At 40.7% G+C, this 72,089-nt stretch overlaps 1 protein-coding gene, 1 non-coding gene and 1 pseudogene across 2 annotated transcripts; 2 read left to right on the top strand and 1 right to left on the bottom strand.

The window, feature by feature from the left end:
- The first annotated feature begins 2,373 nt into the window (after positions 1 to 2,373).
- Positions 2,374 to 33,594, top strand: LOC139651717 (AP-1 complex subunit beta-1-like). Its single transcript, XM_071528731.1, is given in 23 exon segments — positions 2,374 to 2,457; positions 4,532 to 4,586; positions 5,852 to 5,957; positions 6,714 to 6,849; positions 8,037 to 8,282; positions 8,870 to 9,060; positions 10,141 to 10,362; positions 10,574 to 10,694; positions 12,287 to 12,382; positions 13,071 to 13,186; positions 14,050 to 14,215; positions 14,912 to 15,010; positions 17,811 to 18,070; positions 18,824 to 19,016; positions 22,372 to 22,413; positions 23,267 to 23,419; positions 24,398 to 24,543; positions 26,147 to 26,276; positions 26,388 to 26,414; positions 26,416 to 26,476; positions 27,456 to 27,542; positions 30,119 to 30,273; positions 31,501 to 33,594. Coding segments are annotated over 22 exon segments (2,865 nt in total). The 5' UTR covers positions 2,374 to 2,457; positions 4,532 to 4,549; the 3' UTR covers positions 31,576 to 33,594.
- A 1,808-nt stretch (positions 33,595 to 35,402) lies between these two features.
- Positions 35,403 to 35,476, bottom strand: trnav-cac (transfer RNA valine (anticodon CAC)). The gene has a single exon. It is a non-coding gene; the product is annotated as a tRNA-Val (tRNA).
- A 26,507-nt stretch (positions 35,477 to 61,983) lies between these two features.
- Positions 61,984 to 72,089, top strand: part of LOC139651715 (uncharacterized) — a 10,253-nt pseudogene continuing 147 nt past the window's right edge.

Raw genomic sequence — 72,089 nt, forward strand, 5'->3', positions numbered from 1 at the left:
CCTACTGCAATTTTCAAATCACAGGAGGCGCAATATTTGTTAAAGGCGAAATGTGTCAAAATACCATTTTAAAGTAAATATTGTGGTGCTGCAGAGATGTCCTGGCCTACACATCATATTCTACAGACTTAAGAAAACATCTTTGTTTGGTAGAGATCCCCGCAAAAATCACACCATAATCATTTTAATAGGTTTTTCAATGAAAATGAGAATAATGATGTAAAAATGATCATTCCCTCTAGTATCGCAAATCATATCGCAATTGCAATATCAGTCAAAATAATTGCCATTAGATATTTTTTCAAAATCGTTCAGCCCTACTGGCTAACATGCTAGGGAAGGGTGATAATGCAGGTAAAATATGAATCTCTGGGGTAATGAATAGCTAGCAAAGCCAATATGCCTACTAAGTATGTAATCACCAAGCATTGCATTCTTTGTACAGACTTCATGCAGACAGTGGGCCTTACCTCAGAAAACTTTACTGCAGAAATCTTTGAGATAACATAGTGGAATAAAGATTTTTTTTTTTACCTATATGTTGTACCTTTTTCCTGAATTCAAGAGAAAATGTCAGCATCTCAAAACCCATTGCAGTTTTTTTTTTTTTTCCCTTTTCATGTCTCCGCACCTCTTATGAAACTCTTTAGTGCCACCCAAAGTGAGCCGTGAAAAACCTTTTGGCTTTGAAATGTCCCAGCTATCAAACTCTAGAAGTCTTCCAATTAGTAATTACACATGTTAAATGTAGCACACCGTGCTTCTACATCAATGCCAAGCTAAGGGCAGAATTCAAAAAATTTTCACAAATTCAAAGTTGAAGATAAAATTCTGAAAATCAAGGCACTTTATGTATACCATTTTTGAATAGAATGTTTACTAAGATTAGTCAAACTATTCAGGAATAGACATTTAAATGCTCCAATTTACTATTGACTTCCATGGTATACCAGTAAGAAATTAATTTTTTGAGTTGATATGATGAATATCTATGGAAGCCCATTTCTGCCAGTGTGATAGAAAAAAAAAGATCCTGTAAGTCATTATAATGAGTTAGTATCTCAAAATAATGAGTTAGTATCTCAAAATAATAAGAAACTTTCTCAAAATAATGACTTCTCATTATTCTGAGACACTAACTCATTATTTTGAGATACTAAGTCAAAATATTGAGAAAGTTTGTCATTATTTTGAGATACTAAGTCAAAATGTTGAGAAAGTTTCTCATTTTGAGTTACTAACTCATTATTTTGAGATACTATGTCATTTTGAGAAAGTTTCTCATTATTTTGAGAAAGTTTCATTATTTTGAGATACTAAGTCATTATTTTGAGATACTAAGTCATTATTTTGAGATACTAAGGCATTATTTTGAGTTACTAAGTCATTATTTTGAGATACTATGTCATTATTTTGAGAAAGTTTCTCATTATTTTGAGAAAGTTTCATTATTTTGAGATACTAAGTCATTATTTTGAGATACTATGTCATTATTTTGAGAAAGTTTCTCATTTTGAGATACTAAGTCGTCATTTTGAGATACTATGTCATTATTTTGAGAAAGTTTCTCATTATTTTGAGTTACTAAGTCATTATTTTGAGAAAGTTTCTCATAATGACTTACAGGACCGTTTTTTTCATCACACTGGCGGAAATGGGCTTCCATAGAATACAATGTCTACTGAATATGTAATTTAATTTTCATAGGACTGGACTAATGTTAAGCGAGAATAAACAATAGGCTGCCAGTCCTTCAGTACTAATTACGATGGAAATACCAAGCATATTGGTAGGACATGAGGTAGTTTCACCAAATCTCATGCAACAGTATGCCCAACTTCATGAGCATGGACTTGTTCCTCTTTTGATGGTTCTATCAAAACTGCATGTTGTCTGTTATGTTGCTGTCTTGTCACGCCCCACCCAGCTGCTTCATGTGCCATTGGCAATATCATAGGGGGAATGTAGGATTTACGAGGGGGCCTTAAAGGCAAACTCGCAAACTAATGAATCCCTTGATGGACTCGACCATGATACTTAGTCATTGAGAATTACAAGTACATTCAACTGCTTTTTTTTTTTTTTTTCGAACTATGAATCACAGTAGGTCAATATAATATTGCCTTATGATGCACAAAATACCTTCCTCAACAAAAAGTGAAAGCTCAATCACATCACAGTTTGTAGAGTTGGATATCAAACTAACGTATGATTATGAATGGTGATCTATTTCTAGTTTGAGTCCAGTCTGATCTGCAGTATGTTGTTTCGCCTGCCCTCTTTCCCATATTTCCCCGTTCTGCCGACTGTTTCACATTAAATAAACCGGGAAGTTATCCGATTTCCCACGGTAGTTGAACGCACCATCACAGCCAGGATTCTCCATCTTCCTCCAGACAGCGACCACCAAGCAGCATCCTGCACCCACTGGTATTTTAAGGTTGCCAATACATCAAAGTGAGTATCTGAAATCTTTTACAGTTCCTAGTTTCTATATTGTTGTTCATACATGATTTCGTTCACAAAATGCTTTTGCGTCGGCTAGCTAACCAGCTAACGTTAGCTAACATTACCGTCAGCATCCGAAGCTGGGCCGCTCGGCAGTCCTTCCATTTTCATGTCAGATTTTCACTGCTCTGTAGGTCACAGCCGAGTGGAAAAGCTAGAAAACACTCGTAACTTTACACTTGACTGCGTGTATAATTTCTGGCTAACGTAATTCTCGAGTCATCTCCAATACACCAATGTATTTTGCATGGAGCAGGTTAACGTCAGCTAGCGCTAGCAAAGTGAACGGGTAGTTGCGAGTGTAGTTTAAATGTAACGTGGTAGGTCAAACGTAATCACAACTCCATAGACACAACACTAAACTGACGTCTCATTTTAACTTACGGAAATGGACGAGATTAATGTAGAGTGCGGCTATGGAATCGTTTCATATGCGTATTCACATGTCAAAATTGTTACCGCTCTGACGGTTTACGTTTTCCTATCTTTGGTTAACGCTGTACTGAATTAAATAGCACCTCTAACACCTGTATACCTAATTTCATGACAACAAAAACGGACTGTGTAACGTTTTAGAGGTCAGCTGGTCATTATTTATTGATAATACGGTCTATGTATGCGTCTTAAACGTTAGGGACACTAACGTAAGCGCCCTGTTCGACTTCCCTAAATCCACCCTAAAACACTTAAAGGGGAATGCCGCCCATTTTAAGAATTCACATATGTTGTTCCTTCAATACTTGCGAACATGCACCATTTTTTTTCTTAAAGCGAGAAACTGGAGAAGTAACCGTTGAATTTGTGATGTCACTGGGATGACACTGCTCTATAGACAATACATGGGGTAGTGACTTTTTTTTTTGAGATGGAATTTTGTTGTGGCAACTCTAGCTCCACAAAAAGTCACTGCTCCATTCATTGTCTATGGAGCAGCCCCTGATTTTACATCCCAGTGACATCACAAATTCAGCAGTTCTCTCTCCCCAACTGGTGTGATATCACATGAAGAGATTTCCAGCGCAGCTACAGTGGAGTTTGATAGGAGAAACATTTTCAATGAAAACAAGAGAAAGGGCTTGCCAGACTAGACTCACCATTTTGCACTGGCAATCACACAGGGAGAAATTCATGGTTGCAGAGGAATAGATACCAATTTTCTCAATAGTTCATAATGCAGTTCAGCCATTCAACTGGAAAAACTCACCCTCTTGCTGTTACTATCACTATCATTACTGCTCTCTCCACCTTACACATAAAACCAACGGCTGAATGCAGCAATAAGCCAGTTCCCTGGAAGATGCCGAAAGGCATTCTGGGAAATGTAGGAAATCTCTAACTGAAGTTGAACTGGGCGAGGCAGGTTGAGGGAAAGTGGAGACAGTAAAAAGGTCAAATTACAACACTTCATCACAAAATAACTCTTGAAATGCATTGAACACCACATATTGATGATATATAACTGTGTGGGGGGGATTTTCCTTTAAAATTCTCCAGCTAGTATGGAAGGGAAATGGACCACAAAAAAGTCTGCTCTCTTCATTTGATCAAAAAATCCCAGATGGTATTTTCTATCAGTGGATTGGAATACCTTTCATATTGTAGCCAACCCCTGTGTGGATTTCACTTTAGGTCTCAGAGACAAAATCTCATCAAATGGGGGTCCGTGGCTCTAATGTGGACTAAATTAGGGGTCCTTGATATGAAAAAGCTTGAGAATCACTGTTCTAATGCACTCTTAACAATTTTATACTATCCAAAATATGAAGCCAAGTTGTATGGTAGTATGTTACATTGTAGTAATATGCCTTTTTATGAGAAGCCACACCCACTGCCACGCCCCTCTTTGGCCAATTGGCATGAAAAGTGAATCAGTTGTTCCTTGCCCCATGGCTAAAGTTTCCACAAAGTTTTATGCAATTCTGTTCATAACTAAGGTTTGTCTTGGTGTTGGACAAAATGTATCATGCTCAAATTGAATATATTTTTTGCTCCCGGACTAATTCAACGTATTTCTCTTCCACAGACTTCAAGGGCCGCAGTCATGACGGACTCCAAATATTTCACAACAAACAAAAAAGGTGAGTAGGGAAGGAAGTGGTGGCCAACACCGTACACCAAATCTGACTAGCCTGTTTGCTAGTCATTTTCAGTCTGGCTAGTGCAGAATTTCTCTTAATGGTTCCTTAAAGGGTTCCTACACAGGTCTGGAAAAGTATTAAAAATGAATTTGATCATTTCCAGGTCTTGAATAGTTTGGGAATTTAAAAAAATGTCTGGAAAAGTATGGAAAATGTTGCGGTTCAGGTCCGATACACACATAATTCTAGCTTTTATGTTGTTGTAGAGCCACTCTGAGTCCACAGTTTTTGTTGATGTGAAGAATAATGTTCAGATAGAGGGACGCTCTTATTACCCAGCCACTGTCAGCATGCATTATATCAAATACCAACCAAAATCAAATCCGGTCAAGAACATAGGGTCTGGGAAAAATATGGAATTTTAAAATGGAAACCGTGTAGGAACCCTGCCAATCATCTCACATATTGTGATATTTGTCTCTGTGAAGAACAATCTTCATCTATACAGTGATATGACCTAGTTAGCAGGGGCAAGATGTCTATCTGCGTAAATCATATTGAACACCAGACAAAATCTTCAAAACAAATTAAGGTCTGGAAAAAGTATGGAATTTTTTAATTGAAAATGTGTAGGAACCCTGTATTGGGCAAAATTAGAATGTGAGCGCATTGTAATAAAATGCAAATAATATTACACATTGATTGTTATGACTTATTTCACAGCTTAGTTGAATACTCAGCTCTGATTGGCCAATGAAAGCATTCTGAGGTCCACTGCTGTTTGACATTTAATCATATCACTCTGCATTGAAGAACGCAAAGTCCCATCTTTCATCGATCAGATACTCTTATGGATTTATCACATTTTGATTTATCACTGGCTGTCTTTGCCCTTTGGCGTTCGGGTGGTTGTTGCTGTAAATTTATTATTGATTTTCATATTCATTAGTCAAAGGTCCACGTCTACCACTACACATAGGCATGGTTCAGTTCAGTCGATAGCCTTGTCTACAAGAAGCTGTGTTAAATTGTTGTTTTTTTGTAATTCAAACCTTGGTGGATTAACAAGATAGTCATCTGGGATGTTGTAAGAAAATGAAAGCGTTTTCTGTCAAGGTTTCCCCTGACTTGAAGTCCCACCCCCTGCTAAACCTCTAAATCAAGTCCACATCTCTTCATGGCAAAGCTAAAAAAAAAAAAGGGGATATCTGGCTGAATAGTCCAGATGGCCGCTGCTAGCGCTCACAGTGTGCCTCCTGTTCCAGGGGAAATCTTTGAGCTGAAGGCAGAGCTGAACAATGAGAAGAAGGAGAAGAGGAAAGAGGCGGTAAAGAAGGTCATTGCTGCCATGACTGTGGGCAAGGACGTCAGGTACAGCCGAACATTTTAACTTGAACAGTCTAATAACATGTTTATCATCTTTTTCCAGAGATTTAAGGCTTTTGAGTTCCAATATAGGCTCTTATTTTCTTCTTGAACCTTGATGATGTCTAATTTCTCTTACCCCGCGTTCACACTCTGAGCAACTTAGTTGATGGGTGGCTCTGTCTTGACCGATGTGCAGGTGGTGTGAGACGCTCTGGTTGCATCTTTGTAGTGTACTCATGCAGCTACAAAGTCAAATTATGTTTTTTTTTTTGCTGTTTTGGCATTGCGTTTCATAGCGTTACAACATTTTGAAGAGTTAACATAGCTAGCAAGCAAGCAAACGCCAAGTAGGTAGCATTAATTGAAAATAAACAGAATTAAATCAATAAAATTACTTCAGAGCTTACCTACTTGTCTGCTACTGTTCTCCAAGCATTGTTTTTGAATGTTTATTTCTTTAGTCTTTAAAATAAAATTTGTACAGAACTGGGAAGCCTTGAATGGCTGGAATCAACTTCTTGTCCATTTTGCACTTAACAGGCAGATTGTTGATGAAATGAAATCACATCATTAGTGAAACAAGGAAGCACAGAAATCTGATTGGCTGTTGACGGCTGAGTTTCCCCGGTCGCTCAGCTCTATAGGAAATTAATGGACGGCCGGTGACTTGTTGATCGTGCTCCCAGTGTGAACTCAGGGTGAAAGAAACAGCCTAAAAGCCTCAGCCATTCTGTCTGAATCCTCTTGCTTTGCCTTCAGCTCTTTGTTCCCAGATGTGGTGAACTGCATGCAGACCGACAACCTAGAGCTGAAGAAGCTGGTCTACCTTTACTTGATGAACTATGCCAAGAGCCAGCCTGACATGGCCATCATGGCTGTCAACAGCTTTGTCAAGGTAAGATGGACTGGGATACTAATGTGACTTCTTCAGTGCTTGTGACACCACTAGCCGTCGGCTCCCATAGTTTCCCTATACAGGATTCCCACTGGCCATGGAACTTCTGGAACATCATGCAGTTTTGAGAGGTGTATTCCAGACAAGGAATTTGATAAATTCTCTGGGGAAGTCAGGGACTATCAGGGAATTTTACAAACGGCCACTTTACAGGAATATAGCAGAATTTTACAACTTGCTTCTAGGGCTGAACAATTAATCAAAATGTGATCAAAATCGCAATATGGCCTACTGCAATTTTCAAATTGCAGGAGGCGCAATATTTGTTAAAGGTGAAATGTGTGTCAAAATACCATTTTAAATGAAATAGATGCAGAGATGTCCTGGCCTACACATCATATTCTACAGACTTAAGAAAACATCTTTGTTTGGTACAGATCCCCGCAAAAATCACACTATAATCATTTTACTGTGTTTTTCAGTGAAAATGAGAATAATGATGTAAAAATGATCATTCCCTCATCGCAAATCATATCGCAATTGCAATATCAGTCAAAATAACCGCAATTAGATATTTTTTCAAAATCGTTCAGCCCTACTTGCTTCACACATTCATTACATTCGATGATCGTTTTCAGCAGTTTTTCTCCACTTTAAGCCCAACTGTAGCAGAAATTAGACTGAAAAACAGGAAGGAATAAAATGTTTAGGTCTTAGAGGTGCTCTAACTTAGTTATGGAAAGCCATGTATGTTTACATCAGGGCCACAGTGGGACCCTTGCCATTAGGGCTGGGCGATAATTCAATATTATCGTTTATCATCTTTCAGTGGAAGATAATTTTGATATCGTGACACACATTTCTGCTGTCTGAATTGATGATGACAAGCAAATTTTACTTAAAAACTCTCATAAAATGAGGTATGGTGGGAATATTATTTGAATATTTATGTTTTGTTTGACATCACACCTAACGTTACCATTCAGTTCAATGAGATGAACATTCATTTGATAATTAACATGATTTTGCATACATGAACCATATCGTGATGCATATTGATATCGGGAAAAATCCTTATGATTATCATGATATTGATTTCAACCATATCGCCCAGCCCTACTTGCCATAAGACAAAATGTGATCGAAACCCCATTGTGATTACCGGACCCTTTTCCTGCCTCTCCCAGGACTGCGAGGACCCCAACCCTCTGATCCGGGCCCTGGCCGTTCGCACCATGGGCTGCATCCGGGTGGACAAGATCACCGAGTACCTGTGCGAGCCGCTGAGGAAGTGCCTCAAGGACGAGGACCCCTACGTGAGGAAGACGGCCGCCGTCTGCGTGGCGAAGCTTCACGACATCAACGCCCAGATGGTGGAGGACCAGGGCTTCCTGGACTCCCTGAGGGACCTCATCGCTGACTCCAACCCCATGGTAGGTATCAGGCTTACGACGGCTTCCACGTGTCCGGTGTTTTCAGTGTGTCGGCAAGCAATTTTCACATTAAATAATAAACAATAAGTGAAGTTCTACATGAGTCTAGCTATATACCCAAAATGAGAAAAATGAGGATCGAGGGAGCTCATGTTACTGCAGTCGCCCATTATTCCCTATTCATTCATTCATTTATTTATTTATTTATTTACAAAATCAATAGTAGATTAATGTTGATTCGATGTGTTAAAGCAGTGATTCTCAACCTTTTTCATATCAAGGACCCTAATTTAGTCCACATTAGATACAGTTTTGTCCAGAATTCCATGACTGTCTGTGTTGTAGGTAGAGAGATAACAGTGAAACTATGATCAAAACAGTCATTCTTCTACATTCTCCAATTGTGTCCACTTCTTGTAAATGAAATAATGCTGAAGTTTAATAATTCATCGATTTGCTGGGGACCCCCTGGAACCCCCTCGAGGACCACCGGTGGTCCCCGGACCCCACGTTGAGAACCACTGTGTTAAAGGATCATCAGAATTCTCCTTCAAAAGTTCTCATCACAGAGTGCCTCCGTCCTCCAGGTCGTGGCCAACGCAGTGGCGGCTCTGTCGGAGATTAGCGAGTCTCATCCCAACAGCAACCTGCTGGACCTCAATCCACAGAACATCAACAAGCTGCTGACGGCCCTCAACGAATGCACAGAGTGGGGGCAGATCTTCATCCTGGACTGCTTGTCCAACTACAACCCCAAGGATGAGCGGGAGGCCCAAAGGTACCAATCAGTCAATCGAACTCTTATTTGGAAGTATTGAATGCGCTGTACTGAGCTGTGCTCTCATGAAGACAGCAGTACCTCGAAGAGCATGATTTTATACAATGCCCTAGTATTCACTTACTACAGCACTCCTCATGTTGTGTAGTACAGTGTCGGACTGTTTTGAGGATATGGCACATCAATGACACACCATTTCAGTGACTACCACCATTCAATTTTGCATAGTCCTTCCATTCTCAAAGTTGATTCAGTTGCCCTCTAGGGATGGGACGATAAGCTTATCTCACGGTATGATTCGATTTGGTTATGGGGTTAATAATTCGATACAACCACGATACAACGTAATAAATAAAAGTTCAATGACAACAAAGTCCAACTGTGCAGAATTCTGTTTATTTCTGAGACGCAAATCTTTCTAGCAATGGCGTTGGCTTGCTAGAATCTAAACAATTTAAAAACGTTATTACAAAGTAGGGCTGAACGATTTTGAAAAAATATCTAATTGCGATTATTTTGACTTATAGTGCAATTGCGATATGATTTACGATATTAGAGGGAATGATCATTTTTACATCATTCTCATTTTCATTGAAAAACGTATTAAAATGATTATGGTGTGATTTTTGCGGGGATCTGTACCAAACAAAGATGTTTTCTTAAGTCTGTAGAATATGATGTGTAGGCCAGGACATCTCTGCAGCACCACAATATTTCATTTAAAATGGTATTTTGACACACATTTCTCCTTTTAACAAATATTGCACCTCCTACGATTTGAAAATTGCAGTAGGCCATATTGCGATTTCGATAAAATTTTGATTAATTGTTCAGCCCTATTACAAAGTGCAAATAATAGAATTTGGATGGAGAGCTTGTGAAATTGTGATGGTCAAGCCGTCTCATTCGTGATTATCACAGCAGAATACAATGAAGCTAATATCACAATTCATTTTTCTGCCCCACAATACATATTGTCACATTTTTGTATTGCAATATATTGAATTTCGATATATTGTCCCAACCCAATTGCCCGCCGTTTCCTTTACTGATTGTCCATCTTTCTACTCACTTTGCAAGCATCTGCGAGCGTGTCACCCCCCGGCTGTCCCACGCCAACTCGGCAGTGGTGCTGTCAGCCGTCAAGGTCCTGATGAAGTTTCTGGAGCTGCTGCCCAAGGACTCGGACTACTACAACACCCTGCTGAAGAAGCTGTCCCCGCCGCTGGTCACCTTGCTTTCCGGAGAGCCCGAGGTCCAGTATGTGGCCCTTAGGAACATCAACCTCATTGTCCAGAAAAGGTCTGTGGCCGCACTGTGCTCACTGTGCTCGATTATTGCCCCGTGAAATTTCTTCCTTTTTTTTACACAAGCATGCATTTGCTTGCCCTGAAGACGCCATGCAGCATCCGCCACTTGGTTCCGATCACTACATGACCAAAATGTCTCTGTGTTGTTTGCTTTGGATCAAGTCCTCCCTCAGTATAACATATTATGTGTCCCATGTGTGTAGGCCAGAGATCCTGAAGCAGGAGATCAAGGTCTTCTTTGTCAAGTACAATGACCCCATCTATGTGAAACTGGAGAAACTGGACATCATGATCCGCTTGGCTTCCCAGGCAAACATCGCCCAGGTACCTTACATAAAACAAGCCTTCATAGGAACTTCATATAGAAGATAATACCGTACTGCCTGGTGCACGAGTGCACACTGTATTTCCCTTATGCTGGGCTCTTCGGTCTCTGTGTCACCAAGAGGAGAATCTATGATTCCCGTCTGCTTTGGGCAGTGAGATCTGACGTAAATATCAGATCAAGAGTAAAATTAGGAAGGACAGGGGAAAAGAAAATTAAAGAAAAACATATGGATTCACTCACAATGTGCATCTAAAAGTGGGAGTGTCTTTCTATTTTACTTGATTTGTTTCTTTTAATGCAATGCATTTTGCTTGTTCTTTTATATGAATTTTATCTTTTTATCTGTCTTCTATCTGCCTTCTATTGATGTAAAGCACTTTGAGCTGCATGTTGTGTATGAAAGGTGCTATACAAATAAAGGTTATTATTATTATTATTATTATTATTATTATTATTATTACTATTATTATTATTATTAAACAGTGCATACCGTAAGTCCTCTTAGCACTGCGCATGCCAAAAAGTGTTACGAACCAACCAAGGAATACACAGAGCCCAGCTCTTAACACCTAATAACACTATGTGGATAATAGTAAAAGTTTTATACTGTTGGCCAATCCACAACACGTCAATAATCAAAGTTCGTTTTGAATTCACTTTGGCAGGCATAATGATATTTGAGTATCAGTCAGATCCATCTCCTTGACTGACAGGCATTAGACTGCTCGGTTTGCAAGACGTATTCCACATCCTCATGAGAATAGATGTGATATATCCAGAAAGAACAAGTCTAAATAAGGAATATCTCACAACACGCCTGTATTTTGGGGAAACCCAACCCGGCGCTCCCAGCTGTCTGAGAAGCATTTAATACCAGTAATAAGTATGAGGTCTAACTAACCCATGCATGGTAGTTGGGATGCATTCATTCACAGCTCACATATATTTGTATATATGACTAGGGCTGCAACTAACGATTATTTTCATTATCGATTAATCTGTTGATTATTTTCTCGATTAATCGATAAGTTGTTTGGTCTATAAAATGTCAGAAAATGGTGAAAAATGTGGATCAGTGTTTCCCAAAGCCCAAGATGACGTCCTCAAATGTCTTGTTTTGTCCACAACCCAAAGATATTCAGTTTACTGTCATAGAGGAGGAAAGAAACCAGAAAATATTCACATTTAAGAAGCTGGAATCAGAGAATTTTGACTTATTTTTCTTAAAAAATTACTCAAACCGATTTAATCGATTATCAAAATAGTTGGTGATTAATTTAATAGTTGACAACTAATCGATTAATCGATTAATCATTACAGCTCTATATATGACTTTGTGTTATGAAGCTGCTAGCCTGCATGATTAGAAACAGTTTATTGAACAGAATGAAAACCTTTTTAATCGAGGCACATTAGCATGTAATAACTATGCTTGGATAAAAACTGATTTATTGCCATATGGTTAGGCAGCAATGTCCTGCAGTCCATAAGAACAATCTGTTAAACACAGTGCTAGATTGATATTTTATGGTTGTTGTGTATGTGTATACATACTGTATACTTGACTGCTGTTCTCTGTCAATGGCAGGTCCTGGCTGAGCTGAAGGAATACGCCACTGAGGTGGATGTTGACTTTGTACGTAAGGCTGTCCGAGCCATCGGACGCTGTGCCATCAAAGTCGAGGTAAGAAATACCACAGTCCTTTATCCATCATTTAAAACCAGATGGTATAAAATCGATAAAAAGTGCAAAACAGTAAATGGGTAATAACCAGGATGATGAAAAAACCCTAACACAATCTGCTGCTTCATGGAATGCTTCGAGTGTGCTGCCCGGCCTCATTCCTCTGACCCATATTCATACATAATAATATACACTCATACAGACCTCATACAGACTCGTACATAAAGCTGTCAAGTCTACCAGTGATTTCTGTTTTTCTATAAGCCCAGGATAATATATAATTATGTGAAGGCAGTCTCCTGGGTAGTGTACCTCCCGTCTCTTCAGCTCCAGCTACCCTCTGCCTGACCAATTCCCATGTGGTGTTTCTGACTATTTGCTGTCTATGTAATCTATTTATCTTTGTGCTATTCAGAACCGAAGTTATTAGTGCATGTACCCTCCTTTCCAGCTATTGAACAGATGTCAAACTGCATCTGTCACTTCCTTTCCTGTCAATTTGGTTCCGTATTTGAATTCATTCTCCCACCTGGCTCCAATTTGGTATAAAATGAAAGTATACAGCATCACTCTGAGTCTCTCCTCTCTCCTCCTCATGTTTGCCGCCTTAGGAATCCTTAGAAAATAAGTGATATCTTTTTGTCCAAATCACGATGACATGGCGTCTCTGTCCTATTTCCTACCCAAGCAATCCGCTGAGCGCTGTGTCAGCACCCTGCTGGACCTGATCCAGACCAAGGTCAACTATGTGGTCCAGGAGGCTATTGTGGTCATCAGGGATATCTTCCGCAAGTACCCCAACAAGTACGTTTCCTGCTGGAACCCCCGAGGAGCTCCCAGCATTCAACAACACTTAACTGACCAATCCTTCACATCAGCTTTCTCAGTTGACTAGAAATGACCTGCTGTTAAGTCATAGGAATATATTATTGTAAATCAAAATCCTAATATGCATCATGTAGACCAGTGATTCTCAACCTTTTTCATATCGAGGACCCCGAAGAATTCCATGACTATCTGCAAAGTAGGTAGAGAAATAACGGTGAAACTATGATCAAAATAGTCATTCTTCTACATTGCATTAACTTCTTTTAAATGAAATAATGGTGAAGTTTAACAATTCATCAATTTGCTGGGGACCCCCCGGAATCCCCTCGAGGACCCCTGGTGGTCCCCGGACCCCACGTTGAGAACCACTGATATAGACTGCTGACTTTTACTGATCAGCAAATCATTCAAAGTAGGCAGCGAAATGTTGACTAATCATGAGATTTATAGGGGTAATTTTTTATTTAATATAAGCAATATGGTTATAAAAGTAGTTTCTCGGAGCAGCTACCCCAAAATTTGCAATTTGCTCAGCAAGCCGATCCTCCAAACCATTCATTTTTATTTTTTTATTTTTTTTTTAAAGTATATTTATTGATTTCCAGAGGGTCAGACAATTAAGGATGAACAAGCATGATAAAAATATGTACCCTCTTTTCCAACTTACCCTCAACACTGAACCTTCTCCACACACACACAAGAGAACCAAAAAATAGTCAAATAATCAAAAATGAAATAAATTCATTCACTCATTTTTAAAGAGCACATAACGGCACATTGAGGCTGCAAGCCGGTTCTAGGGTTTCTTTCTGACCTTTGAAGCCTTGGGTCCTCCTCAGATATGAGAGCATCATCGCCACGCTGTGCGAGAACCTGGACTCGCTGGATGAGCCCGACGCCCGCGCCGCCATGATCTGGATCGTCGGCGAGTACGCCGAGAGGATCGACAACGCCGACGAGCTGCTAGAGAGCTTCCTCGAGGGCTTCCACGATGAGAGCACCCAGGTGGGTACAGCTGAAAGCACAAGGCCAATTTGTCACTGGCACTTATTTGAGGTTCAGTTGAATCATATGCATGACTCTAGTAACAGTCCAGTTTATACAACTTATAGAAGTTGTTTATGTAAAATGTAGTTAAATTGACACTAAAGTATTCGGTAACACTTTATAATAACCATCATTAATAAATGGTAAATTGATAGTTAATTAAACTTTAATTAATAGTTATTTTACTGTTAACAAACAATGAAATGATCATTAATAATGTTTACTAATTATTAGTAATGCTATAATTTATGTTATTTTATCATTCGTTTCATTTCATAAATTATATATTGTAGCATAGCTTTTTACCCTTTTTACCGTCTCTTATCAGCTATGATACAATATATAATTTATAAACAAATGATTTTATATTACACAAACGAATGATAAAATAACAAATTATAGCATTACTAATAATTAGTAAACATTATTAATGATCATTTCATTGTTTGTTAACAGTAAAATAACTATTAACCAAAGTTTAATTAACTATCAATTTACCATTTATTAATGATGGTTATTATAAAGTGTTACCAAGTATTCTTAGACCTACAGTTGGTGTAAAGGCTTCATTAATGTGTGCATGATGCATTACATGTTGTGATAGTGTTAATGGTAGTATTATGATTATCTTATTACATAAATAACTTTTTCCAGGTCCAGCTCACTCTGCTGACTGCCATTGTCAAGCTGTTCCTCAAGAAGCCATCTGAGACCCAGGAGCTGGTGCAGCAGGTCCTCAGCCTGGCCACTCAGGTAAGACCCCCCCCCCCCACCCCCCAACACACACACAGACACACACACACACTTAAATGACTTATTTATGTCCACATAAATACAGGGAATACAAAGGACATAAACATTATGAATGCAGTCAGATATTAGGAGTCAGTCAGTTACATAAGTGCCTAATTGGCAACCACTTTGTTGCATACACACAGGATGATAATGATGGCAGGTCGAAAGATAACAGACAGTATCCACTTCATGGGTATAAAAAAGCAACGCCTTCTCCATATTGAGCAGCTACCAATGATAGCAGATACTGAACAATACCTTGTGAACTGCTTGGCCCTTCTCTTAGGGAGACCAGCAATTTTTATTTTGTGTATTTTGAGTATTTTATTTTGGTTTTTCAAAAAGTATACAACACATACAGCCACACAATGACAATACAAAAACGTTCACAGTACATTGCAGATGTCTCAAAAATAATTTAACAGACAAATGAGAGAGAATAGACAAATGAGAGATAGGTTAGCCTTAACCACAGTAGAATGTTCTTTTACAACACTAGTGTGGTGAGAACAGAGAGACCATGCAGATGATCATTCAGTCATGTGAGATGGGAGATTCTCCATGTAGTTGATAAAAGGTTGCCATATTTTATAGAAAAGATGTATCTTATTCCTTAGTGAGTAGGTTATCTTTTCCAGAGGTATGCAGCTGTTCACTTCTGAGAGCCACAATCCAACTGGCAATGGGAGATCTGTCTTCCATTTCATTGCAATACATTTTTTGGCAATGACCAGTAGGATTTCTGTAAGCTTGATGGAATAACTATGTGTAAGATTAGAATTTGAGAGGTTGCCCAAAAGGCATATCTCAGGATCCATTGGAAAAGTAACTCCATTAATTTTGGATAAAGCATCACAGATCTCCTGCCAGAAACCTTGTAGTTTACTACACTGCCAAGTGGAATGAAGGAAAGTGTAGCCTGGAGGGGGTGAGATAAATCTGTTGCAAAAAATTAAACTGAATCAATCTATATCTTGAATTTAGTGTACATGTAACGCCATTGCTACATATGGGAGACCAGCAATTTGAAGGCCCCTCGTAACTAGCTTGTGCACGTGACCCAGGCTACCAAATATGAAAACTTAAAGTTTTGTAGCCTAGATGTGAAATGGTCTGCTCCAGCTGTTAGAAAGGCTTCCTCTAGGCTGTAGTCAAAAGTACAGCCAACCTCTAAAATGAACACCTCTCTAAGATTTTCATAGACAAGAACAACATCGGGCGTGTCGGCTGTAATATTAGAGAACACGTCTGAATCATCACTACACAGACTGAACATGCCTGGCTTGACAGGAGAATGCTTATAAAGCATTATAGATGACCAGAAAATAGCTGCAATATCTTTTGATATCAAATCCACTATTCTGTCGTGCCTACATATGTAAAGCCCCCTGTATGCATGGCAACCATTCAAGATGTGAGACATGGTTTCAGCTGTCTGTTCGTGACCACGGTGTTTACAGTGAGGAGCATGACTGTCAGGAAGCCAGATGGAAAGATTCAGCTTAGTTGGTAAAACCTGTAATCTTGCTTTTACAGTGAAGATGACAATGCTCTCATCTATAGCTACACTTTTAAACACTGTGTGGGAGACAGAGTGATCTGCAACAGGGAGACATGCTAGCTTCCCTTGAAGTTTCAACTCAGTCCAGTGTCGCTGTTGCCTCTATTGTTGCGCCCTCATGAGGTGACCTCGGGCATTTGTTAGTGGAGGTTGGGGGTCAGACATTCACATTTCACTGCCTCGGAGTTAGACCCTACCCACCCCAGAGTAACTTTGGCCCAGCCACATAGGTCGTTCAAGTCAGGCCAGTCCGACCACCGAAGCCAGGGGAGCGACTGTCCAGCTTTCCACTGGGTTTCCTCTTGAAGCCCAGGAAACTGGGATCCGACTCACATGCCAGGGGGACCTTACGCCTCCGTAGGTCCAGGAACAGAGAAGCGTCACTGTTAAGCATATTTAACAGATGGCAGAGCCTCGTAGCAATGTATGTCCATTCAAAGTTAGGAACCCCCAGTCCACCCTCCCGTTTACTGGAAAAGTGGAATATGATATCGCACGTAGTAGGGCTGAACAATTCATCGAAATTTTATCGAAATCGCAATATGGCCTACTGCAATTTTCAAATCGCAGGAGGCGCAATATTTGTTAAAGGTGAAATGTGTGTCAAAATACCATTTTAAATGAAATATTGTGGTGCTGCAGAGATGTCCTGGCCTACACATCATATTCTACAGACTTAAGAAAACATCTTTGTTTGGTACAGATCCCCGCAAAAAATCACACCATAATCATTTTAATACGTTTTTCAATGAAAATGAGAATAATGATGTCAAAATGATCATTCCCTCTAATATCGCAAATCATACCGCAATTGCAATATCAGTCAAAATAATCGCAATTAGATATTTTTTCAAAATCGTTCAGCCCTAGCACGTAGTATGCGTGTTTAAGCCAGCCCCACTGTCTTACCAGACTTTCATGGGATATGTACATTGGACACACACACACACACACACACACACACACACACCCCTTCAACCAGGGAGGGAAATTACCATCAGCTACCAGGTAAAGCTTAAATTATGGTTGTGTTTGGTAAGTTAGTTTACTCTCCAGGTAACCAACCATGAGTTTTCGTCCTATTCTCGTTGGCTGGTTAAAATAGTGTTTCCTGCCACTGTGGCCAGTCAACAAAAGTCCATGTCCCGCCCAACTGCTTGCCAACCCCCTGACCCATATATCCACGCTCCCCCGCAGGACTCGGACAACCCTGACCTGCGCGACAGGGGCTACATCTACTGGCGCCTGCTGTCCACCGACCCGGTGACCGCCAAGGAGGTGGTGCTGTCGGAGAAGCCCCTCATCTCCGAGGAGACGGACCTGATCGAGCCCACCCTGCTGGACGAGCTCATCTGCCACATCGGCTCGCTGGCCTCCGTCTACCACAAACCCCCCAACGCCTTCGTGGAGGGCAGCCACGGCATCCACCGGAAACACCTTCCCGTCCAGCACAGCAGGTCAGACACACACAGACACACACACACACGGTTTATAAAATTCTACTTGTCAGTGGCAAGTATTTTTTAAATCACCTTAGTTTACTAGTCAGCTATTTAAAGTATTTTCAATGCATGTCACCAGCTCAGATCTTCCAAGAAACTGAATAATGGAATAAACGCACGCTGTGAATAAACCCCAGATAGAATCTCTGTTTAAAACACATTGTCCGTACATTGCGCCCTGTTTCCATGCGTCAATAGTATATACATTTTTATTAATATTCGAATTTCAGTCAAATTTGACTCATTGCAGTCAATTCATAGTCATTTGACTTTTAGGGAAACTGACACCCCTACCAGCTACCATCTTTGATTGTGCATTAGGTCACTTCTAATACAGGGGAAAGAAATGATGATGATGCGAATTTGCCCAGACGGTGAAAACCAAAAGCGTAAACAGTAAGATGTTTCCATGCCACGGTGACACGTTTAACATGGGAGTAAGCCAGGTAACTTAACCAGGTTTTTCAGAATCGAAGAATGAGTTTACCCAGCTTATTCTAACCCAGTTACAATGTTTACATGCATCAAACCAGAACCAGGCTATTGGAGTAATGGGTTTAAACATAAACCATAAACCATAAATGTAGCCAGTGACTGTTCCCTAAACTCCCTCAACTTTCAATCAAGCCAAAGGCAAGTTTAAATTAAAAATTAAAAATTTCTGTTGGTAATGGACTCTTACCAGGCCTTCTGTCTCTCCCATGACAGCATTGATACAGGTGAGAGCCCAGTGAGTGGCGGGCCGGCGGCCCCCATGGACCAGCCACATGTTATCCCCAGCCAGGGTGACCTGCTGGGCGACCTGCTCAACCTGGACTTAGGCCCCCCAGTCAACGTTCCCCAGGTCTCCTCCATGCAGATGGGTGCGGTGGACCTGCTGGGAGGAGGCCTGGACAGCTTGGTGAGCACACACACACACACACACACACACACACACACTAGGGTTGTCAAAAGAATGCATTTTCTGTGAAGTATTGATTGAAGGAGACGTGGTAGTCCACAATATTGGGCACAATATTGGAAATTGGCAATGACAAAAAATTTGTGAAAATAGGGTTAACAGGGCACAAAAAGGGCTGCACTTGAAATATCTGGGAACTTTTTATCACGTTTCTTTATTGTTCATAATTATTGTATAATTCACCTAAATCATGTTGACACTAGCCAGCACAATATATTACAGCTGGTTGAATGATTGACAGCTGATCGTCAGCTGATTCTGTGGTTGCCTAGTGACAAAGACCACAAAAACACAGCGGGCTGCTCTGCTTTGTGGGCTCCAACAAAAAAAAAAGCAGTGCGGCCTTTGTTCAGCCTTCAAAAGGCGTCCTGTGTGGTCAGGCCCTAAAGCTGCTGTCTGCTACACACAGCACAATAACCGTTATTGACACCGTTGACATCGCTGCCCCGACAACATTGCTGACTACAGTCCCTTTGCGCAGACCAGGCGGGTAGGTTAAGCAGGCCGGGTGGGTCAGTAATGCACCGGGGGGAAACCCTGGATATCGATGCATACAGAGACAGGGCCTAGACTCAGGGCCATCCAGCATAGTCTGTTTCTGTGTAATTTATTCTTTGACTGTTTAAATAGAATAGAATCTCTTCTTTTTTTACTTGAGTGAGCAGCCGTTTGTGCTCTGCTCTAGAGCCGTGATTCTCAACCTTTTTCATATCATGGACCCCTACTTTAGTCCACATTTGATTATTTGATAAGATTTTGTCTCTTGAACCCAAATCTGAGAATATTTTTATTGTTAGATATGATTTTGTCCAGAAGTCCATGACTATCTGTATTGTAGGTAGAGAGATAACAGAGAAACTATGATCAGAACAGTCATTCTTCCACATTCTCTAATTGTGTTAACTTCTTGTAAATGAAATAATGATGAAGGTTAACAATTCATCAATTTGCTGGGGACCCCGTGGAAGCCCCTCATAGACCCCTGGTGGTCCCCAGACCCCACGTTGAGAACCACTGCTCTAGAGGACTGAGCTATTTCCTCACCCTGATTTTAAAGCAATAGAGTTGATAGCACTTTTGTTGTTCTTGTAACTTGTTAGCTTCTGCCATATGTTCTTTATTTTTATTTTTCACTGCTTCAAACTAAAATTCAAACTATTTTTAGGGGTGTATGAGTAGGAGTGAATTCCTGTATAGGGCACAGAATTGTGGTGATATTGAGGTGAGGTTATTCACTTTGTGCAACGCCCAGCTAACCCATTTCTGTATTGAATGTCATTGTAATCTCAATCGCAACTAAATGTCGGCTAGCTAACATTGCCTTGAAAAGTTTAATAAGACTGGTAAGAGAAATTGAAACGAGAACTGAAACACAGGGGCATACATCATCTATACTGCAGCAATCAGAGGGGTCCAATCCCACAGGGTAGATGTATTAAAGTAACCTGAGATATTTCTTTGTTCTGTTGCTTGAGGTCGATGGAGCCACTAGGGATGGGACGAGATGATGTAATATATAAAAATTCAATGACAACAAATCAGTGCAGAATTCTGTTTATTTCTGAGACACAAATCTTCCTGGCAATGGCATTGGCTTGGTACAATGTAAACAACAATTTAAAAATGTCATTACAAAGTGCAAATAATCTAATTTGGATGGAGAGCTTGGGAAATTGTGATGGTCAACAGCAGAATAACATGGAGCTAATATCACAATTCATTGTTCTGCCCCACGATATGTTTTGTCAAATATCGCATGTATTGCGATATATTGAATTTCGATATATCGTCCCATCCCTTGGAGCCACTATGAAAAACTACAAGCACAGGCTACCAGTATCTCCATAGTGTCAAAGCTATTTTATTACATGGCTACGTTGAGTACTCAATTCTGATGAACTCATGATTAATAATGCAATAATGACTGGCTTGCTGTACATTATACTTTACTTATTCAATAGATGTAATATCAGTAATATATCATATTTCTGGCTAGCCAGCAGTGAGCGCCTGTCAAAGATCAAGGAAAGCAATGACTCAGAGTAATGCCTGCTGCTTCCTGTCTGTGTTGCCAAGGTGCATAAGGTGAATAGCACAGGCAATATTTTCCATGGTTTACAATCCCGAGCTTTTAAAGGATAGCTGCCGGTCCAATCCCCATTTTATTTTTTCCTTTATTGAGACAGACAATAGATAGAGGAGCTGAGAGGCTCCCAGAGTAGGAAAACTCGGGAGAGAAAGTTGTGGGATTTGATCCCAGGCCAGCAGGGGGACAAGGGTCTCTACTTGCCCAGTGAGTGCATTGTTGTCTTCTAGGTTGTAAGTATATTTATTGAGGAAATCGATGAAAGAGCAATTGAGTGTCATCCAGAGTGTGTACAGTATTGCTGCTTTCCATTTGGCAAAACCCTTAATAAGCCCTGATCATAATTTAACTCATAAAAATGTGCAAAGTACATTTTTTGCTTTCTTGTTTTTGCCTTTGCTGCTGTGATGTTTACTTCTGTTATCCCACATACCACAACACCAAATACTGGAAACTAGGGCTGCAACTAACGATTATTTTCATTATCGATTAATCGATTAGTTGTTTGGTCTACAAAATGTCAGAAAAAGCCCAAGATGACGTCCTCAAATGTCTTGTTTTGTCCACAACCCAAAGATATTCAGTTTACTGTCATAGAGGAGGAAAGAAACCAGAAAATATTCACATTTAAGAAGCTGGAATCAGAGAATTTTGACTTATTTTTCTTAAAAAATTACTCAAACCGATTTAATCAGTTATCAAAATAGTTGGCGATTAATTTAATAATTGACAACTAATCGATTAATCGATTAATCGTTTCAGCTCTACTGGAAACTTTATACTCCCATGGATACTTGAAATGTTTTCAACCTTCCATTGAAAGGAATATTGCATCTTGAAATGTAAACAAATTTGAACCTTGACAGGATAGATGAACAGTATATTAATGTTAATGTTAATAACCTACCTCTGGCATAAATGCTGTGCTTTTTTTCCAATATCTTTTTGTTTTCTTCTATATTAATGTCCACATTTCCGCTTCTCCAAGCTGCCGGAACAGCTTGATTTCTTCATTGGTGCGGATTTGACTATCTTGCCTTGATGTCTAACATACCAGGCGGAGGTGGTATTTTTTTTCCCAGGAAGTGAGGGCTACTGTTGATGGGTTGCAGTTGCTAAGAACGTCTCTGTGTCTCTGTCTCTGTCTCTGTATATGGTCTGTCTGTGGTGTTTGGATGCTGTCTATGGGGCCTCTCTTCTCTCCTGTAGCTGGGGGGAGACCTGGGCGGAGGTGTTGGGGGAAGTCCAGCAGTAAGTCAAGCCCTTCTGTTTGGCAGTCCGCCCATCTGCATGCTGCATGCTCCTAGATGTAGTCCTGAATTTAACCCGGCAAATGGTTCCAACCTGGACGCTCGGCTGTAGTGTCACACAACTTCACTAAATCACACCTCACCTTTGACCTTGCTCGCATTTGATAGGGGGGAAAAAAGTTATAACTATCCTTTTAAAGTAAATACAGGGATTACACAAAGTGCCAAAGCAAAGGCTGAAATTGTGACTGCATGATTAAGGGTTCAGCCAATTAGATAATGTAAAAATGGTTGAAAAATCATCTTTCCCTCAGATGTAATCACCAGAGGTGGGGGCTCGTCACATGACTTGGACTCAAGTCAGACTCAAGTCACACTTTTAATTGCTTGAGACTTGACTTGATGCATGAAGAGAAGACTTGAGACTTGACTTGGGTTCTGGTGACTTGGGACTTGACTTTGACTTGTACTCTGATGACTTGAAAAGGTTTCTAAAGTCTTGACAAAAGATCTTGTGTTTGTGTAAATGACTTTGAAAGTGATTGAAAGTGATAATGTTCCAGCAGACGACTGAATTTTATATCCAGTTTTTTTGAATTTGTAGGGAATGATTGAATTTATTGATGTTGAAACTGATTATAGAAATCAAACTGATGCTCTTGACTTGCTCCCACCTCTGGTACTAATCACTTAAGAGTTATTATAGTCATATTTTAGAATGTTAAATTCTGAATTTCTGCGTCATCTTCTCTGTAGGTTGTTAGTGAGTTGTCATTTCGCCGCTAAAGCATATTGTGGCGGCTGGTGCTCAGACTCTGTGCTTTGCATTTGTGTTTTCGCTGTGGTTGATTCAGGTGGGACAGAACTTCATCCCTTCATCTGTCCCCAATACGTTCGCTCCGTCACCCACACCGGCCCCCGCGGCCCCCAGCAGTGGCCTCAACGACCTGTTTGAGCTTTCCACAGGCATGGCCATCGCCACCGGAGGCTACGTGTCCCCAAAAAGCGTGAGTGGTGCCAGAGTTAATGTGAAATGCTTGGTCAGTAACAGTTCCATTGCATTGCTCAGAGTAAAGGCGTCGGTATACTCATAACGAAGTAGAGCTTGTCCAAAATGCAAACACAGTAGAACACGTTACCACATGCAAATTTGAGTATACTTGCTGCAGCTTTGTGTTGTTTGTTTATTTACACTCCACACTCCGGATGAAGATTAAAGAAGTAACCGAGATGGAAACAAAGGTAAATGACCTGGAAAAGCAAATTGAGATGATTTTCCGCAAGGCAATGCAACCAATCATGTGATATTTTAGAGTTGCAGATGGTTAGCAGTGGGGGGTGGTGTGTGAAGAATTTGACTAGTTTGGCAAATGTGTCCTTGATCCAAGATGTTACAGTTATGAATAGGGGTGTCACGATTCTCCAAATCCACGATTCCATTTGACTTTTGATTTTAAGGTCACGATTCGATTCGATTTTCAATTTAAACATTTTTTTTTTCAGCACTGACGGCTATGCCATTGTTAGACTATCGAGTCTTGATTTGTAAAGATCAACAGATCATTGGTTTAATATGGAGGACCACAAGTGTCACGGAAATAGTAATAAAGCATTTCATTAATTAATAACTAATTGTACAGTAAAAATAGGCATTCAGAAATTTGTTTACAAATTAATGTACTAATCTATGAATAGAGTAAATTACAGCGTAATTCATTATTTGATATTTTAATGGCCAATAAAATGAGGAATTATAAAAAGAATTTACAAATGAAATATTAATCCATCAATAAATAGTTCAAATTAAAAAGGGATTTACAAAAACAACCATAAAACAGTCAATAAGTACATCATTTAAAAATACATGAATGAATTAATAAATAAATAATGGAATTTAAAAATCTATTTGAAAATGCAGTTTAACCTTTTAACCCTTTTTTTTTATACTGTTTGTAACATTTATTTCAATTGTATATTTTTCCTAGGTGTGGCTGCCGGCAGTGAAAGCCAAGGGGCTGGAGATCTCTGGAACCTTCTCTCGCCGCCAGGGCCACATGTACATGGACATGACCTTCACCAACAAGGCCCTGCAACACATGACCGACTTCGCCATCCAGTTCAACAAGAACAGGTCAGTGAGATGACTTGCAGGGCCAGCAGACACACCAGTGTTCGGCAAATTACTCTAAAATGTAATTTGTTCTGATTATATTACTTGTCTGAAGAAAGTCCTAATTTCCTGATTTGTGTTCTCAAATGACTTGTGGTTCCTCATTGAGTAAGACCTGTAGTGTTCGAGGTCTAGGCCTATCCATGCTAATATCAATTTGATAAAATGTGAGAAGCAGTGAGAGCAGTGAGAAGTAGAGCTGTACCAGTTCACAAATTCTGCTTTTTGGATATTTGGTACAGCATGTTCACTATCTAATTTTAGCACATTTGTTTTTTCAATAGATAGTGAAATCTGTGTGATTCTAAGTGTAATAATATGTATGTATAATACTAATAATAATATGTATAAAACGCACAGAATTTTGGTGCAGTGACTAGGGCTGAACGATTTTGAAAAAATATCTAGTTGCAATTATTTTGACTGTTATTGCAATTGCGATATGATTTTCGATATTAGAGGGAATGATAATTTTTACATCATTATTCTCATTTTCATTGAAAAACGTATACAATGATTATGGTGTGATTTTTGCGGGGATCTGTACCAAACAAAGATGTTTTCTTAAGTCTGTAGAATATGATGTGTAGGCCAGGACATCTCTGCAGCACCACAATATTTCATTTAAAATGCTATTTTGACAAATGTTGCACCTCCTGCGATTTGAAAATTGCAGTAGGCCATATTGCGATTTCGATAAAATTTTGATTAATTGTTCAGCCCTAATACCCGTTCACCTTTTTGTTATTGGTCAATACATGTTGGCCAAACATAGTTAAAGGTACCAAAAGGAAGATGCTTTTTCTGCAAAAGCTGTATGTACTTGATGTCAGCAAATGGTGGGGTCTAACCAAAAACCCACCTGTCATTCAAACTGGGGGTAGCTACAACCCCACCAAAGGTGTTTGTGGTTTCAGTGTGACGCATTGGGGGAAAAAGGAAGTAAATAACCTACATCTGAAAATATACACAAAGCTAAATTTGCAACTGTTTTATGAGGTAACACATTTTTCTCATCTTGTAGTTTGGGCAACACACATGTTTCTGGGTGACAAGTTTGTCTGTTCCTGGGAAAAAAATTAAATTTTCCTTTTGTTGAGGAATAGTCCATGCTGTTCACATAAATGCATGTTACTACATAAATCTATACACAGAACTTTGTGGACATTGAGGTGGCATTTCTGAATTGGAAAGCTAGTTAAGAATGCTACTGCTACTACAAGCCGACCGACTATAGAGAACTAATGTTCAGCTTGCAGATCAGTCAGTGCAATTAGCCATCGTTCTAGCTATTCAGCCAATGTTCTGTGTAGTTTTTCAAATAAACTAGCCATGATTAAAACAAAGATCATCCTGGTCATATGCACATCTAACTGAATATTGCATACTGAACAGGGTGGTTTTTCTACATGCATCATTCCAGCCCTTGTGGCAATTGATGAAACTCTGTACTGTACAGAGAATTTTTTACAGTGTTACTGCTCTCTTGCTTTTCTGCTTTCCTGATCCCATTCATGAATATAGCAAAATAGTTACTGATTTTGGTTTTTTTTTGTGCATCTAGTTTTGGGATGATCCCTACCAGTCCCCTGCCCATTCACACTCCACTGATGCCCAGCCAGAGCATTGAGGTCTCCTTGCCTCTCAACACCATTGGACCAGTCATGAAGATGGACCCACTCAATAATTTGCAGGTACAGAAACACTTTGAAATAAGGGCAGGTCCTTTGCCTTTTATCTAGTTTATGTTAGCCAGTATTTCTTGATTTTTGTCTAATTATTTTGGCTGGTTCCCTTACACACAGGTGGCTGTGAAGAACAACATAGATGTCTTTCTTCTACTTCAGTGGGCTCATCCCTCTGAACATATTCTTTGTTGAGGACGGAAAAATGGGTATGGCATTCACTCACAACCATAAAATAACATCATCACATCTTTATTTTCACATCATCACATCACTGGCAAGTAACATCTTACTCAAAACACAAGGGCAGTGTCAAAATATTACTTAGAAAAGGTTTATTCATATATTTATTACAATCTCCTTGTGAAATGGGTTAGCAACTATCCTCATTGTATTGATAAATACAACTGAAATATCACAGAGATCTAGCAGAAGATGCTTTAGAAACAAAATGGGAAAAACTAGTGTTGTTGGAAGGGGCGGGTTGACTTTAGGATTTACAGAATTATAACGCTATTAACTAAATTAAAATTGCTGATGTTAACATATTTGCCTAACAACATAACTTTTTCCAGTACATTTGAGGATAAAACTGCTTAATTATGGAAATATTCCTCATTTGAAAGAAATAAGATTGCTCAACTTGAAGCTCAGGTTAGCATAAAAAAGTTTCCTGGCTTCACATTGGCAGGCGGAGTGCCTAATTCATGGTTTAATTCAGTTGTACAAAACTCTGTGACATCCAGCACTTAGTATCTGCGAGGCAGTTCATGAGAGACTTAGTGTTGTTAGGTTTTATACACAGATATAACTGCAAAATGATCTGTGTCTTTATTCTGATCTCATTAACATAAGCAACTTAACTAAAGAGATATTAGTTAACTTGTACTACAAATGTGATTGTGTCACATCACTGGAAATGTAAGATATCATGTCGCAAATCACAAGTACAGTTGAAATGGCACTGACATCAATTGGCTTTGAGAAGAGTAGGTTTTTCTGATGGATTTATACAAGTATTGAAAATTGGGACCAAATGTCTTTATATTTAGCTACTCAGCAGTATTGACATGCTGTATCAACCGCTCAAGAATATGCCAGAATATCTCTATGCCAACTCTGCATCTCAGTGTCTGTTACTTCCTAAACACTGGTTGTGTGGTCTCTCTTTTTTTTTTTAAACTATAGAGCGACAGGTGTTCCTGGCTACCTGGAAAGACATCCCCAATGAGAATGAGCTACAGTACCAGATAAAGGAGTGCCACCTAAATGCAGGTAGGTCTTCATGTAAGGAAAGTCATCAGTGTATATGGAAAATGTGTTTGTTTGTATTCCTCAGTGAAGCAAATAGGGCAAGCTTACAGCGTTCCATGGAGTGTCTAGTGAAGAAATATTAAAATTGTGTCAAATAGTGAGTGAGTCATAGTGAGATGGAAGTGTCTGTGCTGCAGGGGAGATGAACGTCACTCCTTCGTTCACTCGTCCTGGGGCTGGCCCCAATATCACTTCATAGGCTTCAGAAAGTTAGTAGTCTATTAGTGAACATTCAAACATAAATTTTCCAAACAAATCAGGTAAGACATTTAAAACACCGTTGCTTTTTAAATCATTTTTTACGTTATGTTTTCGGGTTGTCCGTCCGTCCCATTCTCGTGAACGCGATATCTCAGGAACGCCTTGAGGGAATTTCTTCAAATTTGGCACAAACGTCCACTTGGACTCAACGATGAACTGATTTGATTTTGGTGGTCAAAGGTCAAAGGTCACTGTGACCTCACAAAAGACGCTTTTGGACATAACTCAAGAATTCATACGCTAATTATGACAAAATTTCACACAAATGTCTAATAGGATAAAATGATGAAGTGATGACATTTTATATCCAAAAGTTCAAAGGTCAACTTCACTGTGACATCATAATGTTTTGCTTACCACTGTAGCTGAGAAAACGATCTTGGGTCATTCTACAACAACGGTGGAAGTGCTGTCACTTACTTTTACAGACACCAAAATCCTTTAAGTTGACCTAATAATCACATTAATTATATATGTTCAATAAATAAAGACTGTCCTTGCAATGATAAAACAAAGTTTATTGGCGGAGGCATACAACCGCAAGGCGGTTATTTCTAGTTTTTGGAGAAATACAATTTTTAGAAACAAACTTGAACATTGACCAGGTCTAGCCTCTACTGTGGATGTATTGCACTGATCGCAGCCAACTAAAATTGTATTCTTCTGAAAAACAGTTTAACAGACAAGTATCCATCTACTGTGCTAATGGCAACTAAATAAACACATTAAACAGTGCCTTCCAATTACCAAATTGGTACCGGAGTTTTGGCCAGCCCCATCTCATGCCAAGTCCTCTTCCCTGACTCTTCTCTCACTATTCTTTCTCCACCCACATGCATACCTTGGGATACTCCAACCCCTCTTCTCCCTCTCTGCTTGAAGGAGACCTCCAACCGTTTCCTTTCAGAAGCTACTCATAACCCTGCCACTGTTATCCTGACAACAGAATGGCTGGCAACTCATGGTAGCGGGTCTTAGTGGTGCCCAGGACCAAATGTCGTAGCATACAACCACAGAAGGACATTTGTCACCTGCTCAGGTTTTCTCATAGCTGAAGGCTGCCCCGTCATGAGTGGTTGAAATCCCTGTAGTGCTAATCAGTAGAGTCAGTTCAACACCCTGAGCATGCCTTTTCCCAGTAGCACAGAATTTGTAGTAGCTCCATGCATACATTAGATTGTGGGTACAAAAATAGTGATTGCTCCTCTGTTCAAAGTTGGCCTTCCAAAAACACACAGAAGAAACCACAGAAGCTTTTTTTTTTAACATGGCTTCAATGTTTGTATTATGGCTCCAATGTAGATATTCTAGCTAAACTAGATATTAGCAGCCTGTTACCCAAACACAATTGGATTGCATTGGAAACTGAATGAAATGGAGGATCAGGTAGCCATTGTAGGTCATGGAACTTGAAGGCTAATTTTATCCATAACTATCTACATAATGTGACTAATGTGGTTTTCATATCTCCATTGCATTTAGATCATTATTGTATAGTTGATCAATATGTCATACGTGTTGTCTCAGTATCAAGTTTTCCTTGTTTGAGTGCATTGCTACCGAAGCCGTAGATAGTTACCTTAGTTGCTTTTTAGACATCTGCTATTGCTTAGTGCATTGGGTTCGGTAGGAGGCAATAGTAAAAAAATAAAAATCTTGGTAACGCTTTATTTTAAATAATTACATACTAATTACGTAATAATTTGCCAAAAATGTATATGAAATTACTAGTAATTTGCCAGAAATATGTATGAAATTTCATTGCAATTACATGTAATTATATATTATATATCTAGATATATTTTTGACATTACCCAACAGTACAAAGAAATTAAGTTTACAGAACTAAAGTGTATTTTATTACATGCTTTCTCTATTATTTCTGCTATTTTTTTTTACAGGGCAGGCACCTAAATTAAAGTGAGCTGCTACAGCTTATTTTCTAGATACTGTAGGCTAAATTTATAGAAAACAAGCCACCAAATTAAAGTGAGCTAACTAACTTTAACTTCCAGTTTTTGCATTAGTTTCCATGAGATTTCTACAGAAAAGGCCACTACAATAAATACAAAGTAATCACTGCAACAAGTCAGACCTTTTGCTCTTTTGCCAATTAGTATGAAATTAGGAGCCCTTAAAATAAAGTGTTACCAAAATCTCTTCAGTCTGGTTGGCCTTTATTGAGGTAAGGTAACATTTCTCAGTGGTTTCTGTTTGTCAGTAGTTGGATGGTAAGTTTGATTTGAAATAATAAGACCTTGATTGTGGCCTTGCAGACACAGTATCGGGGAAGCTGCAGAGCAACAACATCTACACTATTGCCAAGAGAAACGTGGAAGGCCAGGACATGCTCTACCAGTCCCTCAAGCTCACCAATGGCATCTGGATCTTGGCTGAGCTTCGGATTCAGCCTGGCAACCCCAACTACACGGTAGTGGATCTCCCATCATTTCACGGTTTTAACATCTTGTCTTCAGCCATGCTTTATGGTTATTTATTTATGGCCTGTCTCGAAGAAAGAAAGGGATAGCACCAGACAGATGGTGCTAGTTGCGTCCATATCCAAATGACATCAAGGTTTAACTGATTTAGAGGTTGATTTAGAAAAGTATAGAAAATGAATCTGACAATTTCCAAGTCTTTGAAAAGTTTGGGAATTGCCCCATTTAACACAACTAAATATTGAATGTAGTTGTGCATCCACTGTCATTTCACATATTTTAATGTGTTATTGTAATGAATAAGTGATGGAGATTGGCCAATCAGCAGATAGTGATGCTTGTACCCAGAGGTGGGGATTCGAGTCACATGACTTGGACTCGAGTCAGACTCAAGTCACAATTTTAATTGCTTGAGACTTGACTGGATGCATGAAGAGAAGACTTGAGACTTGACTTGACTTGGGTTCTGGTGACTTGGGACTTGACTCTGACTTGTACTTTGATGGCTTGAAAAGGTTTCTAAAGTCTTGACTTGAGATCTTGTGTTTGTGTAAATGACTCAGATTGAAAGTGATGAGATTTGTTCCAGCAGACGACTGAATTTAAATTCTGTTTTTTTTAATTTGTATGGAATGATTGAATTTATTGAAGTTGAAACTGATTATAGAAATCAAACTCATGATGCTCTTACCAAGTTTGTATCCTATTAAAAGCATATTGCATTGAAAAGTCCTCGATATTTAGTTTTCTTTAAGATATTAAATTGATACTGGAGTCTTGATTTGTTCTGACTTGACTTGCTGTTCTACATTTAGACTTGAGACTTGACGTTAATGACATGGACTTGACTTTGACTTGACTTGGTAATCCACGTTTAGACTAGGGACTTGACTTGAGACTTGTGCCTCAAGACTTGAGAGTGACTTGAGACTCGAGCAAAGTTGACTTGATCACACCTCTGCCTGCACCTATTGAACACCAACCGAAAGTCTTAAAATTCAATCACAAAATGAAAACTTGGCTAAATGTTTGAATTGGAAAGGAACCGTGTCTAAGAGTCAATGGACAATCAGTATAGGATGACTAAGGTCTATTAGATAGCGCCTACGAAGTTAGGCTCTATTGAAACAGCATCTGCTGAATAAAAGCTGGAAGAGCTGTGAATGAAGAAAGTCTTTCCCTTTGTAACCATCTGTATTCTCTCTCTCCTTCCACAGCTGTCTTTGAAGTGTCGGGCTCCTGAGGTTTCCCAGTACGTCTACCAGGTGTACGACTCTGTCCTGAAGAACTGACCCGCTCTTCCACCTTCCACCCCACAACTCTCCTTCACCCCAACTTACAGACAGCAACGTTTAGCATTTGCTGCCGTCTACGGCTAACTGCCAAAACAAGGAATTTGCCAAACAATACAGGAATATCGGGTGCATTTCCCTCACACAGATTAACAAGGCAAATGTCAGTAAATACAAAACCATAGTTCCATAGTACCTTCAGCCACATTGAGTGGTCACTGCATGGTTTGATGAGCATCATAATGATTTAAATTATAAATAATGGCTGTTTGTTGGCTGTTTGAGAAGATCATACCCATTAGATGATGGTGATAGATGTTTATCACCATCATTGAGTAAACACCAAATGATAGAATTTCTCCTTGGTAAATGATGTGGGGAAAAAAGGAGTTCTACACACTATTGGTATTTCCTTTATTTTGGCAGTTACCTGTATTATTCAATACTCCCCACTTCCATTTTTACCTTCTTGTGAAAAAAAATTGTATATCCACCATTCCATCCTTAACTTAGATGTCTTAATGTCGTAAAGATGTGGTTGATGGTGAAACTGTCCTGAGTGGAAAAAAAAAAAATCTCCCAATTTCCATAAAGCCATTGCTTTTTCTTCGTACTGTGAACGGTTCACAATTGTTGATCATATTTGCTTTTGTTTTGATTTATTTTTGATACTGGTTCTGTCTCAGTGGTACTTAAGACTGATCTCTCCGATCCATTCCACAAATCACACTCCATCAAGAGGCATCAGACTCAGACAGATGATTCAGTTTCAATGTTTGTGAGATGCAACAGTTAACGATTTTCAGGTTGCCATGACTTTCAAATTACTAGCCTTCTGTCATTGGTTTTGGAACCACTACGCAAACCACAAAAAATGGTAGCTATTATTATGTGTTTGCTCATCAGTGCCACTCCTTTTTAAAAAAAAAAAAATGACTTCTGCAGCTGACCATTTCACATCTAATTCCTTTTGTAATAGCCCCATTTACTGCAAGCACATAGTTGTACACAGCTTTATATAACTATATTGCCATTCCTATTTATCGTGCATCTACCTCTGCATATATCTTTTTCACTGATTTTCATGTTGCAGTATTATATGATGCCAGATGTGTGTAGTAAGTTTTACATTCTGTAATGCGCTATAAATGTTTTCCTTTCTTTGATTCCAGTGCATTTCATTTTATACAGGGTAGATGGTTTATTGATTTTCCATATGCAGTTGTTGAGCCAGACTAAACCTGTGGCACAAAAGCCAAACCAAAATCACAGGACCATGTATTCATTCAATTAAATGCCAACTTTTAATACTCTGCTTTTAAAAGAATCTCCTAGTATCGGCATTGTGTGTACTATAAAAAATGACAGTAGTGTGTGCATTAGCCATAAGGACCAAGGTTGCCCTTACAGTGTAGTCCAGTGACATGGTATAGTTTGCATAATAAACAAATGAAAATTTGGTATTACCTTGTAACTGAAATTAAGTTTTGCTTGTACTCCCTTAAGTCCATAGTTGGTGCTTTATTGAATTATGTGCCACATTGTCACGTTAATGATTATCTATGATGGCATATAATCTAACCTGCTTTTGCAGTCCAAGTCCAAGTGCATCCTATGACTATCCAATAGAAAAGGCTTCTTGAGTGTATCAGTTGTGTTTGTGACAGATTTCTTATGCTGTTGCCATATCCGCTTGTGTGCCTGCATGAACCTTCATTCCATTTTCTCCTTTTTAACCACAGCTGTGCATTCACTTCAATTATAAAATGGAACTGTCTCTTCTCTCAAGTTACCACAAGTCTCCAAAGCAAAATCTCACGTTTTTCAAAAAAGCTGCATTGTCTTTCGCACTTACACAAATAGAAGTATATCCAAAACTGTTGCCAGCAATACAGAATATCTAGAGGGAGCTATCATGGCATCTGATGAAATGAAATATTTCTTGCATCGTTGCTGTAAACCTGTTGTAGATGACCCCTCGTTGAAAACCTATCACTGTACCATCTCTTATGTCAATAAAATGTCTAATTCATTATGCATCAGTGTGTGTGTACTGCACTCACCACATTTTCTGCCTTCAGGAATCAGAACTATACGAAAAGCAGAGCTGATGTAAGAGGCACAGGACACATTGTAGTTATATAAGCTAAGCTGTTTAGCAGTGGTGGAAAGAAACTAAGTACATTTACTCGAATACTGTACTTGAGTACAATTTTGAGATACTTGTACTTGAGTATTTCCATTTAATGCTACTTTGATGCTACTCGGGGTCACATTTCAGATGTCTATGAGTTGTTAACAGCTCCACCAAATAGTGATTTTTCCCTCTAAACCTCACATGGTTTCATTTCAATAAATGTTCAAATGATCCAATATTTCAGCAAAAATCCAAGATTAGAGAAAAAGTCCAAAAACTGAAAACAGATTTGTGTATCAGAACTTTGTTTTTTCTTCTTTCCTCTCCCATTAATCATCTCACGACCCCTCAGATTTATCTGGTGACCCTTTGGAGGGGCCCGACCCCTAGGTTGGGAACCACTGGACTAAACTAGCTAACTGTATATAAAGTAGTTCAAACTAGCTCCACCTCCAGCAGCTACAACAGTAACATGCTGCTTACACACTGATGCTTCAGTATTAATAATCTAATGATGTCATATATAATAAAATATCAGTCAGAGGGACCAAACCACTACTTTTACTTTAATACTTGAACTACATTTTGCTGCTAATACTTATGTACTTTTACTTAAGTAGGATTTTTCATGCAGGACTTTTACTTGTAATGGAGTATTTTTACATTGCTGTATTGGTACTTTTACTTAAGTAAAGGATCAGAGTACTTCTTCCACCACTGCTGTTTAGCCAACATTATGTGAGAAATCATTTGGTTTGGTTATTAAAACCACTGAAAAGAGGAAAGTCTTAGCTAGTTTTTGATATTTACACTGGAAGCTAATGTTTCTAATGTAGGGTTAGGGTTAACCCTAACCCATGGCTGACTGCTTGGGGTAAGTTGTCATACAGAGTTCAGGTGTACGCTTTTAAAGAGCACAGAGGTAAATATATCAGCATACAACATTAAATATAAAGGTATTGTGCAGTAATTTAGCACAACAGGGATTGTGTTGGGAACTGGGATACAGTAATTAATGTAGACGTGTAGCAATTCAACAGGGACTGTATAGGCATAGACCTGTTACTTAAAGAATAGTGACTTTGCATCAACTTTTTTTCATTTCTGTCAAAGTCCCCAACAAGCCCTATGATGGCTCGGCCAGTTTCGTCTCATTTAATTGAGATCCAACTGCTTTCCACTCACCCTGCTTGTCTCCTCCCAGTATAAACTATGCAAATGACTATAAATACGCCCCTCCTGTCACCTTCTTGTCAAAAACGATGGTGAATGTGCCTGTGTCCAGTGCGCCCCTCTCCAAATATTTCCAATGTGCTTTTACGTATGCAGTGTTTTTGTAAATAAAGGTAAAATTGCCCAATTGAACTGATTCAAAGATTAAAAACAAAACCATATAATGTGACATGTCCAGTGTCCCCTGCTGTGCCGCTCCAAATATGGCAATGTGCTTTTCCATTTGTGTCATTTTTTTTTTAGGTATATGCACGGGTTGCCTTTCCTTTCTTACCTTGAATGGTAGGAATTCTTTTTAAACCAAAGGCTTATACATAGCTTTTGCCTGTAGACTTATGATACTGGTCTCCGGTGTAACGTCGTATGTATACATTTCGGAAGCTTCGCTCAAATGAACAAGCTTTAGTTTGACACATGCCATGGCGTTTCAGCACCACTGCTACAGACTGAGAAATGTTGTTTCTGCCCGGGTCTGAACCGGGGACCTTTCGTGTGTGAGACGAACGTGATAGCCACTACACCACAGAAAACTCAGTGGCTTCTTGAGGAGTTGAGTTGAGACCAAGTCAACCCTCAAGCCACAATCAGTTGCACTGTAAAGTCTAGGAAGTTTGTAGAAACAAAAGAGGTGGAGAGCCTTTGCATGTAGACTCAAGCACTTGGAAGCTTACGACCAGTGGTGGAAGAAGTACTGAGATCTTTTACTTAAGTAAAAGTAGCAATACAACAATATAAAGATACTCCATTACAAGTAAAAGTCCTGCATTCAAAATCTTACTTAAGTAAAAGTACATAAGTATTGGCAGCAAAATGTACTTAGAGTATCAAAGTAAACGTACTCATTTCATAAATGATTGGACTATTAATACTGATTTATTGACATACATGTACATGTAAGCAGCATTTTAAAGTTGTCAACGTGAAGCTAGTCTTAACAATTTAGCTATACTTTTGGGTAGTCTAATCTACAACAATGCTATTTTATAGTTATTTTATAAAGATGATCAAATGTTTTAAATATAAAATATTGATCTGAAAAGTAACTAGCAACTATAGCTGTGAAATAAATGTAATGGAGTAAAAAGTACAATATTTCCCTCTAAAATGTAGTGGAGTATAAGTACAAAGTAGCATAAAATGGAAATTCTCAAGTAAAGTACAAGTACCTCAAAATTGTACTTAAGTACAGTACTTGAGTAAATGTACTTAGTTACTTTCCACCTCTGCTTACGACATGCGACTCCAGTGCCCAGCCAGCGTACCTTGTTTTTGTAGACTTACTCAACTGAACCGGCCATGAGCCTTTAGAGTGTAATGATGCAGCAGAAAAGATGTTTCTGCCTGGTCTCAAACCAGGGACCTTTCACGTGTTAGGCCAATGTGATAGCCACTACACCACAGAAATTCCTACAGAGGAGTTTTACAGTTCAGAAAGACGATAAAACGCTTTCCCTCGAATTTCCACATCTATTTACCTCCAAAACAACAGAGAAATCTTTCAATTTGCTGCCCGGTTTCAAGCCAGCGGCATTTAGCTTATGAGGCAAATGGGGTAACCACACCTGAGACTGTTTCACTTGAGGATGTAGCATAGTCAATGCTCAAATGTGGATTGCATTGAGACGGTGGCACAGGGACCAATTCCACACAGCAATTGCTCAGGTCACGGGTTGCAAGCAGGCTGAGCTTACCTGAAGCCTTGTTGGCGGAAAAATCCTCTTGTGATAGCACGTATCACATAAGCTGTGTTTAATGGTATAATAAAGTTACTTGTGATAGCATTAGAGATGCACCGATCGATCGGCCAGTGACCGGAATCGGACGGTTTTCAGCTGATCGGCCATGACCGGTGACCGGCAGATCAGTCTCATATATCTCATTCTGTGCCGTCGCTGTCCTCTCCACCACGCCCAGGGGCCGCATTGATCCTCCCGATCCAATCCCCGCTCGGCCTGGTACCCATCGGTGCCGAAAAACCCGTTCGCCGGACACCCGGTGACACATCGCCGTCAGGACCCCCGCCAAAATCTCAGACGGATCACCGGGAACAAATCGGCGCCCAGCTATCGGCACTGGCCGGCACCGTGCCCCCGGGAAACTCCAGGAAGTGTCAGCCGATGCGCCGAAACCACCATACTCTGTGTGTCTCTCGCTCCGCTGACAGAACAGACGGCTGTCAGGTGGACAGAGCTTGCGCATATGCATGGAAATAAACGGCGATATGATATAATTGTATAGATTTTACTTTTCAAGCTTCAGTTTATCACATGCATGATATTGGTCAGCCTGCTTACTGTGTGGGAGAAACGAGCTACCTCCCGATCTCAGCGGAGTCAAAACAAAAAGTCATTTTTTTTCACCACAAGATGGCACTATGACTCTTTAAATCTCCATTACATTGGGCTGGGCTCCATGGATAACCTTTTGATGTAAAGGTGTGTTGTTATATAGATCTGTTGCACCTTGGGAAAGTAAAACATGTTAGATAAAGTGGGATATACTGCAATTCATTTTCAGTTGGATTTTATTTGTACAAAAAAGCTCTGTCCAGTAACCTGGAGCACTTTTTTATTTTAAGATTTGTTTGAGTGAGAGTGAGAGAAGGTCCTGTAACCTGGTGCAGTTTTGGAGAAAATGTAAGTTATTAATAGTCAATGTTTTACTATGAACATACAATTGAATTTAAATTTTCCAGTAAAGAAAAGTTACAAAAATGTTTGTGTATGCTGTCAAGTATAGTTCTTAGAAAGAAAGAAAATCAGAATCGGCCAAAATTGGAATCGGCAGGTCAGACTTTTAAAAAATCGGAAATTGGAATCGGCCAAGAAAATTGCAATCACTGCATCTCTAGATAGCATGTATCACTCCCTTATAATGCTTTACTTCTGACTCATAGTGATTCTGGGATGTTTTCCGACATTTTGAGCCTGTTGGAAAAAAATACATAGACATACATACATACAGAGCATAATATAAAATCAACATTACAAGGTGATGATGACTGAATATAACAGGTAGTATACACAGCTGCCTTAAATAATGTGTTACCCAATGTTTTGTCCATCTCATCTTTCACAGCTGTGTTATTTACATCTGTTTCTCCGTTTTCTTTATATTTTCATTTTTTTAATCTAGATGGAACCTCGCTTCAGGAGATGGGCTGATGGCAGTCTAAACCTCACAGACAATTGAAGCGACAAAGGTGAGGGAAATAAACAAAGTAAAGCCGTGGATGCGACCCATGTCTCCAGAGGGAGTGCTGGACAAGGCCAGAAAAGCTGTAATTCAGCACCATGGAGATCCAGCAAACAGAAAACACCTGCTGGGTTCCTTCGAAATCCAGCAGGTTTCACCTGTTTCACAGGCAGACATTCAGGTGGGTGGCTGAAAATGCCCTGGGGTATGCTGCTTACCTGGTGGCAGCTATGAAGAGGGACCCCACAGGAGGCAGCAAAGACTCCCAAGACCATGCCCACAACAAGAGGTGTTTCAGGGAGTATATTGAGCTCTTTCCTTCTAAACTCCCCAGCACGCTGCCACCACCGAGCATGCTACCACCATCCAGCACTGTGCCACCACCCAGCAAACTGCCACCATGACTGTAAAAAGGCTGGTTTCCCCCCTCAAAGCCAAACCTTGTAAGCAAACATATATTTTTTTATGTTTAGTATTTATTGCTGTTCAATACTCATGATGTTTATCTGTTTGTCCTGCTTTCTGTTTTTTTAGCTTTGACCCAGGCACGCGCACGGCCGTCACCCACCCGCGCCCACCCCTCTGTGTCCACTGAGGCAGCCACAGAGCCCTCACCCACCCTCGCCCACCCCTCTGTGTCCACTGAGGCAGCCACAGAGCCCTCACCCACCCTCGCCCACCCCTCTGTGTCCACTGGGCTGGATGACAGCACACTGCTGGCAGAGGCAACTAGGTTGGAGGAGGCACACGTGGCACGTAAGTTTATACTTATTTAAAACATACAACACAATATTAATTACTGCAAAATTTGCTGGAATGTGAGTGATACTGGTGATGTGGTGATTTTTTTTTTTTTTTTTTTTTTTTTTACTTTTCAGAAGTTTAACAAGTTTCCTTTCCAGGGATAAGAAAGTAAAGTGAAGTGAAGTAAAATGAATTTGCATTTGTTTATTTATGTGTTTATTTCTTTGTTTTTGTTTTTTCCAGCACGACGAGTCTGTCTTCCAGCTGGCTGGATACACACCTTGCCTGAAGCGGACCAGAGGTGGATATCCAAGGCCCTGTTCAGGTGGACAGCACAGGGGCATCCTGAGCTGGACTTCAGCAGGGTGGACAAACTTTGGTGGTATCCTCCACAGGTGCCACTGAAGACCAGACAAGTCAAGCTGACCTGTCCACATCCAGACTGTCACAAAGAACTTCTGACCTCAGCTGGCCTGCATCAGAAGATCAGACAGGTGGTGGCCGTGGGGAAGATGTACTTTGTTGCATCTGAGTACCTGGCCTGCCGAACATGCAAGCGAAAGGTCATCAGCTGGAGCCATGGCATCGTCTCCCAGCTCAACATTGGCCACAGGGTGCAGTTCCCTTGCATCGTTACATCAGAACTTGCATGTGACCAGTAGTACCATGTAGCCAATTTGATGCGTCAGCGAGGGCTGGGAAACAGCAGCAGCCAGATCCAGCGGAAGCTGCAGGAGCGTCATGCTGAGGTCTGGTTGCAGAAGACAGTCCAGTACCTGACAGATTGCAAGGGGATTGCCAGTGCTGTCACATCGGGCCTGATCCTGCCTGTGAGATTTGAACCTGCACCTGCTATGCCTCCTGTCCCCAAGCACCGGTGGCTGATGCAAGTTTATGCCCAGGATGTCCTGCAAAGGCTGGATGAGATCAAGGCCGCCATCACTTTGCAGTATGGTCGGATCTTAAAGATGGATTCCACGAAAAAGGTGGCCCGAAAGCTTGCAGGACACAGCTATGGCACCGCTACCTGGGCAACCAATGTTGGTAATGAGCATGGACAGGTGATCATGTCCGTGCTCACAGCCAGCGAAGGTTTTGGTCTCGGGCCGATGATTGAAGGCCTCATCAAGCGATACAGAGTGGCTGGGGTGGCTCCTCCTGAGGTACTATATGTCGACCGAGACTGCTGTGGCAACACTCTTCTGAGGAGGATGTTTGAAGAGTGGGAGCAAATGACCATCCGGTTAGACATATGGCACTTCATGCGGAGGTTTGCTGTGGGTTGCACCACTGACTCTCACCAGTTGTATGCCACCTTCATGAGTCGCCTCAGCCACTGTATTTACATGTGGGACCAGGATGACCTGACGGCCCTGAAGGAGGCCAAGCGTGCAGAGCTAGAAGCTGACCGGAAACAACCATCCGAGGCTGACGTGATGCGCTGTATCAGCTGAAGCGAGCTAGCCCTGCATTGCAGGAGAACCACCCGCAGGACCAAGGAGACCCAGGCTCTGATTGAGAGCCATATCCAGGCCTTTGATGGAGCCGCTGGTCGTGACACTCTGGGAGTCCCACTGATCAACTCGGCCAGGATGAGCGATCCTGAAGTCCCAGCGGAAGCATGTGGCCTGCATCCAGGATCCTCCAGGTGTGCAGCTCTACACGCAGACAGGAACTGTAGTGAAGGGAGGGCACCGTCTGCCAACCTCCCGCTGTGCCAGAGGTTCCACGTCGCTGGAGTCATTTCACCTGCACCTGAACCGATTCATCCCAGGTAAATATGTGAATCCTTTTTCTCATCCCAATAGTTACTAAGTGACTTCATTAAAATATTAAAATATGATTAGATTTAATGATAAATGAATTCATTAATAATTATGAGATTTAATTAATTGTAAGAACAGCTGTTCATGTATTTATAGGAAATGTTTCTATGGTCTCAGACTATTTTTTTTTTTTTTTTTTTTTTTTTTTTACATTTCTGAATTTACTTTACAGGTACACTGGCAAGTGACACCTTCTTCCAGGCGTATCTTTTGGACGGACTTGCACGGTGGAACGAGGACCGGGCTGTGGCAACAACAACTGATGAGCAGCAGCCACATTCCTACAATCATCTTCTCCGTCATGCTGTCAATGCTCTTGCAGAGGAGGTTCTGGGCGAGAAGATCATCCCTTACGTCGGGCCAAGAAAATACACTGGTAGATAACTATTACATTTGTTGTTTTTTGTGACAATTCATTCAAGTCTACAAATACCATTTTACCACTGAGTTATTATATAATGTCCTGGTGTATTATCTAATTGTTTGTCAATGTTTTTATATTTCAAAGATGAGCTTATTGGAGTGGAATACCTTTACAAGCAAACCGGTAAAGTTCTGCAGGACTACAAGTTGGCCATTGAAGAGTCAAAGACCACTGATGTTGATATAGAGGTGGATGAAGGTTATGCTGAACTTGAGGAGTTTCAGGCCATCACTGTCCCCACCTTCGACACAGAACGAACACCTGCTGCCTCCTCACAAGCAAGCGTGTCTGCAGCGTCTGTGGTCCCATCATCTCCAACTCCTCCAGCAACCAGCACCGTGTCATCACTGTCTGTGGTCCCCCCATCACCTGTGACATCTCCTGCAACCAGCACCGTGTCATCACTGTCTGTGGTCCCTCCATCACCTGTGACATCTCCTGCAACCAGCTCCCTGCTCACTCAATCAGAGCCAGCACTTTCTCCTGGAGCACATAGCTGTGAGTTTTACTAAAGTATTCATAGAGTTTCGGTATTTGTTGTCACACTAACTCTAAATGTATATTTGTCATAAAGATGTAAAGACAAATTTAATCTAAATATTTTACCTTTTTTCATGTAGCCCCAGTGGACCAATCGGCAGAAACTGATCTTCCAACATCTGAAGAGTCCACTTCACATGATGTAAGGACCCAGTTCCTTTTTAAATGTACATTTACATGTTTGTAAACAAAATCTGGGTTATGTTGGCTGTGCTCTCACAGGGTTAATAGTATTCATTGCTGCTATCAAAAGGTCTAAAATTATCTTTCATTTTAGGATTCTTTTGGCCCTGACAGTATTGAGGGGTATGGAGCCGTGCAGGACTTGGCAGACTTTTTGGTTGGCCTCAGAGACCACCGTCTTGCCTTGACTGGAGAAGAGTGCGCCCAGATCATCACCCTGTGGCAGGCGTTGGGGGAGTATGATAAGAAGAAGACCGTTTACCCACCATGTCACCAAACCACCCTAAAACAGGGACGATTCAGGGCCACTAAGAAGATTGTGGCACCAGGTGTGGAGAGCACCAAAAGGTATGTTAAATTAAGCAAACACAGGGTCTTGATTGTCGAAACATTTTAAAATTACTGAAACTGGCTGAAATATCGTCTCCAGCTTTATTAGTTTAGTTAAGTTTATTAAAGGATCCCCATTAGCTGACGCCTTGACAACCAGCTTATCTTCCCGGGGTCCAAAACATACATTACATAAGACACATACAATAGTAATTTAAATAATAACAAACAAAAGCATTCATTAATAAAAAAAACAAGACAAGACAACATAACTATGCACAGATAGATAAAAATGAATGTCTTCTAGACAACACAAAACAAAGACAAAACAAAAAAAACAAAAAACAGGACATACAAAAAAGGAAAAATAGAACAATAAAAATAACACGGAGAGTAAGGATCACACATTGAAAACAATCTTATATTAATAATATGTATTCTCTTGTAATTTGCAGGTGTTTCGTTGGGGCTCACAGTCCCGCACAGTGGCCTGACTGCAAGAGTGGTGGAGGCCATCTTCACAAGGCTCTGTGCTCTCTACCCAAACGCTGTGCGCTGTGACGGAGTGAGGGTGTCACGCTTCACAATGGTGACACGGGGTTACAAGCACATCCGAGAGTGCATCATCACCAATGCTAAGGTGATGAGTGAGACCACCATCCAGCTCCCAGAAGTGAATGCTGCAACAGTCACACAATGGTGAGTAAATTAGCATGCTTTATATACATGCTTTGCATGATATTTTATGCAGAGCATATTTTATGCATTGTTTCCATTGGTCAGTTTTGCATTCCAGCCGTAATCAGTTTTCATAACATGATGGCTGGCTCAGCAAATGGAATGTAAATCTAAATGGAGTAGCCATTTTACAAAAGCAATAATACATGAGGGGCTGTGATCAATTGCTATATGATCACAGCTGTGTCATGCTGCTGCATCATAGTCGTGATCAAATAGCAATTGATCACACCCTGTTGTGTATTATTGCTTAAGTTAATGTTCATTAATATTGGTTGTTTTATGTTTTCCCAGGTTCAGCGGGTGTTGCAGGTCACAGGAACAAGAGACTCTGAAGCAGGGTGTCCCAGCTCCAGACGCACCCATGGCAGGACCTGAGAAGCTTCCTGCGGCTATGCAGAAAGGACCAACTCTGCATTCTGGCAATTATGCTGAGCCTCACCTTTTCATCCTGCCACCAAACACTGCTGGGGAGGCGAAGCTCAAGCGGAGACCGCAACCTCAGGCCATCTCCCAGGCTCCACCACCACGTCAAGCACTTCCTGTCATTGCACCGGCACCCGTCTCTCTCCCCTTCATTTTACCACCTGTGCAGCTTCCTGCAGTGCCTGGACCCTCACAGGTGATGTTCTTCAACCTCCCAGTACCTTCAGCTATGCCACCATCAACTCAGACGCAGACATCCAGTCAAGCTGTTCCTTATCAACAATACAGGAAGAGAAAACAGGAGAGGGAGCACACTGGCACTGTCAAAAGAATGTATGTAAAGAAGACAGACGTGATCCTTTGCAGAAAGTGCCAGAAAGAGAGAAAGCCACCATCACATCTTCAGTACTTTGGCAACTGGTACTGCGAAGAGTCTGAGACTCAGTCATATGGCGAATGGAGGGCTGTGCTGGAGAAACGAGGTTATGGGGAAAAAAAGCCAGGAAATGACAACCTTCCAGCTTCTTAAAATTTTTGTTTGTATCTTTATTATGTTTTTATTTTATTTTATTTTTTTAATGGCTTGGCTCCACTTATTGCAGTCTCACTGCAATAAGTCAACATATGAGAAATAGACAGAGGACTCACAAACAAAACAGAACACAGTGTTAACATTCATTAATATCTACATAAATGGATGAGACAAAGAGGTATTACAGAAACACAAGACAAGTGCAGAAGCTTAAACCAGGGGTTGGGTCTATTTTCTGGTGCACATAAGTGTGGGTTTGTACCTTTATTTTTGTTTTGTTCATTTTGTTATTTATGTTGCACTTTATTTCATTACATTTGATTGCCCTTTTTAGTTTATTTATGCCTTAAGTCATTTATGTTACACTTTATTATTGTTTTTTGTTCATTTTGTTCACTGGTGTTCATTCAATCATTGAATAACAATAATACACAGACAGAATAGTCCATCAATACAGTTAAATAGAGCAGGACGGCGCTACAGGCTATGTCAGACAAAATGTTGTCTCATTTGCAGGTGTCTCATTTGTAAATCATTAAAAAAAAATACTGTGTAAATTCAGTGATTAATGTATTTTACTTGTAACAAATTACAGTTCAGTTATAATTATCTCATAATTATATTAGTTCTGGTTCTAATTCGATCAGCATTCATTGTCTTTCCACATTAATTAGGACAGAATTGTCATATGACAATACGTCTTAATGACCGATAACAATTTTGCCTGAACAATAACAAATGTATCTTATTGTGAGATATACATATTTGATATATAGTTCTGTAACTTGACTCACTAAGTTTGAATACTTCAGTAAGTCCCTTGACATACAGTATGTAGGTGACTACATGGATGGATCCCTCAGTACAATAGATATAAACAAATAGACCTCTGGGTGGCAGCATCATCAAGCATCAAGACTTTAATGCCTGGAGCAGTGTTTACAGTTTTTCTCCAATGTTTAGATGCATTGCTGCCGACATTGTACAAATCACTTCAAATATACTTATGTAACTCTTAATAACTTATGCTTCTCTTCAAACAATTCAACTATCATATTAGCATAGTTTGCATTACATGCATTTAATACAAGAGGGCTACAGCCAGGCAGTGGTACAGATTTCACCCAAGGGTCTTCTGCTCATTATTTTTTGTTCATTTTGTTATTAGTGTGTCTGCTTTGCAATGCAAAGGAGCACACTCTTAATATTGCTCATACTTATTATTATTTTTTTTCTTTTTATTATTCTTCCTTGCAAAACTTCGGTATGTAACTAGTCTCGGGGCGTAGTTGCGACACCCCTCAAAATACATCAAAACGTGCGCCTTGAACGGGAATCAAGTGCTATGACTTTTCTTAGAGATTGTACGTAAAGTTTTCGCACGAAGTGCGATTTTCGGCCCATTGAAATGCATGGAGAATCGGAAAAAAAATCGCAGAAATTCATCAAACCGGCCCCTCTTTGGAGCCACGCCACTTGGTCATACTTTGTCGCAGAAACATGATTAAAAGTTTACACGGGTCACAAGACTTTGAACTCTGTTGGTCTAAAGAAACTTTTCAATAGCTACTACAGTTTTTACGCAATCGCAGTTTACGTTTTATACGACTTTTGGACAGTTTCAGATTTTATAATGGGTGTGTATTGCGTGGAATGTTCAGACCTAGAGCACGCGACGTCGTCACACACTCTAGTTCCACGCCTTCAAGTTTGATCAGAAATCTTCCAAACATTATCATCTTAGTCCCACAGCTTCCACTCTACAAGCAAGATTTATACACCAAATTGTAGGCATTTTTGTCCTCTCTCACCCAATGTTACTTCCATTGAAATAGGACCCACGATTTTTGAATAAATCGCCCAAAAGGGCAGGGAGTGCCGTCCGACACTCCCATCCGCTTCCATGTAATTTGACCGCTCAAACCCAGAGTGAGAAGAAGAAAAGAAGGTGATTTATATTTTATCACAGCTCCTTTTTTTAAAATCATACAGACACATGTCATACATCAGTGTCGCCAGTGAAGTCTTGGGACGCTCAAAGTGAAAAAACATTTTCGATGCGAGCTTTACTTTTCGAGATACAGGGATTTGTTCGGCGACCGGTTTTGGCTTATTGTGAGTGCTAATGCAACATTAGTTCAAAGTTTCCCGCCACAGGGGGGCCTGTATCCATAGCAACTAGTGACTCAGTCTCTGGGCAGAAATTGTCACACCTGCCCGTGATTGGCTAGGTCGACAGTTAATACTGTTTAATACTGTTTAATACTGTCATACTGTTTGTGTTTGTGTGTGTGCGAGGGATGGAGATGCGCACCAAGCAGCAGGCACACTCAAAATTTCCTGAAATTTTCTAGTTTATGTTACACTTTGTTTTATTACATTTTATTGCACTTTTTAGTTTATTTATGCCTTAAGTTATTTATGTTACTCTTTATTATTATTATTAGTATTATTATTATCATCATCACTGTTGTTGTTATTATCATTGTTGTTGTTGTTGTTGGAAATAATAAGAGGAAGAAGACGACAACGAAGAAGAAATCAAAACACAGAAATGTCCGAACCCGTTTTATATTTTTTTATATTATCAGAACTCAAACTATGTAGAAAAATAACAATAAAATCGTATTTGTCATATTCTTTGTCTTCTTCATCATCACATAAGGTCCTTAGTTTGGCTCTGGATTTTACATGGGCCTACTTCACATTTCTTCACATATTTGTGTGGCAATATGAATGTACAGTACAAATAAATAAGATTTACTTATCATTGTTTATTACTGTTCGAAACAACATTATTATTCATTTTCATAAGGATTTGGATATTTGTGTGACAATATGAATGTACAGTAGTCATAATATGATCATAACGAGTTAGGAATGAGCGGGATTCGATACGACGATCTCAGGTTGTATTTCACGCTATTTATGATAGCTTTACCTTAACTGATACGTGCCGTCCTTGCCGCAATAGGCAGCGTGTCAGTTTCGTAATCTGAAGGTTGTCAGTTCAAACCTCACATGAGGCACGTCCTTTTTGCTTTAAACTAGGTCATGGACCCTTTATTGCAAGAGACCTGGACCAAGCAGACTGGTCATCTGGGCCATTAAGTCTAGGAATTATTTTTAAACCAAAGGCTTATACAGGCTTATGTAGACTACATTATACTAGTCACCGGTGTAACTTCGTTTGTGTACATTTCGGAAGCTTCGCTCAAATGAACAAGCTTTAGTTTGATACACGCCGTGGCGTTTCAGCAACACTGCGACGGACTGAGAAATGTTGTTTCTGCCCGGGTTCGTGTGTGAGACAAACGTGATAGCCACTACACCACAGAAACCTCAGTGGGTTCTTGTGGAGTTGAGTTGAGACCAAGTCAACCCTCAAGCCACAATCAGTTGCACTGTAAAGTCTAGGAAGTTTGTAGAAACAAAAGAGATGGAGAGCCTTGGCATGTAGACTCAAGCACTTGGAAACTTACGACATGCGACTCCAGTGCCCAGTCCAGCGTACCTTGTTTTTGTAGACTTACTCAACTGAACCGGCCATGAGCCTTACTTTGAGTGTAACGATGCAGCATTTCAGCTAAACCCCTTTGGCCTGAGAAAAGATGTCTCTGCCTGGTCTCGAACCAGGGACCTTTTGCGTGTTAGGCGAATGTGATAGCCACTACCACAGAAACACCTACAGAGGAGATTTTACAGTTCAGAAAGACGATAAAACGCTTTTCCTCGATTTCCACATCTATTTCCCTCCAAAACAACAGAGAAATCTTTCATTTTGCTGCCCGGTTTCAAGCCAGCAGCGTTTGCATATGAGGCAAATGGGATAACCACACCTGAGACTGTTTCACTTGAGGATGTAGCATAGGCAATGCTCAAATATGGATTGCATTGAGACGGTGGCACAGGGACCAATTCCACACAGCAATTGCTCAGGTCACGGGTTGCAAGCAGGCTGAGGGGACCTGAAGCCTCGTTGGCGCTCCCTGTCACCTGTTGGTCGCGCAAATCCATCATGTGAGAGCCAATCGCGTTGCCTATCACTACCAAAATTCTACCAAGATTTGACCAGTCAGATGCCGCCCCACTACCAAGAATTGTGAAAACCAATCACCGTTCGTTGCGCCTTCCACGATTTGACCAATCATCATCGGTAGAACTACCAAGAATGGCGCCAGAAGCCGCCCCCCATAAATGAACGTCAAGTCCGAGCGCCGCAACTTTGTTCGGACTGACGTCTTTTAATATATTTTTGGTAAGTTCATTGCCATTCTATTGTCTCGAAGTTTTAATATTATAATATTAAGTTGAATTATTGAAAATATGTGGTTTACCTTACCTACAGTGGTAGCGAGCCAGCACGCTAGCAGGCTAATTATGAAAATTTCATATGCACGTAACCTAGCTATTTTTCAACCGAACGTCAGTAAGCTAACATAGCTAAGTCACAAACAATTCTCCATTCATAACTACTCTTTATTTTAGGCTGCTGATAACACTTAGATGTGTTAGCCTATTTGCTTACATAGGAAATCATGTACAGTTAATAACAAGCTGGCTATTTGGTACTGACGTTACCTAATCATTAGTACAAGATGGAAATGACAGTCCACAGTTTACCAACGTAATCTATGTTTTTTATTCTTTATTTGGATCCCCAGTTAGCTAAAACAGGCCAAAATAGATATGTATGGATCAGTCAATGTATTTGGGTTGTTTGCTGAGTATGCTAATTTAGCCCCTGTGCATAGGAATTGTTTCATAATGTTATAGTGTACAGGTTGTGGCATGAGCAAAGCAACTGAGAATAGCTAAATGAAATGCATAAGTCCACTTTTGTACTTAACTGATAACTGGTGATAAGAAATTAAACTGTGAACAGCTTCCGTATAATACATTATTGGAAAACACTGTATCACAGACAGACAAATGGCAACCAAATGTTGCATAACCCCATTTGCACGAGAAGTAGGCCTAATAGACACAGACTTCAGTTTAGTTTAATTTATTTTAGTTTAGTTAGATGGGAGTTCAGGATACAAGGATACAAAGGCTTTATTGTCATTTCTGCATATTGTCATATGCAGAAATAAACAAGTTATCAATGCAATGAAATTCTTAGTTTGCTGTCTCTCTATCTATCCTGTAGTAAAATATACTAGAAACTAAGAATAAAATAAATAAATAAATACATCTAAAATTAAAAAAGAAGATAGCAATTATCTGAAACAAATATGTACGGACTGAAAAAAATATTTGTAAGGCAGATATATACAAACACACATTCATGTCCCCACATATGCATACATATATACTTCCACTTACATACATACCTCCACGCATGCATACTGAGGTAGACTATAATTATTATGCCAATACAATATAAAAGTATGTGGAATATAAAAGGTCAGACCAAGCATATTCTAACTGTTGTTTTTTCTTGTTTTTTTTTTCAACCATACAGAATGGATCCTAAATTTAGGAGGAGGGGGGATGGCCGTGCCAGCCTCTTTGACTCAGAGGATGCCAAGAAAATTAAGGGGGAGAAAAGGCCATGGACCCGCGCTCTGTCACCGGACAAAGTAAAGGAGTCTGCAAGGATGACTGTTCTGCGTCATGGCGGAGACCCCGATAATGAGCAGCATCTCCTGGGCCAACATCAGTTACAGTTCGGAATCTTCAGGGGCCAAACATTTCAGTGGGTGGCTGAGAATGCTCTGGGGTATGCTGGGTATGTGGTTGCATCAATGTCAGAAGAGTCAGGAAGCTCTGATTCACATAACAACCTCATCAACAAAAGAGCCTTCCAGAGGTACATTTCGCACTATCCTGAGGGCCGTTATGCCATTCACTTCAAGATGGAGGCGAGATCTTCCAAAAGCCAAAGCCAACCTGCCACTGCCACTGCCACTGCCACTGCCGCCACCTCCACACAACCCTCCACCTCATCACAACCTTCAGCCTCTTCGCGAACTGCCACCTCCACACAACCCTCCACCTCATCACAACCTTCAGCCTCTTCACGAGCTGCCATCTCCTCACAGCCCTCCACTTCTTCGCGACTGTCCTCAGTGCCTATATCCTCCCTGCGCTCATTGTTGATAGGGAAAGCCAAGTCTCAGCAGACCCTAGACAAGTCTGTCAAGAGGCTGTTTTCACCACAAAAGTTTCAGCCATGTAAGTATGCAACTAGAAAATGGATTTTGTGTAACATTGAGTTGTAGATGTTTTCATATTTTTAATGTATTCTATTTGGATGTCATTCTTTTTCAGCTGTTCCTGCTCTGTCCCCTGCTGGATCCACCACGGCACTTCTGTCAGACACAGTAGAGCTGGAACCCACTGACAGCAAGCTTTTGCTGGCCACTCAACAGATGGAGTCAGACATAGCGCGTATGTATTTTTATGAAATACTTACACACACACTCTCTATCGCTTTCTCTTGCTTTCTCTCTCTCACACACTCTCTTTCTCTCTCACTCTGTTTCTCTCTCTCTCTCTCTCTCTCTCTTTCTCTCACTCCTCTCATATCTGTTTATTAAATTTTTTTTATACTTTTAAAAAAAAAATTCATGTTACGTATGTCATTACATGATTACAATCATGAATACGATTTGAATTTAGCATACATACATGAACACATATATATTTTCTTTTCTATCCATTTTGACAATTGTGGCCGTGTCTTTTGGAACCACTTCTTTGTAATTCATTTTAGAGCAGTCACTCTTAATATTCTTAAAATATATTTGTCTCTTTTATCCACAATTTCTCTTGGCATTTTCCCCAAAAGTACAAAATTATAACCAAGTATACACTTCATTTCTTTATTTATGTCTTCCCAAAAAGTTTTTAGTTCTGGACAGGACCAAAGAATATGACTGAGATGAGCATGTTTCCCCACAACACGCCAACACTTAGAGGTTCCTGATGAATATTTAATCTGCTAAACCAGTGTTATGAAGGAGCACATCTGAATTTTCCATGTGTATTCTCTCCAAAATTAAGAGACTGTGGTTTTATATATATCTTCATTCATTACTTCATTCTCTCATATCTGTTTAATAGAGAGCAGAATTTGCCTGCCCGCTGGTTGGATCCCCGCCCTGCTAGAGGTTGACCAGCGCTGGATTGCCAAGGCCCTGTTCCGGTGGTCACGCTTTAATCAACCAGAGCTGGACCATGCAAAGGTGGACAGAATGTGGTGGTATCCACCTCGGCCATCACTGACCTCTAGTGCCATGCCAGCATTGGAGCAGTTTTTTGGGCACCCCCTGTTGCTCTGGATGCCCAGGAAGCTTTGGCGTGTGCGGCTGCTCTGTCCACATCCAGACTGTGGCAAGTCAGAGCTTATCTCTGCTGGACTACATCAGAGGGTCAGGCAGGTGGTTGGTGTCAGCAGCTCTTACTACTTGGCATCCGAATATCTTGCCTGTAAGAGCTGCAAAAGAAAGGTCATCAGCTGGAGCCACACCATCGTCTCCCAGCTAGACATCGGCCACCGCATCCAGTTCCCATGTCTGCTGACGCACAAGCTGGGGTGTGACATGCAGGTTGTGCGCCTGATGCGTCAGCGAGGCTTGGGAAACAGCAGCAGCCAGCTTCAAAAGCAGCTGGAGGAGCAGCATGCAGAGCTGGCTTGAGAAACAAATTCAGTTCCTCACTGATTACAGAGGAGTTGCACATGCTATGTCCTCTGGGCTGATTTCACCAATCCCGCTGGGGGACTTGCCAGCTATGCCTGCAGTGCCAAAACATCGCTGGCTGATGCAGGTATATGCCCAGGATGTCCTCAGCAGGCTGGATGAAGTGAAGGCCTCCATCACCTCACTTTTTGGCCAGGTCATCAAGATGGACTCAACCAAGAAGATTGTGAGGAAGCTGGCGGGTCAGGCCCGGTCTACAGCTGCTTGGGCCACCAACATCGGCAATGAGCATGGGCATGTCATCATGTCTGTGCTCACAGCAAGTGAGGGCTGGGGCCTGATGAAGATGGCAGAGGGACTTGTGAGGCGCTACAAGGAGGCTGGGGTGCCACCCCCAGAGATCCTATATGTGGACCGCGACTGCTGTGGGAACTCTCACCTACACAAGATCTTTGGGGCATGGCCGGGCATGAAGATCAAGTTGGACGTCTGGCACTTTATGAGGAGGTTTGCCACCGGATGCACAACCGATTCCCATGCTCTCTACACCAGCTTCATGGCCCAACTCACCCGCTGCATCTTTGTGTGGGATGAGAGTGACCTGCAGCGACTCAGGGCAGCCAAGCGGGCGGAGCTGGAAGCAAGCCACATGCGTCCCACAGAAGCAGATGTGACACGCCACATCACCAAGGCAGAGATGCTGCAGGAGGACCGTCCGGGAAAGCAGGGAGATGGAAGTCATGCTCAAGGAGTTGATCGAGGCATATGATGGAGAGAGGGGCTGCAACACTCTCGGTGTGCCTCTGATCAACTCTGCCAGGATGGCGGAAATCTGGAAGGCCCAGCGCAAACACATTCCCTGCCTCCAGGACCCTCCAGGTTTCCAGCTGTATACACAGACTGGGACACTGAAGAAGGGTGGTCATGTGCTTCCAACATACCGGTGTGCCAGAGGTTCGACTTCACTGGAGAATTTTCATTTGCACATGAACAGATTCATCCCAGGTAAAGAGTGCACACTGTTAGGTTTCTGTATAAGTTGTAATATAATAATATTTACTACATTTTTTAATATATTTGCATGCAAGGAATCACAATGCAAATATTTAATATTTTTCAGGAACCCTGGCAAGTGACACCTTTTTCCAGGCATATCTGGTTGATGGTCTTGCCAGGTGGAATGAGGACAGGACCATGACAGCAGAGGGGATAGAAGGGCCACACTCATACAGTGGCCTTCTTAGGCATGCTGCCAACCAGCTGTCAGAGGAGGTGCTTGGGAGAAAGCTGGTGGAGTACACAGCCCCACGGAAATACACCGGTATGCATGTAGTAAATTAGTATTGTATGCATGTAGTAAATTATTATTTTTAATAGATTTTAGGCAGGCACATATTCCTGCCAGTCACTTATGACGCTTTTTTTTTGGGTTGTTTCAGGAGAGCTTATAGGTATTGAATACCTTTACAGCCAAAACAATGCTGTCATGGAGGACTACAAGTTGGCCCTCACAACACTCGAGACAGAGGACATCACTGTTGCAGAGGGGGAGTCTTGTTTGGAGCCATTTGACATGGAGGATCCAACTGTTCCCACCCTGGACACAATATGGCCCCCACAACAGTGCACTCCATCAGCCCCTACTCCATCAAATAGACCTCCAGCTGCTGCAGCTGCTGCTCGCAACAGCGCCACTCCATCTGCACCCACAGCACTGCCTGCGACTGCATCGCCTACAGCACCACCAACTGAACCCTCTACATGTTCTACTGTTGCCACTATGCAGAGTGGTAAGTTTTTATTGAATTGTTAAAGGTGCCAATAATTGTGATTTATATTAACACATAAAACATCAATATTACATGTTCATACATGTTCTCTCTCTCTTTGCTTTCATTTGTTCTAATTTAGCTCCCCAGCAAGACACACCAAGACAGTGTCATGAATGTGCTCGCAATTCATATATGTAAAGATAAAACATAGAAGTGGCCTAATTATTAAAATCTTTATAAATGTATGAATCTTTGTAAAGGAAACTAGAAATCTCACTTTAAGATCCTTATGATGTTCATTTCATCTGACTGGTGCACTGCATTTAAAAAACATTTTGCCAAGTTCTTATTTAAAATGAGGAAGCTCCAATGCAAACCAAACTGGTGATCATATTACATTTCGTCACTTTGAAATTTAAAGGGACATGAGATTGTATGTCTTCTGTATGCCTTTTGCAGATCAAAAGCAGATGCAGTGTATTTTTCAAAGGGTAGTTTATGATCCACTCTGGAAGACAACACCACTATAGTGCCAATATTTTTATATTACTATCAGTAAAATGCCAATAGTACTGAATCTCTGTTTGCCGTCCAGTTCCTGAACGCAGTGGGAGACCTGCTGGATCTGATCCCAGCCGTGGTCCCCAGCTCCAACCCTCCACTCAGACACTTCAAACTTCCAGGGATGGGGCACTGCTCAGCACTTATCAAGGTCAGAGGTCAAAACATGTCCTGATCAGGCTGTAAGGACTGTTACATACTCTATGTGGGGAATGCACACAACAACACAAAAGACAGTTATGTAAGGGCAGTTCCTCAAAGCTCCTGCATAGCAAATTAGTAATGCATCACTAACATCAGCTGTAATCAGATGATTTTCATAGGTGTGCAAAATGAGAAAAACAAGCAACTACCAGTGAAGAATGAATTTCCTGTGTAATCTAATGTGCTGGTGCGTTGGTAAAATGAAAGAATATTGATCTTTATTACTTCACTTATTTAAAGGATACAAAGCTTTCCATTTCTTTTTAAAGCTTTCTCATTTATCAGAGGAGAATTTTGTATATGAAAGTGCATATTCCTTGTCTGTGTCATTACAGGGCTTAGTGTTCCCAGAGATTCAGTAGTGTTTGTAGTTTCATTTGCTACATGAACAAAGAACTCCCACACACACTTGTGTTAATGTAAATGTGTCTTGTGTGGGGTAAGAAAAACCCTTAGTCTGAAACAAAGTGTTAGCACATCCTTCTGTTTTATCCATCATGAAAATATAGTAACATTAACTGCAGAAATATGGTATTCTTATGTGGAAACATAAAACATCAATATTACATGTTCATACATGTTCTCTCTCTCTTTGCTTTCATTTGTTCTAATTTAGCTCCCCAGCAAGACACACCCAGCTCGGCAGATGAACAGCCTTCAACATCGTCAGGCTCCACCAGTCATGATGTAGGTTTACATTTTTGATAATGTTTTAAACTTCTTTCAAGTTGCAACTGTAATAACTTCAAATGGACATAATATTTGAAAATTTAAAATACTTTTTTGATTTTAATCACTCTATTTTGTTTATGGTAGGACTCGGTTGGACCTGACAATATTGAGGGCTTCCAAGCAGTCCAGGACTTGACAGACGATTTATTCAGATTAAAAGACCACAGTCTTGCCCTGTCAAGAGAGGAGGCCGCCCAAATCATTGCCCTATGGGAGTGTTTGTCCGAATATGACAAAGGACGCACAGTATACCCTCCACGCCACCAAGATACAATCTCTAAAGGGAGATTCAGGGCCACAAAAACAATTGTTGTGCCTGGTGTGGAGAGTACAAAACGGTACGTATGTTTTGTTGAGCAAGCATGACAATGCTGCATACTATTATATCATTCTTGTACTAACACTAATGCTGCTCAATACCTTTGCAGATGCTTTGCAGGAGGGAGAAGCCCAGCGCAGTGGCCTGACTGCAATCGTGTGTGTGAGGCACTTTTTGTCAAACTAAGCGAGGAGTACAGTGGACCCAGGCGCTTTAATGGAGTGAGGTACGAGCGTTGGAGCCTTATCACCAGAGCATACCTCCACATCCGGCAAGTAATATTAAACAACGCCATGGTGATGGAGAAGACCACTATCCAGCTCCCGGTGATGAATAGTGCAACCATCGCTAGTTGGTGAGTTAATAAACACTTAACCTAGTGAGGTAATAACCTAGTATCTGTGCTATTTTCTGTGTAGATATATTGTACTCTTACATTACACTATGGTATACAAAAAATAATCCTTGGAATATTTTTAGGTACTGCAAACGTGAAAGAAAACAGGAGAAGAGTGTGCTGGAGCAAGGCATCTCTACTCCAAAGACCACCATCGTGAGCCCAGAGAGCCTGCCTCCTGCAGTTGAGAGGAAAGGCAGACCCTGTATGCCTAACAGCGGTGTGGCAAATCCCCATGTCTTTGCTCTGCCCCCTAACACTGCAGGGATGGCTCAGCTGAAACAGAGACTGAACCTGCCAGTGGCTCCATCTGCTGGTCTTAGGCTGCCTTTCCTTGCAGCTCTCGAGCCACCTCTCCAGGCAACCAAACCAGCTCCCCGACCTCTCCTGCCTGCGCCCCGTCCTCTCCTGCTTGCGCCCCGACCTCTCCTGCCTGCACCCCAATCTCTCCTGCCTGCACCCCAACCTCTCCTGCCTGCCTCCCATTCTCTGGTTCCTGTGGTTCTTCCCAGACCTGCAGGAGCTTCCATGACAGATGTGCCTTACACCACCCAGCACTATCACAGGAGGAAAAGACAGGAGGAGGAGCAGAGTGGCAAAAGGAAGAGGAGGTACACAAGGAAGACTGGCACCATCACCTGCAAGCAGTGTCAGAGGGAGCGGGACCCTGCCACCCACCAGCAGTACTTTGGCAATTGGTACTGCCAGGCCACAGCCACCATGACTCTGGCTGAGTGGAGGGCTGCACTTGAAGCCCGGGGGTATGGCAAAAAGAAAGATGCTGCTCCACCCTGATAACTATGTGCACATTACATTGTATTCTATTATATACTATTATATATATTATATTCTAATAATAATAGTATAAATAATAATCTATTCTATTATATTCTATTAAATTATATATAATATTATATTATAAGCTATATTATTACTATATTACTATATTATATATATTATATTATATTATAAGCTATATTATTACTATATTACTATATTATATAATATTATATTATAAGCTATATTATTACTATATTACTATATTATATATATTATATTATATTATAAGCTATATTATTACTATATTACTATATTATATAATATTATATTATAAGCTATATTATTACTATATTACATATATTATATTATATTATATTATATTATATTACTATATTATTACTATTATATTATAAGCTATTCTGTTCTGTTCTATTCTGTTCCATTACATTATATTCCTGTTGATTTATTGTTGACATGTGTATATATTTATTTGATTACAGTGAACAACCACTGATTGCACTGATTTTATTACTGCACTGTTTTTTTGTTTATAATAAATGTTTATTAAGATGACTCAATACAAAAAAGTGTTCTTTTTCATTAAAATACAATATACAGCATACCACTGGGGCAAGTTGCAAGTTATTGTAATTGTCCAACAAAAAAGATGTCATATTGCTTCACACATCACAATCTAGTTATATAACATGTATCATTGAATTGCTAAATGATAGGCTATTGCTTAATCACAATGGTAAGCTTATACCTTTTATATTACTGGTAATAGTCAATGCTTGTGATAAACAAAATATTGTAATGTTTACATACAGCACACAATGCTTAATTACTACCATTGCTTAAGCACAACAGACAATATTAACACATCGTTTGGACAGCATTAATAATAAAGCGAATCAATGATAAATGACCGTCTTTATAACGGCAACGGGAACGATAACGTTCGATTAGAGCATTTGAATATAACGGATTACTTAAGACAATTTTAATGTCTTATCTGAATTACATTCATTTGTCTTTTACAAACTATACGTTATTGTAGTAGAACCATCTATTCATATGTAGTTTGCAAAATTTTAATTGAACAAGCTTTGGGTGACACGGGATTTGAACCGATGACTGCCAACACATATTTTGGTAGCCCGTTACTATTTATAGCAACGATAGCTCGACAAACGGGTTATTCCCTTGGCGCAGTAGGCAGCGCGTCAGTCTCATAATCTGAAGGTCGTGAGTTCGAACCTCACACGGGGCATGTCCGTTTTGCTTTGAACTAGGTCGTGGACCGTTCATTGCCAAACACCTGGACGGAGCAGACTGGTCATCCCGTTGAGCCGAGTCAAACCTGAGTCGTCCGTGCCGTCAAGTGTAGGAATTCTTTTAAAAACAAAGGCTTATACATAGCCGTTGCCTGTAGATTTGGAAACTTGTGATACTAGTCTCCGGTGTAACGTCGTATGTATACATTTCGGAAGCTTCGCTCAAATGAACAAGCTTTAGTTTGAAACACACCGTGGCATTTCAGCACCACTGCTACGGACCGAGAAATGGTGTTACTGCCCGGGTTCGAACAGGGGACGCTTCATGCGTGAGACGAACATGATAGCCACTACACCACAGAAACTTCAGTGGCTTCTCGTAGAGTTGAGTTGAGACCAAGTCAACCCTCAAGCCACAATCAGTTGCACTGTAAAGTCTAGGAAGTTTGTAGAAACAAAAGAGATGGAGAGCCTTGGCATGTAGACTCAAGCACTTGGAAACTTACGACATGCGACTCCAGTGCCCAGTCCAGCGTACCTTGTTTTTGTAGACTTACTCAACTGAACCGGCCATGAGCCTTACTTTGAGTGTAACAATGCAGCGTTTCAGCTCAACCCCTTTGGCCTGAGAAAAGATGTCTCTGCCTGGTTTCGAACCAGGGACCTTTTGCGTGTTAGGCAAATGTGATAGCCACTACCACAGAAACTCCTACAGAGGAGATTTTACAGTTCAGAACGACGATAAAACGCTTTCCCTCGATTTCCACATCTATTTACCTCCAAAACAACAGAGAAATCTTTCATTTTGTTGCCTGGTTTCAAGCCAGCGGCATTTAGCATATGAGGCAAATGGGGTAACCACACCTGAGACTGTTTCACTTGAGGATGTAGCATAGGCAATGCTCAAATGTGGATTGCATTGAGACAGAAATACAGAAATATCTCTTTCTTCCAACCAAACATTTCCCTTTCTCTGCTGACAAGCAGGCTTTTAAAGTAAGTTGAGGGAGCTGTACTAGTTTCCCTTTTTCCTTGTGCCCATCGTGACACTATTTCTTTTGGTCCGGTACGCAAGTGGTCACCAGGACAAAACTTGATGTTCTTTGGCCTGACACGATCAAATCTGAACTCAGATGGTGACAGGGAGGGAGCATTTAATCCTGACCACCACTCCACTGTGGCACAGGGCACTCCTAGACCCTTTGCTGCTTGCAAGTTTTTTTCATTTCTGTCAAAGCCCCCAACAAGCTTACTACGATGGCTCGGCCAGGAGCACAGAGGTGTTTTGGCAAAGTGTCTTATCATTTAGTTGGGATCCAACCGCTTAGAATCACCAATGGCTTCCTTTCCTGTCAGGGGGAGGTGTGGTGAGGACCCAAATGCAGACAGAGGCAGAGAGCTTAGCTGAAAGTGGCAGCTTTAACAAAGAACTAAGGCAAAACATACAAAAATCAGGAGTTCCAAAAACACAAAAGGCACAGGCTGGCAACAGGCAAAACAAGGAAGAAAAAACCCAACCTGGCTGGCAACAAAGCAAGAAGTCCAAAACTGGTGACGAGGCAGGGAACACGGGAACAGGAACAGAGCAGGTAACACAACAGGTAACAAAACAGGACAGGAGCGAAACAGAACAGGTAGGCAAAATAGGTAGACTAAACAGACAAACTGACAAGGAGTGGATGATAAACCGGGGTAGATATACTGTGCGGATGGGTGATTAGTGATGAGGTACAGGTGTGTGGGAGCAGGAGCTGGGGGAAAAGAGGGAGCCACACCCACACTACACACTGACAGACAGACCAGGAGGACGAACTGACAAGGAGTGGATGATAAACCGGGGTAGATATACTGTGGGGATGGGTGATTAGTGATGAGGTACAGGTGTGTGGGAGCAGGAGCTGGGGGAAAAGAGGGAGCCACACCCACACTACACACTGACAGACAGACCAGGAGGCAGAGACACAAGGGAGGCAGGGAACACAGAGAAACACAAAGAACACAAAGGCAGGCCATGGCAGAACCATGACACTTTCCAGTACAAACTCTCTTCAATCTGCAAGAAATGCTTGAAGGCGGCGGTGGGCAACCATGCGCCATGGAGGGCCAAGCGTACACAGGTTTTCATTGTGACAACGCAATTCAGCAGGTGACTTCCCTGATGCCTTCCTCCTCTCTGGCCGCACGTGTGCTAGTCACTGACATCATCTGGTGTAGCGTTTGGTTGGAACAAAAACATGCATAGTCTCACGCTCCATGGCACATAATTGTCCAACCCCTGCTTTAAGGGAGCTGTTGCTCTTTAACACAGGACTGGTAAGACTGGTGAGGAGCGTTGGACAAAGTGATGAGGCACTAGTGATCTTACACTGTCGTTGACTTAACAATAGCTTTCCCTGACCGGGAATTGAACCCAGGTTGCAGCAGTGAGAGCGCCGAATCCTGACCACTAGACCATCAGAAAATATTCTGGGTGTGTGTGTTCTTTAGATCAAGATTCACATTTTCTGTCAAATGTGCAGACATACTTTGGACTGAAGCGAACAGCTGACAGGGTGGCACTACATTTGCTCAGGAAAACCAAAGCTTATCCATATTTGGGGCAAACGTGAGTGGTAGAGCGCAAGGTGTGTCATTTTTTATCATCCCTTCGATGAGCGATCTGATTTCACCCCAGGAGTGGAGAGCACCAAGAGGTGTGTCCTGGGCTCAAAGGGCTCCCCTGCACAGTGGCCAAGCTGCTGCCGACTTATCTTCGTCAGGCTATGTGACATCCATAAAAGCCCTATAAAACAGGGAAAAGATAGCCTGTCAAGATGGTCTCTCATTCTTCAAGATTATCGAAGAATTCTGCAGCTACTGCTCTGCAACGTGGGGTGATGGACCACCCGGTTGAGGTGAACCAGACCACCCTTATACAGTGGCACAACAAACGCCTGAAGGCTCAAGAGGTTGTTCTTCTGGTCAAAGACGTGCAGCTCCCTGAGGTGCGGGCAGTGGCAGTGGAGCCTCTATTGTCTGCCAACGCACAGCCTGTTGTGCCTATACAACATTGTCACCATCACCATCAGCTGCATTCATACCCAATGCCACCCAATACAGCAGGGCAGGCCAGAACCAGGTTCAGGCAGCCTCCAGCTAACTCCGTCCAGCCTCCAGCCCCCCACATCCAAGAGCAGGACCCAGGCTTATTAGTCCAAGGCCCACCACCTGCACCTGTCGTGCCAGGGTTGCGGCTGTTGATTCCCTGCACTGTCCGCAGTTCTACCATCACCCCGTCCTCATTACCCAGCACCACCACTGCCACCAATGAACCTACCGATGACTAATGCTGAGCTGCACCCACTAAACGGAAATATAATTGGTCAGCCACATCAAACGTGCAAGTGTGGCCAGTTTTGCACTTCAGAAACTGGCCACAGCCAATACAAGGGCAAAATATATTGCCCAAAAACTTAGACCTTGACTAAAGAACAGTGGTTGAAGGCCATGCAGAGGGCAGCCTACGAACAAAGCCTCAACATTAAGTTTTAGCTATTTATGTGTAAAGTTTGATTTAATGTGTCCTCATTTTCCTTTTTTCTGTGATTTCTTATTGGTTCATTGTTCTGTTAATTATTCAAGATTCGTTGCCCTGATTATTATTATTTATAATATATTATTATTGTTCACTGTTTTTTTATTTGTTTTTTAAATGTATCCTTCTTTTATTCTTTTGTGTGATGTCATCTGTTCACTGTTCTTTGAATTATTTAACTTTGATTGCACTTTTTATTATTTTTTATTATATTCTAATTAATTATTATTGTTGTTCACTGTGTTCTTTAATTTGATGTTGAAATGTAGCCTCCTTACTTAATTTGCCAATCAGCTCTCTGTTCATCAGCTGTCTGTCTTTGATTTTCTTTTTTTGATTGCTATTTTTGTTCACTGTGTTCTTTTTTGATTTAGATTGCACTTTTTCTAATTGTTTTTGAGTATCATTTGTGTGCACTTGATAGAGATTTATTTAATTGAAACCGATTTTCTGTTCGTCTCTTCAATAATACCATGATATTATTTAAATATACTACATAATACATTCATATACCCAATAATTTTTATACTTGACTGAATGACCAATAAAGTTATCAAATGAGTTATCACTCATTCATTTCAATCATTACTTTCTTTCAATTCGTCTTTAGTGCATTACCCACTTTTGATATCAATTTTCTCAAGATTTGTGTCTAGTTAGATTAAAAAGACTTGGAAACCGTATTTATCATTAATCTGCATAAGGAGAAACTCATACACACAGGTAAAAGTAACAGCAGGTATAATAAACAGTCAAGAAAGGAGAAATAGACTTTGCAACACTGATTTAAGGGTAAAATAAACCCTATTGTAGTGTTAAACCCCTCTCACACATGATGTTGACCAGTGGGTAAGAGTTATGAAAAAAGAAAAGGAGTGTGTCTATCTGTGTGAAATTTGACAAAATTCAATTAAGTCCAATTAGGTTCAATTAGGTCCATCCATTTTTTCTTCCATTTTCCTTCCTTTTTCTCCCCCTTCTTCCCCATCTTTTACAGACTATTGTTCCCCAGCTTTCTGCCAGACCCCTACCCAAAGTCCCGCCCCCAGCAGCAGAGGATAGTTCCCCACCAATCGGTGATTACTATTGTTCCACAGACAAACAGATACCATACTACTACCTTTTTAAAGATATAATTACGGTGATTTTTCTGGAAAATTTACCCATTCTCTCAATTCGTGAATGCTGTGCTGCTAGCGAAAGCTCATAGTTTGACCTACATTACATTACATTCATTTACTTTATCCAAAGCGACTTACAACACTAGAAATGGAAGCCAATCCACTCCAAATGGCCTGAAACATGCTCCTAAACACTTTCTGGGGGAACGATTTTGCCCTTGACACTTAGTGAAATTTGAAAAATTCGAAATCTACCAGGGTTACGGATACGTAATTTTTAACTGAGACACTTTCTCATAACTCACGAACCGTGAGTGGTATTATTAAAATTTGCCTATGATACTGTGATTTTGAGCCTTCTCTACAAGGACGTGTACCACGATGAGATAGACATCTTCATCAAGTGGTGTGACACCAACCATCTCATTTTAAATGTCACCAAAACACAGGAGATGGTCTTTGACCTGAGGCAAGTGACTGACCATGAGCCAGTGGTCATCAAAAACCAGACAATCATTCAGGTGTCCTCGTATAAATACTTAGGTGTCCACATAGACAACCTTCTTTGCTGGAAAATACACATTGATAACCTGTGCAGTAGACTGCAGCAGAGACTTTACTTTCTAAGGCGATTGAGGCTGTATGGAGTGAGAATCCAGATCATGCTGATGTTCTACCGGGCAACCCTAGAGAGCATCATTAGATATGGAATTACAGCATGGTTTGGCAACCTAACAGTGCAACTGAAAAGCAGGCTTGCCAGCATGCACAAGACGGCTATGAGGGTAATAGGGAAGAAAGAATATGAGCCCATACAGAGCCTATACGAGCAGGCAGTCATGAAACAAGCAACAAAAATCATTTCGGACTCTCAACATCCCCTCTTCTCTGAATACGAACCGCCACCATCAGGAAGAAGACTCTGTGTGCCAAAGTGCAAATCAAACCGCTTGAAGCTATCGTTTGTTCCAGCCTCCATCAAGCTGCTGAAATCTAATGCTAAATCTTAGTGCAATAGAGCAATGTGCAATAAATACACAAGCACTTTAGCACTTAGCACTTTAATTCCTACAGCTTCTTTTTAAGCTGTCGTGTTGTCAATGTCAAATGTATACCCTTACAAAAAAGTCACATGTGAAATCGTCCATTTCACATGTGAAAATGAAGTTTGTGTCACAAAGTCACATGTGAATTTGACATTTTCACATGTGATTGTCTCTATTCACATGTGAAAAAAGGGTTTCACAGGTGAAAATGAAGTCTGTGTCATAAAGTCACATGTGAATTTGACATTTTCACATGTGATTGGCTTTATTCACATATGAACTGAAATATTTACATTTGAAAATAAAATATGTGTCACAAAGTCACATGTGAGTTCGACACATTCACATGTGATTGGCTTTATTCACATGTGAACTGAAATTTTTACATGTGAAAATAAAGTATGTTACAAAGTCACATGTGAATTTGGCATTTTCACATGTGATTGTCTCTATTCACATGTGAAAAAGGTTTTCACAGGTGAAAATGAAGTCTGTATCAAAGTCACACATGAATTTGACATGAGATGTGAAAATCACAAAACACACATAAACATAAAAAAATGTTTTGGTAATGACCATGTACATTTTGCCAGTAAACTAAGCAAATTATATTCAGCAAATGGTAATTACTGTGTTACAAGGGAAAACAAAAATTCAAGTTCAAGTTCAAACTGCAAGCAGAGGAAGCGCGCAGGTTTGCGCATGTGCGTTGAGGAGAAGAAAATAACCGCTCTGTCGTTACCAGTGAAAAGTCAACTAAAGGCAAGCTGCTTTATCAGACTTTACAAAGTCATCAGAGTTCATCAGCTTCGATTTCTTTCAGAAGTACACCCCAGCGTAAGGTCTATATATCGCGTAACACAAGAAGAACTTATTTTACCATCTTGGTTTTCATCCCACCGTGGATTCTCCAAGGTAAGTTAGCTTGATTTACCTTAAATGTAACGTTACCTTAGCTAACTAACGTTACATCATTGAAAATGGCAGGGCGCAGTGCTTCCCAAGCCCCTTCGTTAAAGCCACAAGTTAGTAAATTTTTATTCAGTAAAATGTCTGATTCAGACTGTTTTGTTTTATAGCCTATATATGACGAATTGCATCAAATTTTTCCCTGTAATGTTATTCCTTTGCGGGTTCAAATGTTGGATGAAAAGTAGTTTATCTCTGTGATAATATAAGCTAACGTTAGAGATGAGCTCAAAACAGAACCACCAAGATGTGTTCTGTAAGAGAAAGTTGGCATTTACATTGAACAATCAAGCAGACTGCCACGAAATTAGTTTTAAGTGTGTGTGTGTGCGTGTGTCACCCGTAGCGCCACCACTTGGATATCAATTTCTAGCTTTGGCCTAGCTAGACCAAAGCTACAGGACCAGCCACTGGTGTCAACATTTAAACAAAGATGGCTAGTTCAGGAACAGGTAACTCTCTCTCTTCTCTCTCGTTTATGCAGAATTTACATATTTTACATTTACATACATATTTTCATATTATAATCAATATAATTGCTCTTTTTTGTATCCCCCCCCCCCCCCCCCTCTCTCTTCCTCTCCCTCCCCAGGTTTATGCAGAATTTACATGCATTAACCGTGTTGATCGAGCGCTGGACAGTCACACCAGGGGCTTGCTGAAGATATACAGAGCCAAACCAGGACAAGCAGGACAAAATGACATGGAAGATTTACTGGAGAAACTGGATGCACAGGTAAATAATCAATTTGTCAATCAAAGAAAGATTGATTTTCGTGGCTTTATCTTTGCATAACTAGTTTTTGGCATTTTTGTTTGTGCTTAATTTCAAACAAGATCATTTCTCAAGCTTGGACCTTCTCTCTTTCTCCTTCTCCCCCCCTTCTCTTTCTTTCTCTCTTTGTTGCAGACTACAGACTTAACTGCACACAGGAGATCTACTGTTCTTCGGAGTCTTCCCTTACTTGAGAGATTCAGCTTCACTGTCAAAGACCATCCTAGTGAGTAGCGTGCTTGCTTCAGCAAATCACACTTATACACTCTTATTTACTTGTTTATTAGTCTAGTTGCTTCAGCAAGAACACTATTATTATCCGTCTTACTCACAATTCACACTAGCCTTCCCAGCCAATCAGCTTTCAATATTGCCTATGCCTATGTCAAGCCTGAGCGCCCCGGCGTTAAAAACAAGCACATCCTTCCACTCGCTGTTTGAGTTTGTCATGATGAATGCTGCTGATACATTTTCTGGGACCCATGTGGGTTACATTGGGTAACACAAAAGCAAAATGCCAGCTGTGCAGCCAGCAGTTACTGTTTTGACATATTAAAGCAACGCAGGTCTGTCTGTTTGTATGTGCTGCCCTTAGTTCACAGCCATTCACACTACAGTGATAACAGGAGACATTTCTTTTTTTACATTAGTAAATTACATTGTTCACACTGTAACAATAACTACAACAATGGTGCACAATGATAATGGTAGTTGTTATTGGGATAACATTTTAAGTTTTTTGTTAAGTCTGAACAATAGAAATTCTAAAAGACTATTGATTTTGTTGATTTTTTGAACCAAAAAGTCGAGCGCACAAATTTACATTATTCAACTACACATTGGTGCTGTGTGAATTTTCTGCCACCTACAAATAGCTGTCAGGTCCTTTTATACAGTAGTTAGAGTTATCTCAACAGTGTGAATGAGCCTGTATTTTATCAGGTCTTTTTTGTAGTGAACTGTAATGCTGTAATATTCTTTCTTGTCTTCCCTAGGATACTGAAGGGTTGGAGGCACACGACAAACATGGCGTTGGGGATTCTTGAGGTGGTGAAGGACGATGCAGCCCTACCAAGATCGCTTCCCACTGTGGTCAATGTAACTGTTATCCTGGAGGAGGAGGTTGTAATGGACATCTTAGGTGATATCACAAGTGCCTTTACTGTTCTGTTTGGTTTGCTTTACGCATTGAACATGGCGTACTACAAGGGCCTAAAGTGCACCTTAGAATTTAGGAAGGTCTTTCTGGGTGTTGCCGGTAAGTGCACTCCAAGAGTACAGTCTCTACGAAGCAAGATATTCCTGATGTAGTATAGCAAGAGATTTTGGGCTGCTCCCAAAATACTTGTTTTTCAAGTAATGCTGTTCAATTGTTAAATTTACAAGAGAATATAGATTATAGGACTCATGTTGTCATGTTCATGTCCAGGTGTAGTTCATTACATTACAAATATTTATTTATTTATTTATTTTAAACAAATGCAATGTTTTTTGTTCATTGAATAAGATTGGGATTTTCATATTCTGTTGATACGTTGAGGCATCTAAACATCATGTTCCATTTGCCAGGCATGTAAACACCTTATCCTGTTTACTGGTGTTTTTTTTATAGATGTAAATGCATCGCATGTCATCCTTGTGTCTCTACCCTGTTTATGGGAGAAGCTCATTGTCTAAATCAAACAGCGGGAAAGATTAGACCATTATATTACCATTAGATTAGACCATTTCCTCATAGGGGGATTGTAAATTGTTGGTGATATGTTGGGTATTCAATAAATGGCATAATGATTTGGAAGTGTTAGCCCGTATATGTGTTGTTTGTTGCTTATACTGCTTATACTTACAGTATATATGTGTATACGGTATATACAGTAGAACATTCACAAGTGACAACTTCCAGCTCCAGATTTTATATTTTGAAGATGTCACAGGTTAAATTTTTAGTTCTCCTTATTTCTGGCTTTGGTAGATAGGTGGTCACGTTCACATGTTAAAAGCACATGTGATTCATCATGTGGTTGTCCACATGTAAACCACATGTGAATGTTCCCACATGTGATCTTGAACCACATGTGGTTTTTGGACACATGTGTTTTACATGTTGGTTTTTTGCATCTTCATACCACATGTGAATATCCCCACATGTGATCTTAAAAGCACATGTGATTCATCATGTGGCTGTCCATATGTAAACTACATGTGAATGTTCTCACATGTGATCTTGAACAACATGTGGTTTTTGGACACGTGGGAACATTCACATGTGGTTTAATCACATGTGAAAAACCAACATGTAAAACACATGTGTCCAAAAACCACATGTGGTTCAAGATCACATGTGGATAACCACATGTTGAATCACATGTGCTTTTAAGATCACATGTGGGAATATTCACATGTGGTTTTTTCCACATATATAGAAGTGAATCACATGTGAAAAACCAACATGTAAAACACATGTGTCCAAAAACCACATGTGGTTCAAGATCACATGTGGGAACACTCACATGTGGTTTTCCACATGTTATTTCCACATGTGTTTTTTCTGTAAGGGTAGTCAAATGTCTTTTTTTATATCTTTAAGATGTTTTTATGTGAAGCAACTGTGTCAAACGCTTCTCATGTTTTGTGATGTTTTTGTGATGTTTTTTATGTGAAGCAACGGATTGTAGCACTGTGCCCAAGACAAATTTCCCCTCAGGGACAATAAAGTTTACTCTACTCTACTCTACTAGCCACCAAATTTGGTGTGCTTGATCGTCTCTTCCAACTTCCCATGTGTGCCAAGTTTGGCGCCCCTAGTGTCTTCCTTTGATATAGCTGCCATGGACTCCCTTTCAAAAAAGTTTCGAAAGTTTCACGGTGTCAACATTTTTATATCTCCAGAACGGAAGGTCGTAGCCGTTTAGGACCAAGACCAGTGTGTTCGGCGTACTTGAAAACACCCCACCCCCTAGGAGTTGGTTTCAAGTCGCTATCACTTACTGTTCAGGAATTATGAAGTTTTACCTATTTTTTGAACGGATATGTAATGTTTAACAGAGGCACTTTCTCATAACTCCTGAACCGTAAGTGGTACAGCCACCAGATTTGGTGTGTGTGATCATCTCTTCCCATTGCCCATGTGTGCCATGCCATGTGTGCCACACCCCTAGTGTCTTCCTTTGATAGAGCTGCCATAGACTCCCATTCAAAAAAGTTTCGAAGATTGTAAAAAGTTACAACTTTTTTAATATCTCCGCAATGGAAGGTGGTACAGCCACCAAATTTGGTGTGCGTGATCGTCTCTTCCCACTGCCCATTTGTGCCAATTTTGGCACCCCTAGTGTCTTCCTTTGATATAGCTGCCATAGACTCCCATTCAAAAAAAGTTTTGAATATTTCACGGTTTCAACTTTTTTAATATCTCGGGAAGAGAAGGTCGTAGCGACACGGGACAAAGGCCAGCGTGTTAAGCGCATAGGAAAACCCCACCCTAGTAGTTGTTTCAAGTCTGTATCACTTACCGTTCAGGAGTTACAGAATTAAGTCCTAGAGAAATGTTATGTAGTTTGGGAGGAGCCTAAAGCCCAAGCAGGACACTATAAAAAGAGAAGCACAGCTGCAGCTCATTTGAGCTCTGACCGTGGCCAGTGATCTCTCTCTCTCAAGTTGGAAATTGAAGTATATTGTTGAAGTTGTGAAGTAACCCAGATAGCAGTAGACTCAGGGGCGGATTCGCCCTGAAGTCGGCAGACCCACCGTACTGTCTCACTCATTTCGGCCATGCGCACAGGATATGGCCCGCCTACAGACAGCGAACCGTCAAACAGCGGACTCACTGCCGACACCAGGCGGATTCGCTCATCGAACGCGCCTTTTTTCAGTTCATACCGGTTCATACTGGTTGCTGACGGTTGCTCTTCAATGTTCTCTTCTCACAGAGTGGAAGAGCGGCATGCCTCTGAGGACACGAACACGGTTAAGTAAACTATGCTGTCAAAATATGCTTTATTTGTACAGTTGCCTAGCCAGTAAATATATAACGTAGATAATGTAGTTATGCTTTGTTTGCTGCTGAAATTTGCCATTGTGGCAAGCCAAGTTAGCGCACGTTAGCATTAGCACATTAGCATTAGCTAACGTAGATTTGAGTTAAAGCTAGGGTAGGCAACTTTTTTTTACTGTTATTTGGCCAAAATGTCATATCATTATGTCATATACCTCCCTCTATCTATAATTCAAGCGGTCTGAGAGAAAGTCAGGCCTCTGTGTTTGTCCCAGCCTCTGTTTTCCGAATCACCAAAATCACAGCCATTGGCCAAAATCTCACAGCTCACAGTAAGCCTCAACTAATCAGGAGAGCTCTTCCGGGGTGAGTGTTACTGCCACTCATGCGCGTTAATAGCCATTGCTTAAAAGCCGACCTGCTAAGCTACAAATTCGTTACGTTGTAATAGGTAAGCAGCTGTGCTAATTACGTAACAGCTAGTCGATGTAGTAGCCTGCTGGTAGAGACAAAGCTAGCAGAGCTAGCACCATAGCCGGTTAGAAGCAAAAGCAAAGACAAACCGATCTGTCGATCGGTTGGAAGCGGGTTTGAGTAGTTACGTTGTGAGTATGTAAAGGAGGGGCAAGACGTTAGAATACACATTGAGCCTTCTTGAGCTGTCCTGTGTCTAAACGATATCGGTGAGGGAAATTGCTGAGATTCCAATAACTTTCCATGCTACATTCACTCAGCCTGAAGCTAGAGGAGGTAATGTTAGTGGGTGAATGTTGCTGTCGGTAGGTTCCTGCCGTTACAGTTATAACAGTACAGCCTGATGTTTTATACTATTTTGCATGGTAGTCGTTACTGGAAACTCCAATTTTGGCCTCTACATGAATAATCGCCTTCGATACGGTGATCATTCATACGGAGGTGATTATTAGCACAGTTGTAATTTCAAGGAAACTAATTTAGGTTACAGTAACACAAATGCCGTTAGATGCTTTAGAGTTTGTTTTTTTTACGAGCTACATGTTTTTTGCAGTTACGAGAAAGATCACCTAATAACATCCACTCCCCGGAAACCTGGGCTGTGGCCGGAATGGATCACTATTCCCTCATTTGTATTGCCCTATATAGTGCTGCTCTGTTAGTGCACTAATTAGCGGTAAATCACACATGATTAATGACACTAATAATTCATCATCAACCTGCGTCTGTATTCACCAGTCGCATAAACAAATGTTTCAACTAACATGACAGATGTTTCAACTAACATGACAAGATGAAGATAACAATATTCATGTAGCATCATATTTAAATTGCCCCGCTCTCATCCTCAATAAAAATTCTAGAATAGACGCCAGTTAACCGTTTTTTTTTTCCCACATTTGCAATTTAATCTCCTGGCTAATTTGACCAAGCCATTATCTTACCGAGATGATCCCTTTGCGAATCGGGTTAATGATAATAAATGTACTGCTATTAAGAGATGCCAACAGACGGGCTTCTGCTCATCTACGAAGGACACTGCAAATGAGTCTTCTGGCCCACCGACGTACTGGTCGACAGATGGTAAATAACCATTAGCTAACTTACCTGACATTAATACTATGGCATATAGTAAAGGTAGCCTATTAGGTTTCGCTTGAGTTGTCTTGAGGTTATGAACTCATGCAGTCTAATTAGGAAACAAGGCGATAGCGATCTCTAGTGGACAAATTGTGAATAACATTTTCTCTATATAGTAGGCTACAGTTACGCTTGTAAGATTGCCGTTTATTTACCAAACTAAAGTCTTTGTAAGGGCTGTGTTAGAGTCCACCAGAAACAACACATTAAACACACATTAATGCTGTGCCTCCCTGCCCATAACAATAAAGCTACAAAGTAATAGCCTATATAATTACAATTGTATCTGTAAAATACATAGGCTATTAGTCAAAAAAGAGAGGTAGCACATCCAAAAATTGAAATGAAAATGACTGGATCCAATATTCCCATATCATTTATTTGGGTAGGCTACACATCATTTGATGTAGGCCTAAACCTATGATGTGAGTAAATTAATATGTCCAGTATTTCATTAATGAATCTAAGCTGTTAAGCCATTATGTATGATAATAACTTTTTAAAACTTTTTACAGATTGAAAATCCAACTCGATACTGCCAAGTCAATCCCCATGTGCCTGCCCTCAGAGTGTTTTTTGATGATAGCTGTGACCTTCAACCTGATTATCGCCTATCAAGAGAAACCCTCAACAACCTCTTCCATCACTTGAGAGACCAGTATGACCAGGGCTGGGGTCTTGAGATAGAGATTCTTGTTTTTGTTTTCTGGTTGGCCAGTGCAACATCATACAGAGTAGTGAGCAGAGCTTTTGACATCCCCCGTTCCACTGTCAACGACATCATCCATAGAGTGGCACGCAAAATTAAGAGTCTGGAAAGTCAGATCATCCACCTTCCATCTGTTGACAACTTGGAGGAGATAGGCTGGGGCTTTGCACAGCTTGCTGGATCACAAGCTTTCAGAATTGCTGTAGGGGCAATTGATGGGTGCCAGGTCAGGATAAAACCTCCCACAGAAGATGCTAACTGTTAGCTGAACAGGAAGTTATTTTATTCCATTCAGCTACAGGCCGTATGTGACCATAAGAGCAGATTCATTGACATTTATGTTGGCTGGCCTGGGTCGGTCCATGATTCTCGGGTTCTGAAGAACAGTCCCATCTTCACTCAGCGAGCTTATCCCCCTGATGGATACTGCATTCTTGGAGATGGCGGCTACCCTTGTATCTCCAGACCGATTGCCTTGATGACACCCTACAGAGAACCCGTGAGAACCAGTGAGAGCCTGCTTCAATCATCGCCACTCAAAGGCACGCAACATCATTGAGAGATCCTTCGGCATGATGAAGACACGATGGCGTACCATTTTCTTCTAGGCCCTCGAGGTTAAACCATCGTTTGCCCACATTGTGGTTACCTGCTGTGCAATCTTGCACAATCTGTGCATCACCAATGGAGATATCCTGGAGCCAGAGCAGATTGCC

This window comes from Centroberyx affinis, unplaced genomic scaffold (assembly GCF_046629955.1).
Source record: "Centroberyx affinis isolate AG114_WGS23_722 - 3 ecotype Tasmania unplaced genomic scaffold, CSIRO-AGI_Caff_v1 ptg001720l_1, whole genome shotgun sequence".
Classification (NCBI taxonomy): domain Eukaryota; kingdom Metazoa; phylum Chordata; class Actinopteri; order Beryciformes; family Berycidae; genus Centroberyx; species Centroberyx affinis.